Below are 72089 nucleotides of genomic sequence, written 5' to 3'. Positions count from 1 at the left end.
ACATATATGTAATGTAACTCTCGGTATAATAAATATATGTAATGTAACTCTCGGTATAATAAATATATGTAATGTAACTCTCGGTATAATAAATATATGTAATGTAACTCTCGGTAAAATAAATGTATTTAATGTAACTCTCGGTATAATAAATATATGTAATGTAACTCTCGGTAAAATGAATATATTTAATGTAACTCTCGGTATAATAAATATATGTAATGTAACTCGGTATAATAAATATATGTAATGTAACTCTCGGTATAATAAATATATGTAATGTAACTCTTGGTATAATAAATATATGTAAGGTAACTCTCGGTATAATAAATATATGTAATGTAACCCTCGGTATAATAAGTATATGTAATGTAACTCTCTGTAATATAAACATATTTAATGTAACTCTCGGTATAATAAATATATGTAATGTAACTCTCGGTATAATAAATATATGTAATGTAACTCTCGGTATAATAAATATATGTAATGTAACTCTCGGTATAATAAATATATGTAATGTAACTCTCGGTATAATATATATATGTAATGTAACTCTCGGTATAATAAATATATGTAAAGTAACTCTCGGTATAATAAATATATGTAAAGTAACTCTCGGTATAATAAATATATGTAATGTAACTCTCGGTAAAATAAATATATGTAATGTAACTCTCGGTATAATAAATATATGTAATGTAACTCGGTATAATAAATATATGTAATGTAACTCTCGGTATAATAAATATATGTAATGTAACTCTCGGTATAATAAATATATGTAAGGTAACTCTCGGTATAATAAATATATTAAATGTAACCCTCGGTATAATAAATATATGTAATGTAACTCTCGGTATAATAAATATATGTAATGTAACTCTCGGTATAATATATATTTGTAATGTAACTCTCGGTATAATAAATATATGTAAAGTAACTCTCGGTATAATAAATATATGTAAAGTAACTCTCGGTATAATAAATATATGTAATGTAACCCTCGGTATAATATATATTTGTAATATAACTCTCGGTATAATAAATATATGTAATGTAACTCTCGGTAAAATGAATATATTTAATGTAACTCTCGGTATAATAAATATATGTAATGTAACTCGGTATAATAAATATATGTAATGTAACTCTCGGTATAATAAATACATGTAATGTAACTCTCGGTATAATAAATATATGTAAGGTAACTCTCGGTATAATAAATATATGTAATGTAACCCTCGGTATAATAAGTATATGTAATGTAACTCTCTGTAATATAAACATATTTAATGTAACTCTCGGTATAATAAATATATGTAATGTAACTCTCGGTATAATAAATATATGTAATGTAACTCTCGGTATAATAAATAATATGTTATGTAACTCTCGGTATAATAAATATATGTAATGTAACTCTCGGTATAATAAATATATGTAATGTAACTCTCGGTATAATATATATTTGTAATGTAACTCTCGGTATAATAAATACATGTAAAGTAACTCTCGGTATAATAAATATATGTAAAGTAACTCTCGGTATAATAAATATATGTAATGTAACTCTCGGTAAAATAAATATATTTAATGTAACTCTCGGTATAATAAATATATGTAATGTAACTCGGTATAATAAATATATGTAATGTAACTCTCGGTATAATAAATATATGTAATGTAACTCTCGGTATAATAAATATATGTAAGGTAACTCTCGGTATAATAAATATATGTAATGTAACCCTCGGTATAATAAATATATGTAATGTAACTCTCGGTATAATAAATATATGTAATGTAACTCTCGGTATAATATAAATATATGTAATGTAACTCTCGGTATAATATATATATGCAATGTAACTCTTGGTATAATAAATATATGTAATGTAACCCTCGGTATAATCAATATATGTAATGTTACTCTCGATATAATAAATACATGTAATGTAACCCTCGGTATAATAAATATATGTAATGTAACTCTCGGTATAATAAATATATGTAATGTAACTATCGGTATAATAAATATATGTAATGTAACTCGCGGTATAATAAATATATGTAATTTAACTCTCGGTAATATAAACATATGTAATGTAACCCTCGGTATAATATATATTTGTAATATAACTCTCGGTATAATAAATATATGTAATGTAACTCTCGGTAAAATAAATATATGTAATGTAACTCTCGGTATAATAAATATATGTAATGTAACTCTCGGTATAATAAATATATGTAATGTAACTCTCGGTATAATAAATATATGTAATGTAACTCTCGGTATAATACATATATGTAATGTAACTCTCGGTATAATAAATATATGTAATGTAACTCTCGGTATAATAAATATATGTAATGTAACTCTCGGTATAATAAATATATGTAATGTAACTCTCGGTAAAATAAATGTATTTAATGTAACTCTCGGTATAATAAATATATGTAATGTAACTCTCGGTAAAATGAATATATTTAATGTAACTCTCGGTATAATAAATATATGTAATGTAACTCGGTATAATAAATATATGTAATGTAACTCTCGGTATAATAAATATATGTAATGTAACTCTCGGTATAATAAATATATGTAAGGTAACTCTCGGTATAATAAATATATGTAATGTAACCCTCGGTATAATAAGTATATGTAATGTAACTCTCTGTAATATAAACATATTTAATGTAACTCTCGGTATAATAAATATATGTAATGTAACTCTCGGTATAATAAATATATGTTATGTAACTCTCGGTATAATAAATATATGTAATGTAACTCTCGGTATAATAAATATATGTAATGTAACTCTCGGTATAATATATATATGTAATGTAACTCTCGGTATAATAAATATATGTAAAGTAACTCTCGGTATAATAAATATATGTAAAGTAACTCTCGGTATAATAAATATATGTAATGTAACTCTCGGTAAAATAAATATATTTAATGTAACTCTCGGTATAATAAATATATGTAATGTAACTCGGTATAATAAATATATGTAATGTAACTCTCGGTATAATAAATATATGTAATGTAACTCTCGGTATAATAAATATATGTAAGGTAACTCTCGGTATAATAAATATATTAAATGTAACCATCGGTATAATAAATATATGTAATGTAACTCTCGGTATAATAAATATATGTAATGTAACTCTCGGTATAATAAATATATGTAATGTAACTCTCGGTATAATATATATTTGTAATGTAACTCTCGGTATAATAAATATATGTAAAGTAACTCTCGGTATAATAAATATATGTAATGTAACTCTCGGTATAATAAATATATGTAATGTAACTCTCGGTATAACTCTCGGTATAACTCTCGGTATAATAAATATATGTAATGTAACTCTCGGTATAATAAATATATGTATTGTAACTCTCGGTATAATAAATATATGTAATGTAACTCGGTATAATAAATATATGTAATGTAACTCTCGGTATAATAAATACATGTAATGTAACTCTCGGTATAATAAATATATGTAAGGTAACTCTCGGTATAATAAATATATGTAATGTAACCCTCGGTATAATAAGTATATGTAATGTAACTCTCTGTAATATAAACATATTTAATGTAACTCTCGGTATAATAAATATATGTAATGTAACTCTCGGTATAATAAATAATATGTTATGTAACTCTCGGTATAATAAATATATGTAATGTAACTCTCGGTATAATAAATATATGTAATGTAACTCTCGGTATAATATATATTTGTAATGTAACTCTCGGTATAATAAATATATGTAAAGTAACTCTCGGTATAATAAATATATGTAAAGTAACTCTCGGTATAATAAATATATGTAATGTAACTCTCGGTATAATAAATATATGTAATGTAACTCTCGGTAAAATAAATATATTTAATGTAACTCTCGGTATAATAAATATATGTAATGTAACTCGGTATAATAAATAGATGTAATGTAACTCTCGGTATAATAAATATATGTAATGTAACTCTCGGTATAATAAATATATGTAAGGTAACTCTCGGTATAATTAATATATGTAATGTAACCCTCGGTATAATAAATATATGTAATGTAACTCTCGGTATAATAAATATATGTAATGTAACTCTCGGTATAATAAATATATGTAATGTAACTCTCGGTATAATATATATTTGTAATATAACTCTCGGTATAATAAATATATGTAAAGTAACTCTCGGTATAATAAATATATGTAAAGTAACTCTCGGTATAATAAATATATGTAATGTAACCCTCGGTATAATATATATTTGTAATATAACTCTCGGTATAATAAATATATGTAATGTAACTCTCGGTATAATAAATATATGTAATGTAACTCTCGGTATAATAAATATATGTAATGTAACTCTCGGTATAATAAATATATGTAATGTAACTCTCGGTAAAATAAATGTATTTAATGTAACTCTCGGTATAATAAATATATGTAATTTAACTCTCGGTAAAATGAATATATTTAATGTAATTCTCGGTATAATAAATATATGTAATGTAACTCTCGGTATAATAAATATATGTAAAGTAACTCTCGGTATAATAAATATATGTAATGTAACTCTCGGTATAATAAATATATGTAAGGTAACTCTCGGTATAATAAATATATGTAATGTAACCCTCGGTATAATAAGTATATGTAATGTAACTCTCTGTAATATAAACATATTTAATGTAACTCTCGGTATAATAAATATATGTAATGTAACTCTCGGTATAATAAATATATGTTATGTAACTCTCGGTATAATAAATATATGTAATGTAACTCTCGGTATAATAAATATATGTAATGTAACTCTCGGTATAATATATATTTGTGATGTAACTCTCGGTATAATAAATATATGTAAAGTAACTCTCGGTATAATAAATATATGTAAAGTAACTCTCGGTATAATAAATATATGTAATGTAACTCTCGGTAAAATAAATATTTGTAATGTAACTCTCGGTATAATAAATATATGTAATGTAACTCGGTATAATAAATATATGTAATGTAACTCTCGGTATGATAAATATATGTAATGTAACTCTCGGTATAATAAATATATGTAAGGTAACTCTCGGTATAATAAATATATGTAATGTAACCCTCGGTATAATAAGTATATGTAATGTAACTCTCTGTAATATAAACATATTTAATGTAACTCTCGGTATAATAAATATATGTAATGTAACTCTCGGTATAATAAATATATGTAATGTACCTCTCGGTATAATAAATATATGTAATGTAACTCTCGGTATAATAAATATATGTAATGTAACTCTCGGTATAATATATATTTGTAATGTAACTCTCGGTATAATAAATAGATGTAAAGTAACTCTCGGTATAATAAATATATGTAAAGTAACTCTCGGTATAATAAATACATGTAATGTAACTATCGGTATAATAAATATATGTAATGTACCTCAGGAGTCATCAATTATCTCCCCTGTATCTTAGTTGCAAAATACAGAAGTGACATACCTTTCTTTTCAGGTTCTTTTGGACATCTTCTTCTTTCAATATATGTTGTTGATGATTCATGGCTAGCCGGGTTGGATTTCATGACGTTATTTGTCATTTTTGTCATGATTTTGTCATTATTTGTCATTTTGTCATGTTATGTCATGATTTTGTCATGATTTTGTCATTTTTGTCATTTTTTGGTCATATTTTGTCATTTTTTGGTCATGTTTTGTCCTAGTTTGACACGATTTTGTCATGGTTTTGTCATTTTTGTCATGCTTTGTCATGATTTTGTCATGTTTTTGTCATGATTTTGTCCTGTTTTGTCATTTTTGTCATGATTTTGTCATGATTTTGTCATGTTTTGTCATGATTTTGTCATGTTTTGTCATATTTTGTCATGTTTTCTCATGATTTTGTCATTTTTTTCATGTTTTGATATTTTTGTCATTTTTTTGTCATGATTTTATCATTTTTGTCATGTTTTGTCATGATTTTGTCATGATTTTGTCATGTTTTGTCATGTCTTGGTCATGATTTTGTCATGATTTTGTCATAATTTTGTCATTTTTGTCATGATTTGTCATTTTTTGTCATGTTTTGTCATGATTTTGTCATGTTTTATCATGATTTTGTCTTTTTTCTTCATGATTTTGTCATGTTTTGTCATGATTTTGTCATGATTTTGTCATATTTTGTCATTATTTTGTCATTTTTTTGTAATTTTTTTGTCATGTTTTGTCATGATTTTTGTCATGATTTTCTCATTATTTGTCATGAATTTGTCATTTGTCATGATTTTGTCATGATTTTGTCATTTTTGTGATTTTGTCATGATTTTGTCATGATTTTGTCATGTTTTTGGCATGTTTTGTCATTTTTGTCATGTTTTGTCATGCGAAGCAGTTCATGATAAATTTGTCTCAAGACCTATTGAGGTTTATACCCCCAAACACCTCAACATAACTTGATTCAATCCTTATATTTATATTTTTTGATATTTTTGTATAATATTTTGTCCTTGACAAATAGGGACTTGTGCAATTCTACCACGGAACTTACCGAAATGTACGTCATCACTCTTCGTCTACATATGGTTAATACTTTTAGGATTTCTTTCATAAACAAACTTAAAACAAATTAAAACAAATTAGTTTTAAAGGAATTTATTTCGTATAAATATGATAACTTTTGAAAAGGAATTAAAAAAATATAGTCCAAGCTCGACAAATGCATTCCTACGCCGGACTTGATATAGTTCATTGAAAAATGACTCGAGTTAACTGTGGTAGGTTCATTGAGTCTGGATTGAGTGGAAATATAAATATTTACAGTTGTCTTGGAGATGCTATGATGTATTCCAAAAAAAACATGGCAGCCATTACAATAGAATTCTGATTGAAATACAAGAATTCACATGACCCTGATGTTTTGAAAGGTTAAGTAAAAGTTTGATCAAATCTATTTTTGGAATAAAGACAGTTAAAATGAATCCTCTGTTTTAAGGAAAAAGTTACCAATAGTGTATAAAAGTAATCATCTTACGGGAAATATGTATCATTTCTATGATGTTGTCAAATTCAGCATACACCATGTTAAAAATCATTCAGTCTCCAATCAAATTTTACCTGATGTGGAAACTGAGAAAAAGCAAAAGCTGGATATCAGTGATAATGTGCATCAAAACAAAAAATGATTATTGGGAAGTAATAAATGATGTAGACGGTACATGTTTACGTGGAAAATTAGTTTGTGAAATATTTACCAAAGATTTATGTGAAGTACAAAGAACCGATTCATTTCTTAAACAATTTGAACTGTTAGTAGTACATGAAAAGGTAAAAAAAGAGTTGCAATGAATAATGAATATATTAATAAGAAAAAATGTTGTCAAAAAAGCAGAAAGATTTTCTGAAGAAGATATGGTATGATCCAAAACATGTGTTGGGATTCACTGGCCCCAAATGGTTGCATGAGGGTATAAAAAGAAAGGCAAACTGAAGATAAGTCTATCACAGGTCACTGCTTGGTTGCAGAATCAAGATCCGTATAGTGTTAGAAGACAAGTTAGACACAAAACACCAAAAGTCAAAACTCATTTGGTGAGTGTGGATTACATGTGGGATGTTGATTTAGCAGATGTCTCCAATATCAAAGACTATAATGAAGGCATCACTTTCTTACTAGTTGTTTTGGATCATTTTTCACGTTATGCTTGGGTACTACCCCTTAAAAACAAGAAGGCTACCACAGTGTTGGAGGCTTTCAAAAAGATATTTGCAGAACGTCAGCCCATCATCATCAGATCAGATCATGGAAAAAGTTCTTAAACAATGCATTTCAAAAACATTGCAAAGCCATTGGAGTCACCCACATTGCAAGTCACAGTGCTCATAAAGCTGCATTTGCTGAATCATTTATAGGGAAATATTTTGTACAGATACTTGCATTCCAATCAAACGTTTACCTTTCTCGATGTGTTACCTGACATCATTAGAAGTTACAACAGTAGAACACACTCTAGTCTGTATGGATTTGCACCCAAGGATGTAGACAATGACACACAAAACATCATCTTTTCCAAAAGAGACCATGAACCTCCCAAGAAAAAGAAGCCACACAAATTCAAAAAAGGAGATCAAGTGAGGCTGAGTTACAAAGTCCGTGAATTCCGTCGGGGGTGGCATCAGAAATGGACAGATGAAATATTCATAGTCTCTCACAGATATTACAGAGGAAGTGTTCCGGTTTATAAAGTCAAAGATATGATGGGTGAACAGATAGAGGGGGTTTTCTACGCTCAAGTATTAAAAAAAGGTCTACAAATCAAAAGAAACGAAGTGGAAAATAGAAGAAGTCCTAAAAGTTAAGAGAGTCAAAGGAAAGAAAATAGTGTTGATAAGATGGTTGGGATGGCAAAAAAAAATTGATTCCTTGATAGATTATGATGACATTGAAGTGCCCATAAAAACTATAATTAAGCTGAAAAAAACACCAAAATAAAGAAAACCATGGCTAACGTGTGTCAATTTTGTTCTAAAACGTACACGTTGAAAAACTCTCTGGATCAACATATCAGAAGAAAACATTTCAAAGATCTACGTGAAATACCGTGCTCATCATCAGGCAAAAATACCTCTCAGGAGGAATTTGATATAGTTAATTTACCGATAAGCACGTTACCCCCAGTACCTAGAGGGCAGTTCTTGCCCTGGAAACATCCCTTTACCTGTATGATAGCAGGTCCCACAGGAAGTGGAAAAACAACGTTTGTGAAGAGGTTTATAGACAACATTCAATGATGATGACTCCCATACCCGATGAAATCCATGTGGTGTTATGGAGAATATCAAACAATCTATGGTTTCATTGACAAAGTAGAGTTTCATGAAGGTTTGTCTGATCTAATGGAACTACACACGTCTGTGAATAATTTGATAGTGATAGATGATTTGATGTCTGAAGTTAACTCTGACGTGACGTCATTATTCACCAAAGAGAGTCATCATTGCAACATCAGCGTCATGTATATAGTTCAGAATTTATTTTGTCAGAGTAAAAAACATAGAGACATCAGTTTAAATACTCATTACATTGTTTTGATGAAAAATCCTAGAGATTCGTCACAGGTCAGGTGTTTGTCTCAGCAGATGTTTCCAAGTAAAACTTTACTGACGGTATCCTACAAGGATGCTACTCTTCATCCTCATGGATATCTGTTAGTAGATTTAAAACAAAACACTCCTTCAGATCTCAGATTACGTACATGTATATTTCCTGGAGAGTATCAGTTTGTGTATGCCCCCTAAAAACTTATATATATATGCTTCATGGAAGGTAGATGTTGTTTGACGAAGATGTCTTCATATCTGGAGAAACATTGTAAAGACTTGGAGTATTTTTGCCAAGCTGAACCTTCTATACGCAAAGACATCCTAGAAAAAGCCAGTAAAAGTTTCAGATACTGTTTATGTGAGTGCATACAAAACATTCTACAGGGTCGTTTGCCTTTGATACCAAAGCAAAACAAACGGTTGTCCCGTCACAAAGAAAAATGTAGACAATTATTGAAATCTCCGTTCAAAACTAAAAAACGTATCATTCAACAAGGAGGATTTTTACCTGCCATCACACCCATCTTACTACCCTTGGCAACACAAGCCCTGTCTGGTCTATTTAAAAGCCTCCTGTAGACTCTTTCGTGAAATCCCTTCACCACATTGAGGGGGAAATGACAAGTACTTTGCAACGTGAAGATCTTCCATTTGACGAAAAAATGACTTTGTATCATCAGGATTTAAGAAAATACATTTCTAGACATCAACAATACAAACAGAATGTTTTAACACCCGAGGTAGCGACTACCATCGAACATTTTCCAAAAGAGGACCTCACACGTAAACTTGTTTTGCGGAGTGTACCAAAAACTGCTCAATCTAAGACAGAAATGTTGATGGATAGATTAAAACAGGTATTCCAGTGGAATGACAAAGGAGAATTTGGATATAAAGGTGCCCCGGTGATTTCAGGTTCTAATCTAGTGGATTTAGTGGGCAACGCTATACGTGAAAGGTCTCTGAAACACGTCAATCCACATGGCTATGAATACCTTTCTAACAGCTTTAAGCGATCTGAATGTCCCTCAGAGCTGGATAAGTAATAACGAATATTTGGATAAAATGCAAACTGTTGCCTCTACTCCTTTACCAATGATAAGAGAGACTATACCATCTGGAGAAATGTCTTTGGCTAGACCTCCAGCTACTATTACACCTATGATGCCATCTCCAGTCACCCCATTGGCTACATCTCAATCTACTCATACACCATCTCATGTTACCCCTTTGGCTACATATCAATATTTTCATACACCGATACCATCTGGAGTTACCCCTTTGACTACATCTGAGAACACCATCCTATCTCCAACACAAATGGATTGGAAGGAATACAGTGATGAGAGTGGCTACAACACTTTTTCTGCACCCACTTCACGATCAACGTTACCTAGAAAACCAGGTTTCAGACATGCTAAAGAAATGGGAAAAAATTAAGCCTACAGATTAGAGCCCAGATAAAGTATACAAGTCATCGAAACACTCCAGTTAAATCATAATAAAATGACTGACAATACCAGTGGAAACTCTAATTGGTTGTTGTTTGGTACCAAACTGCCGAGAGAAGAAATTGTTTTCTTTTGTCAAGTGTGCATCATTTATATCATCATCTGCTTGAGCATCTATCATCTGAGCATAGGTCATCCACTAGAGTCTCTGTGGGTTTCTTTGTTGAGCAGTGGTATTGGCTATTTAATACCTAGTCCTACTCTAAAAAAAGATAGATGTTTTACATAACCCTTCCTAGTAATAGTTCAATGGAGTACTTTCAAGGCAATACATTAACAACTTACAAGACACGTTTGCCTCAACCTCAAGATCTCAAAGGTTCTTCGGAGATGGGGCTAGCTAAAATTCGATATCCTCACTCTTTGTTCAACGTACGTGAAGGTGAATTGTGGTTGGAGATGATCGTTGGTGGCAGTGACAATGTTGCTAATGTTGAATTTTATCCTGGAGCTGCATTAAAACTTTACGTTAAACCAGGTTATTATCCCAATGTACTCAATATTTTAGAATACATATGGGGGGCCAAAAACTGGTATCACATGGAGATATGTTCAAGATTTCTACTGATAAAATTGATCAGAGGGTAACCTTGACTTTATCTACTGCCTTACGTTTAAATCTCAGTCCTATGCTGACAAAATTGTTAGGATTTGAGTCTTCACCGTTTTCTGAAGGAAACACACTGGCAGGAACATGGCTGACGTTCGTCTAGGTTTTTATTCCATTTTTGTCTACTGTCCTTTGGTTGAACCACAGATAGTGGGTGATTCCAGGGTTCCACTTGTCAGAATAGTTCCAATTGAGGATATGCCAGGACATGTCATCAGTAATGAATTCCAACCAATTGATTATGTACCATTACAACAACGTCAATTTCAAGAAATAGAAATAATGTCGAGAGCCGATACAGGTAAACCCATTCCATTTGAGAGAGGAAAAGTTGTCGTCACCTTACATTTTAAGAGGCATTCTTTAAGTTCAATTTATCAGAACTAAAAGGTCTATATAAGAAATTATTATTAGGTTCAAACTGAAGAAAAGCAATCAATGTGAAAGCTGCTCACCAATGTAGAAACCTATTTGATAGGTATTACTTGAATCAAGCTGGGGGAGGTGGTAGTGGAAATGTCTTCAGAGGAACAAGAATGTAGAGAGGTCATGGTATAGGAGGTCTGTTTAGAGGTTTATTTAAAACCATTAAGCCTTTACTTCATTCTGGAATGAAGAGCATCACTCCAATTGTGAAGAAAGGAGTGAGACTTGTAGGAAAACAAGCAATTGATTCTGGCATGAAATTGACTAGTGATTTGCTAAAGGGGGAAAACATCAAAACATCAGCAAGAAAACGTGCCATTGAAGCTAGAGATCAGCTTAAACGTACAGCTTTACAAGACCTAAGGCCACCTTGAAGGAGAAAAACGAAAAGAAAAGAATCATCCAATCAGCATAGAGCAAAAGATATCTTTGATGCATGATTCCCCCCAAAAAGGCATATATATATATGTGTGTGTGTGTGTGTGCAATATTTGTGTAGTTTATACAGAGTGGCGTTGAAAGATGTCTTTAGTTCATCAGAACTCCTGTGAATGTGTCCAGTCAGAATTAGATTTATTTGATACACCACCCACTCAAACCAGTGTAGAAGATGGATACTGGCATCAAATTGGAACGGTCACATCTGTCAATGATGGTGGCCCTTATGTCTTTGACGTATCAGGAGCTGGAGATGATTACTTGGATCTAGCAAATACTTCCCTCTATGTGAAAGTACAGATCCTCAATAATGATAGCACCAACCTTACTGATGAAAACGTTGCACCTGTTAATCGTTGGTTACATTCTCTCTTTGGGGATGTCAGCGTTTGTCTCGATGAAAAACTAGTCTCATCACCCAACGATATGTTTCCATTCAGAGCTTAAATGGAAACGCTACTCAGCTATGGTCCTGCAGCCAAAGAATCTCAGTTGACCAGTGGAATGTGGTATAAGGATACAGCTGCGCAAATGGACACTGCCGGGAACGATAATCATGGCTACATCAAGAGGAAATTGTCAACAGCAACCAGTAGATCTGTGGAAATGATGGGAAGACTCCATTCTGACCTATTTGCTCAGGAAAGATATCTTGTCAATGATGTGAACATTAAAATAACGTTAACCAGAAGTAAAGATGTTTTCTGTTTGATGGGAGAAGACAAAGAATTCAAAGTTGTCATCAAGGACATCTATCTAAACGTGAGAAAAGTTAGACTGAGTCCATCAGTGAGACTAGCCCATGCAAAAGCCTTGGAAATATCACCTGCCAAATACCCAATCAGAAGAATTGCAATGAAAGTATTTTCTGTTCCAAGAGGAAATCACAATTTTGTAAAGGATAATCTGTTTCTAGGACAAATGCCTAAGAGATTGGTCATTGGATGTGTAGACAGTGATGCCTATAGGGGACTCATCACCAAGAATCCTTTTCATTTTAAAGATTTTGATATTAATTTTGTTGTCCTGAACGTGGATGGCAAACAAGTCCCCACCAAGCCTTTGCAGCCAAATTTCACTCAGAAACATTACGTAAGAAGCTACATGGGTCTGTTTAACACTACCGGCAAAACGTTTCGTGACGAGGGTAATAACATCTCACAGGATGCATATGGCACTGGTTTTACCCTGTTTGGATTTGATCTGACACCTGACCTTTCAGAAGTGGGTACATTTCACCTTATAAAAAAGGGAAACTTGTCTTTGGAATTGCATTTCGGAACAGCCCTACCCAATACCATCAACGTTGTGGTGTATGCTGAATTTGACAACATCATAGAAATAGATCGTAACAGGCAAATTCTTTTTGATTATAGTGCATGATGAATACTTTAGAAATAGAACTGATCCTACAAGCCGTTTCTCCTAATTTTGCAGCGGTGTATGCTAGAAATACATTATCTACATGTACATGTCCTTTAAGTGTTCCTAGTATCATGGTTTGTAATACTGACCCAGATAATAAACAAGGACAACATTGGATTGCTATGTATATAGACGAAGAAAGACGTGGAGAATATTATGATCCTTATGGATTGTCTCCCTTTCATTTAGATTTTATCAATTTCTTAAACCAGCAATGTAAAACATGGATTTGTAATCCCATTGCAGTACAGCATTTGAACTATCTAGTGTGTGGTCAACATTGTATCTATTACTAAATGGGAATGACTATGAATGACATCACCGAATATCTTCAATCAGAATGGCATGCCAATACTTACATTGTAGATGATTTTGTAAAGGACCTTGTACTTGACTTGTTGTTGTATTAGAAAATTGTTCATACCCAGTAATATCTAGAAATGTACTTATAAAATGTAAATTATAGTAAATCTCTGTTTTAGTTTTCTTTGCATGTATGTTAATGAATATTATTAAAAAAAAAAACAAAAAAAAAAAACAACATTAGGGTCATTTGATGTGAATTCTTGTATTTCAATCAGAATTCTATTGTAATGGCTGCCATGTTTTTTTGGTATACATCATAGAATCTCCAAGACAACTGTAATTGAAGAATGTCAGGCCTCTCAGAAGAATAATGACAACATCATGACAAAAATGACAAAATGACAAAACATGACAAAATATGACAAAAATGACAAAATCATGACACAAATGACAAAATCATGACCAATCATGACAAATGACATATTCATGACAAATAATGAGAAAATCATGACAAAACATGACAAAAATGACAAAAATGATAAAATCATGACAAAATCATGACAAAAGCATGACAAAATCATGACAAAACATGACAAAACATGATAAAATCATGACAAAACATGACAAAGTCAGGACAAAACAAAACAAAATCATGACAAAATCATGACAAAAACATGACAAAAACATGACAAAATCCTAACAAAACATTACAAAGCATGTCAAAACATGACCAAAACATGACAAAACATGACAAAATCATGACAAAGCATGACAAAAATGATAAAATCATGACAAATGACAAATTCATGACAAATAATGAAAAATAATGACAAAATAATGACAAAATCATGACAAAACATGACAAAAATTACAAATTCATGACAAAACATGACAAAATCATGACAAAATCATGACAAAATAATGACAAAATTATGACAAAATCATGACAAAATCATGACAAAATCATGACAAAATCATGACAAAAACATGACAAAATCATGACAAAACATGACCAAAACATGACCAAACATGACAAAATCATGACAAAATCATGACAAAACATGACAAAAATGACAAAATCATGACATAACATGACAAAATGACAAATAATGACAAAATCATAACAAAAATGACAAATAACGTCATGAAAGCCAACCCGGCTAGCCATGAATCATCAACAACATATATTGAAAGAAGATATCCAAAAGAACCTGAAAAGATAAAATCTCAAGAAAATTCAATTAAAAGAAAGATATGTCAGTTCTGTATTTTGCAACTAAGATACAGGGGAGAGAATTGATGACTCCTGTGATTTTTTTTCTCTCTCCCAGAATGCCTCATTCAAGAAGGCTGCCAATGTTGGCAGCCACCTTGAATGAGGCATTCTGGGAGAGAGAAAAAAACATAGAGCCATCATATCTCTCAGTAGTTAATGTCCCACTTCTATATTGTATACCACGATAAACTTAACATATTACCAACCATTGTTAACGTGTATCAATGTTTTTATTATTATTTCAAGAAACAAAAAAAAAAAAAAAAATGTTATTAAAATATTACATCTTCGAGGTGTTAATTAAAATGTAAAATCATTAGAAGTATAAAGCTGCTACATGTATATAGTAATGGCGTTTAAATTGACATCCAAAAATAACAACCAATGAAATGTCACAATCAGTTTTATTTACAACAGAGACTGCATACAACTCAAATAATTCAATATAAATCACTGATTGGGCATAGTTTATAAGGTATCACATCTAGGGGCCTCTGTCCAACATGAATTTTAAAGAAAAAATAACACATATTTTCTCGACATTATTTTCAGTTTATATTCAATATAACTAATAATCAAGCTACCCAGATCTCGTGGACGAGATTTCATCTACTTTCAATATCAGCTCGTTCATGAATTCCATTAAGACCGTTTATATCCGTTTTACCATTAAGATCAACCTTTCCATATGAATTTGTTTTCCCATTTAAATGACTCATCTCCATCTTACTTTCAGTTTGTTCTTTGGGCGTGTCATCTCCGTTGTCCGGCTTGATATTTACATGAACTAGTAGTATAATTATGATCATTACAGTGTACAAGCCTGCCGCCAATAAAAATGCGAAACCAGGAAATATATCGAGAGTAGACCCGTATAAATAGGTAAAAACAACAGCTAGAAATTTAGCCGCAGTTTCGCCACTTCCCAATAAAGAGAACATCTTTCCCACTTCGTCTTCCTGCACCATTTTACTTAGAAGAGATCGGACAGGGGAATTAATTATTCCACCAAAACTTCCTACCACAACGGCAAGCCATACCATCCAAGTCTCGTTGCTCCAAGCCATAATCACAAACCGGATACAAGCGCACGAGAGACCTATGATACTGATCGAAAGATCTGAGAACTTCAACATATTTGAAAGTATGGGTAGAAACACCAGTAAGATAAACCCCATTGCTGCGTTGTCAAGTGCCGACAAGTATCCGAACCAAGATGTCGGCCAGCTGAGTGGAGACTTCTCCGTGAATAGGAGGGTTACATCCGTGAGACCGGTTCGGCATGTTTGATGGAGGAACAGAACAACAAAGAGTGAGATTATAAAACGTCTCGTGCTTCCTGCACGTGGCTTTGTAATAACTTGCACTGATTCCATAACGTTTTTCCCTTTACAAAAAGCTTTACATGGAAACAAATCCCGTTTGTCACCGACATTTACAGTCTCGCGTAGAGTGACGAGAGTTAAAAGCACTACCAGAGCGTTCATGAATGAAACGCAACAGTAAGATGTCAGAATATTTGTGCTATCGATTAGGAGCCCACCAATCAGCGAGCCTATGAACATTCCTAGAAACTGCATAGCGGCGATGGTCCCGAGGCGCTTGGTCCGTCTGTCTGTTGCTGTGATATCCACTACGTAACTACTGACAGCCATGCTGACCATTGCCGTCTTGCCAAAACATCCATGTATAACTGATCCAACGAGAAAACAAGCGATGGATCCGTCATACGCCATATTGGCCGCCATGTACAACAGGACGGCGAAGGTAGTCCCGAGGCTCGGCATCACCATCGGTAATTTCCGGCCATATTTATCGCTCCAGGCACCACAAAACATGCCGAGCACCAGGGCAGGAAGATTAGTGATAATTTTGTGAAGGATCATGTATGTAGTAGCTTGTTTTTGCACAATTTCTTCGATATCGACATTGTCTTCAATATGACGACAGCTATGTATTCGATTTGGGTACATGCTATAACAGACAATTTGGGGTACATTGGGACGAAGTACGGCGTCTAGGAGAGCGTCCCCGATACTGTAGACCAGGAAGATGAAATCGACCTTACAGTCACAAAGACATTCCTTGATGCAGTAATATAACGACTTTATATTAAAATCACGGACCTTAGCAATCAAATTTGACCGGGAAGGCATTTTGATTGAATGAGTTATTATATACACAGACTATATATCTGAATATATTTAATTGTCATACATAAAATTGCATGGTTTTATATTCATAATTATCCCTGAAATTTTTCTCAACAGTAACAACAAACAAATTAAAAACAGTATGACTTATTTCAATGGAAATATTCAATCTGACAGGTGCTATATCCTTCCCTAATTTATTTGATATATTATACATTGCTACCAAATATTCCGTTTAAAAATGTTTTCTTTTTCCTCTCCTTTGTGATAACATGGCAACTTAATAACACTCTCAGTAGCGGATTGTTCAATCTTCCATTGTTAAATGACACTCTCACGATTTTGATATTCTCTAATATTGGCGGATTGTTCAATATTCTGTTGTTTAATATCGCTCTCACGATTTTAATATTATCTGATACAGTAGGAGCTGTTCAATCTCCCAATATTAGATAATACTCTCACGATTTGGTATTATCTGATACAGTGGGAGCTGTTCAATCTCCCAATGTTAAATAATACTCTCACGATTTGGTATTATCCGATACAGTAGGGGTTGTTCAATCTTCCCTTGTTTAATAACACTTTCACGATTTTGATATTCTCTGATATCGGCGGATTTTTCAATATTCCCTTGTTTAAAAACACTCTCACGATTTTGATATTCTCTGATACAGTGGGGTTGTTCAATCTTCCCTTGTTTAATAATACTCTCACGATTTTGATATTCTCTGATATTGGCGGATTGTTAAATATTCCCTTGTTTAATAACACTATCTAATATTGCCTTGCTCGTGTTGCTTTTCTCGACACTGTCGTTGTAAAAGTTGTGTGGGTGATTTAAAAACAAGCCATCAACAAGCATATGGTCTGGCGTCATCAACACTGTACTCCCACTTCTAAGCGACTTTCCAATAATAATCAGGCGTCTTCCTTTGATCTACCCGTATTTGTTGTATGGATCCTATCCAGGTCGGATATCCGCCTTGTTGACCCTCGGGTGATCTCCTGACACTTCACTCTTTACCCCGGACGATCTTTAGACCGGCCGTCACTAACCGTTGAGCCCCGGAGTGTTCTCTGGGTGATGTGTCAATGCCTACAACATATAAAATAGGAGACAATTAGTGACTTACCATCACGTTCATATTGGTGAGGATTTTAACGTTTCTCTTCATGTTGATTTGCCTTAGGATTAACATCAATTCACAGGGATTAATTGGATTGTAGTAGGTCAGCTTACTTTGAAATATAAAACCTGATGATATCCTCCTAAGTCGTTTAGTATAGTTTTATTACGTCATACCGTTACAAATGTATATAAACCTTGTCCTTATATCATACTTTGTGTTGCACAATATGGTCACACTTTGTTCCGTAACCATTAACGCAATCGTTTTCGTGTTTATATGTTCTGGCGCCATTACGTGAAGAAGAATTTGGGAAAATTCCATCGACTACATAAATGTTACATGTAACAGGACACATTTCACCAAATTATTTCCATATGCTAATGTCATGACTGAACATGTTTCTGAAATATAATCAACAAATAAAAAAACTCAGTACCTTGGTATCAATGAGTAAAATATGTATAAACATTTTATTACGTTTCAAAATTCACAGGAATATCAAACATGTAAAACAGTCCATTCTGTCTATTGGACACTACGTGTATGTATCGGTAAATGGTCTAACGGTGTGGTGTGGTGTGGTGTGTCGGTAAATGGTTTAACGGTGTGGTGTGGTGTGGTGTGGTGTGGTGTGGCTGTAAATGGTCTAACGGTGTGGTGTGGTGTGGTGTGGTGTGGTGTGGTGTGGCTGTAAATGGTCTAATGGTGTGGTGTGGTGTGGTGTGTCGGTAAATGGTCTAACGGTGTGGTGTGGTGTGGTGTGGTGTGGTGTGGTGTGGTGTGGTGTGTCGGTAAATGGTCTAACGGTGTGGTGTGGTGTGGTGTGGTGTGGTGTGGTGTGGTGTGTCGGTAAATGGTCTAACGGTGTGGTGTGGTGTGGTGTGGTGTGGTGTGGCTGTAAATGGTCTAACGGTGTGGTGTGGTGTGGTGTGGTGTGGTGTGGTGTGGCTGTAAATGGTCTAATGGTGTGGTGTGGTGTGGTGTGTCGGTAAATGGTCTAACGGTGTGGTGTGGTGTGGTGTGGTGTGGTGTGGTGTGGTGTGTCGGTAAATGGTCTAACGGTGTGGTGTGGTGTGGTGTGGTGTGGTGTGGTGTGGTGTGGTGTGTCGGTAAATGGTCTAACGGTGTGGTGTGGTGTGGTGGTAAATGGTCTAACGGTGTGGTGTGTCGGTAAATGGTCTAACGGTGTGGTGTGGTGTGGTGTGGTGTGGTGTGGTGTGGTGTGGTGTGGTGTGGTGTGGTGTGGTGTGGTGTGGTGTGTCGGTAAATGGTCTAACGGTGTGGTGTGGTGGTAAATGGTCTAACGGTGTGGTGTGGTGTGGTGTGGTGTGATGTGTCGGTAAATGGTCTAACGGTGTGGTGTGGTGTGGTGTGGTGTGGTGTGGTGTGGTGTGGTGTGGTGGTAAATGGTCTAACGGTGTGGTGTGGTGTGTCGGTAAATGGTCTAACGGTGTGGTGTGGTGGTAAATGGTCTAACGGTGTGGTGTGGTGTGGTGTGGTGTGATGTGTCGGTAAATGGTCTAACGGTGTGGTGTGGTGTGGTGTGGTGTGGTGTGGTGTGGTGTGGTGGTAAATGGTCTAACGGTGTGGTGTGGTGTGTCGGTAAATGGTCTAACGGTGTGGTGTGGTGTGGTGGTAAATGGTCTAACGGTGTGGTGTGGTGTGTCGGTAAATGGTCTAACGGTGTGGTGTGGTGTGGTGTGGTGTGGTGTGTCGGTAAATGGTCTAACGGTGTGGTGTGGTGTGGTGGTAAATGGTCTAACGGTGTGGTGTGGCGGTAAATGGTCTAACGGTGTGGTGTGATGTGGTGTGGTGTGGTGTGGTGTGGTGTGTCGGTAAATGGTCTAACGGTGTGGTGTGGTGTGCTGTGGTGTGGCGGTAAATGGTCTAACGGTGTGGTGTGATGTGGTGTGGTGTGGCTGTAAATGGTCTAACGGTGTGGTGTGGTGTGGTGTGGTGTGGTGTGGTGTGGCGGTAAATGGTCTAACGGTGTGGTGTGATGTGGTGTGGTGTGGTGTGGTGTGGTGTGTCGGTAAATGGTCTAACGGTGTGGTGTGGTGTGGTGGTAAATGGTCTAACGGTGTGGTGTGGCGGTAAATGGTCTAACGGTGTGGTGTGATGTGGTGTGGTGTGGTGTGGTGTGGTGTGTCGGTAAATGGTCTAACGGTGTGGTGTGGTGTGGTGGTAAATGGTCTAACGGTGTGGTGTGTCGGTAAATGGTCTAACGGTGTGGTGTGGTGTGGTGTGGTGTGGTGTGGTGTGGTGTGGTGTGGTGTTGTGGTAAATGGTCTAACGGTGTGGTGTGGTGTGGTGTGGTGTGGTGTGGTGTGGTGTGGTGTGGTGTGGTGTGGTGTGGCGGTAAATGGTCTAACGGTGTGGTGTGGTGTGGTGGTAAATGGTCTAACGGTGTGGTGTGGTGTGGCGGTAAATGGTCTAACGGTGTGGTGTGGTGTGGTGGTAAATGGTTTAACGGTGTGGTGTGGTGTGGTGTGGTGTGGTGTGGGTGTGGCGGTAAATGGTCTAACGGTGTGGTGTGGTGTGGTGTGGTGTGGTGTGGCGGTAAATGGTCTAGCGGTGTGGTGTGGTGTGGTGTGGTGTGGTGTGGTGTGGTGTGGTGTGGTGTGGTGTGGTGTGGCGGTAAATGGTCTAACGGTGTGGTGTGATGTGGTGTGGTGTGGTGTGGTGTGGTGTGTCGGTAAATGGTCTAACGGTGTGGTGTGGTGTGGTGGTAAATGGTCTAACGGTGTGGTGTGGCGGTAAATGGTCTAACGGTGTGGTGTGATGTGGTGTGGTGTGGTGTGGTGTGGTGTGTCGGTAAATGGTCTAACGGTGTGGTGTGGTGTGGTGGTAAATGGTCTAACGGTGTGGTGTGTCGGTAAATGGTCTAACGGTGTGGTGTGGTGTGGTGTGGTGTGGTGTGGTGTGGTGTGGTGTGGTGTTGTGGTAAATGGTCTAACGGTGTGGTGTGGTGTGGTGTGGTGTGGTGTGGTGTGGTGTGGTGTGGTGTGGTGTGGTGTGGTGTGGTGTGGTGTGGCGGTAAATGGTCTAACGGTGTGGTGTGGTGTGGTGGTAAATGGTCTAACGGTGTGGTGTGGTGTGTCGGTAAATGGTCTAACGGTGTGGTGTGGTGTGGTGTGGTGTGGTGTGTCGGTAAATGGTCTAACGGTGTGGTGTGGTGTGGTGGTAAATGGTCTAACGGTGTGGTGTGGCGGTAAATGGTCTAACGGTGTGGTGTGATGTGGTGTGGTGTGGTGTGGTGTGGTGTGGCGGTAAATGGTCTAACGGTGTGGTGTGATGTGGTGTGGTGTGGTGTGGTGTGGTGTGTCGGTAAATGGTCTAACGGTGTGGTGTGGTGTGGTGGTAAATGGTCTAACGGTGTGGTGTGGCGGTAAATGGTCTAACGGTGTGGTGTGATGTGGTGTGGTGTGGTGTGGTGTGGTGTGTCGGTAAATGGTCTAACGGTGTGGTGTGGTGTGGTGGTAAATGGTCTAACGGTGTGGTGTGTCGGTAAATGGTCTAACGGTGTGGTGTGGTGTGGTGTGGTGTGGTGTGGTGTGGTGTGGTGTGGTGTGGTGTGGTGTGGTGTGGTGTGGTGTGGTGTGGTGTGGTGTGGTGTGGTGTGGTGTGGTGTGGTGTGGTGTGGTGTGGTGTGGTGTGGCGGTAAATGGTCTAACGGTGTGGTGTGGTGTGGTGGTAAATGGTCTAACGGTGTGGTGTGGTGTGGCGGTAAATGGTCTAACGGTGTGGTGTGGTGTGGTGGTAAATGGTTTAACGGTGTGGTGTGGTGTGGTGTGGTGTGGTGTGGTGTGGCGGTAAATGGTCTAACGGTGTGGTGTGGTGTGGGTGTGGTGTGGTGTGGTGTGGTGTGGCGGTAAATGGTCTAGCGGTGTGGTGTGGTGTGGTGTGGTGTGGTGTGGTGTGGTGTGGTGTGGTGTGGTGTGGTGTGGTGTGTCGGTAAATGGTCTAACGGTGTGGTGTGGTGGTAAATGGTCTAACGGTGTGGTGTGGTGGTAAATGGTCTAACGGTGTGGTGTGGTGTGGTGTGGTGTGGTGTGGTGTGGGTGTGGTGTGGTGTGGTGTGGTGTGGTGTGGCGGTAAATGGTCTAACGGTGTGGTGTGGTGTGTCGGTAAATGGTCTAACGGTGTGATGTGTCGGTAAATGGTCTAATGGTGTGGTGTGGTGTGGTGTGGTGTGTCGGTAAATGGTCTAACGGTGTGGTGTGGTGTGGTGGTAAATGGTCTAACGGTGTGGTGTGGTGTGGTGGTAAATGGTCTAACGGTGTGGTGTGGTGTGTCGGTAAATGGTCTAACGGTGTGGTGTGGTGTGGTGGTAAATGGTCTAACGGTGTGGTGTGTCGGTAAATGGTCTAACAGTGTGGTGTGGTGTGGTGTGGTGTGGTGTGGTGTGTCGGTAAATGGTCTAACGGTGTGGTGTGGTGTGGTGGTAAATGGTCTAACGGTGTGGTGTGGTGTGGTGTGGTGTGTCGGTAAATGGTCTAACGGTGTGGTGTGGTGTGGCGGTAAATGGTCTAACGGTGTGGTGTGATGTGGTGTGATGTGTCGGTAAATGGTCTAACGGTGTGGTGTGGTGGTAAATGGTCTAACGGTGTGGTGTGGTGTGGTGTGGTGTTGTGTGGTGTGGCTGTAAATGGTCTAACGGTGTGGTGTGGTGTGGTGTGGTGGTAAATGGTCTAACGGTGTGGTGTGGTGTTGTGTGGTGTGGTGTGGTGTGGTGTGGTGGTAAATGGTCTAACGGTGTGGTGTGGTGTGTCGGTAAATGGTCTAACGGTGTGGTGTGGTGTTGTGTGGTGTGGTGTGGTGTGGTGTGGTGGTAAATGGTCTAATGGTGTGGTGTGGTGTGGTGTGGTGTGTCGGTAAATGGTCTAACGGTGTGGTGTGGTGTGTCGGTAAATGGTCTAACGGTGTGGTGTGTCGGTAAATGGTCTAACGGTGTGGTGTGTCGGTAAATGGTCTAACGGTGTGGTGTGGTGTGGTGTGGTGTGGTGTGGTGTGTCGGTAAATGGTCTAACGGTGTGGTGTGGTGTGGTGGTAAATGGTCTAACGGTGTGGTGTGGTGTGGTGTGGTGTGGTGTGGTGTGGTGTGGCGGTAAATGGTCTAACGGTGTGGTGTGGTGTGGTGGTAAATGGTTTAACGGTGTGGTGTGGTGTGGTGTGGTGTGGTGTGGTGTGGTGTGGTGTGGTGTGGTGTGGTGTGGTGTGGTGTGGCGGTAAATGGTCTAACGGTGTGGTGTGGTGTGGTGGTAAATGGTCTAACGGTGTGGTGTGGTGTGGTGTGGTGTTGTGGTAAATGGTCTAACGGTGTGGTGTGGTGTGGTGTGGTGTGGTGTGGTGTGGGGTGGTGTGGTGTGGTGTGGTGTGGTGGTAAATGGTCTAACGGTGTGGTGTGGTGTGGTGTGGTGTGGTGGTAAATGGTCTAACGGTGTGGTGTGGTGTGGTGTGGTGTGGTGTGGTGTGGTGTGGTGTGGTGTGGTGTGGTGTGGTGGTAAATGGTCTAACGGTGTGGTGTGGTGGTAAATGGTCTAACGGTGTGGTGTGGTGTGGTGTGGTGTGGTGGTAAATGGTCTAACGGTGTGGTGTGGTGGTAAATGGTCTAACGGTGTGGTGTGGTGTGGTGTGGTGTGGTGTGGTGTGGTGTGGTGGTAAATGGTCTAACGGTGTGGTGTGGTGTGGTGGTAAATGGTCTAACGGTGTGGTGTGGTGTGGTGTGGTGTGGTGGTAAATGGTCTAACGGTGTGGTGTGGTGTGGTGTGGTGGTAAATGGTCTAACGGTGTGGTGTGTGTGTGGTGTGGTGTGGTGGTAAATGGTCTAACGGTGTGGTGTGGTGTGTGGTGTGGTGTGGGTGTGGTGTGGTGTGGTGGTAAATGGTCTAACGGTGTGGTGTGGTGGTAAATGGTCTAACGGTGTGGTGTGGTGGGGTGTTGTGTGGTGTGGTGTGGTGTGGTGTGGTGTGGTGGTAAATGGTCTAACGGTGTGGTGTGGTGTGGTGGTAAATGGTTTAACGGTGTGGTGTGGTGTGGTGTGGTGTGGTGTGGTGTGGTGGTAAATGGTCTAACGGTGTGGTGTGGTGTGGTGGTAAATGGGTCTAACGGTGTGGTGTGGTGTGGTGTGGTGTGGTGTGGTGTGGTGTGGTGGTAAATGGTCTAACGGTGTGGTGTGTCGGTAAATGGTCTAACGACGTGGTGTGGTGTGGTGGTAAATGGTCTAACGGTGTGGTGTGGTGTGGTGGTAAATGGTCTAACGGTGTGGTGTGGTGTGGTGTGGTGTGGTGTGGCGGTAAATGGTCTAACGGTGTGGTGTGGTGTGGTGTGGTGTGGTGTGGTGTGGTGTGGTGTGGTGGTAAATGGTCTTACGGTGTGGTGTGGTGTGGTGTGGTGGTAAATGGTCTAACGGTGTGGTGTGGTGGTAAATGGTCTAACGGTGTGGTGTGGTGGTAAATGGTCTAACGGTGTGGTGTGGTGTGTGGTCGTTCTAATGGCTGCAGTTGTTTACTGTCGGGTGAACAAAACAATTAAGCTTGGTAGTCCGGTGTTGACAGCGTCCCTCCCCGCGGTTACCCGGTGGTCTAAATGTTTCATACATACTGTGTTATATAACCAGGTCCGATATAACTCCTCTGTTATATAACCAGGTACGATATCAATCCTCTGTTATATAACCAGGTACGAGGTAACTCCTCTGTTATATAACCAGGTACGATATAACTCCTGTTATATAACTAGGTACGATATAACTCCTCTGTTATATAACCAGGTACGAGGTAACTCCTCTGTTATATAACCAGGTCCGATATAACTCCTCTGTTATATATTTACATTTGGATGGCAAAGCCATGATATAAACAAACTAAACAAATTTGCAGTCTATGAGAGTATAACTGACACCCAAAGCGTGACACCATTCTATGCATAACTGACACCCAAATCGTGCATTCGGGTGTTATTCATACGCGACCGGATTTACGGATGGGATCCCCCGGAACTACTTGCAACCAATGTAAACAAATGGCATCTTATCATTGCTCATCATGCTATCGGATAGAGTACGAGACCAGAAAACAAATCTTAAAATGTAAAACGAAAATAAAGGTAAGAATGGTTAACAATCACGAAAATGGAAATAAAACAAGATTTAATCAACACATATGTTGACAGATATTTGTTCCGGGGCCAGAGTGGAAAATCAGTACACACCACATTGTTTGCGCGCCACCGCCATCCAATGTTTGAATGACAAAAATTTTGAAACCCGACACATCATGTTTATGTCAAATCATAAGAACGAGGCTTCTCTCCGGTCGTACAATAGAACAGTTTCTTCTTCACAAAAGAAAGCATCAAGTGGTGCATTATCCTGTCTTACGCATCCTAAACTTGAAACAGCCATGGTACCCGTCACAAGCAACGTTGTCGCTGAAGCTCGTCTAACTCCCTCGGCCACTGTCACTTCTCTCATTGGTCGTATCCCTGACACCGGTGCTGTTGTAGCTACTATAAACTGTAATGCTGTTTCCATGCAATCAAAGAACATGTTTACACCTGGTTTTTTGGCGAATTCCACTTTCTCCCACTGCACATTCAACTTTCATAGCTAAACTCTGTCAATGCTGTCAGTCGTTGCGTGCGCGTGGTGACGGGTGAAATTTCCATTCGCATAATTGTTCCGGATGGTAAATTAAAAAAAAAAACCGAAATCGTTAACAAACTGAATAATTCATCCGTATATTCTGAAATACTGACTACCAATATTATTGATATTGTTATTAAAATATCTGATGATGTTTTCAGTATTTTTTTTATTATTTCCACGCACTATTTTTTTTTTTTTTTGCCAATCAGCACGTGAATCACAATAGGCTGTTCAATTTGTTGACCTCTGACAATGGAAACGTCGGTAAAAGTAAGATTTTAAATTATAATGAAAATTAAAGTTGAAATCGAAAAGAAACTAATATAGAAAACGTAAATATAAGCATTAAACTGTCTTTTTATGGATTATATGGTCTATATAGATGCCAGAGCTTTGCAGACAATCATTTCATAATGCGCTAGCGCGCATTATGAAGATTGTCTGCAAAGCTCTGGCATCTATATAGACCATATAATCCATAAAAAGACAGTTTAATGCTTAAATAACCAGGTACGATATAACTCCTCTGTTATATAACCAGGTGAGATATAACTCCTCTGTTATATAACTAGGTACGATATAACTCCTCTGTTATATAACCAGGTACGATATAACTCCTGTTATATAACCAGGTACGATATAACTCCTCTGTTATATAACCAGGTACGATATAACTCCTCTGTTATATAACTAGGTACGATATAACTCCTCTGTTATATAACTAGGTACGATATAACTCCTCTGTTATATAACCAGGTACGATATAACTCCTCTGTTATATAACCAGGTACGATATAACTCCTCTGTTATATAACCAGGTACGAGGTAACTCCTCTGTTATATAACCAGGTACGAGGTAACTCCTCTGTTATATAACTAGGTACGATATAACTCCTCTGTTATATAACCAGGTACGATATAACTCCTCTGTTATATAACCAGGTACGATATAACTCCTCTGTTATATAACCAGGTACGAGGTAACCCCTCTGTTATATAACTAGGTACGAGATAACTCCTCTGTTATATAACCAGGTACGAGATAACTCCTCTGTTATATAACCAGGTACGATATAACTCCTCTGTTATATAACTAGGTACGAGGTAACCCCTCTGTTATATAACTAGGTACGAGGTAACTCCTCTGTTATATAACCAGGTACGAGGTAACCCCTCTGTTATATAACTAGGTACGAGATAACTCCTCTGTTATATAACCAGGTACGATATAACTCCTCTGTTATATAACCAGGTACGAGGTAACACCTCTGTTATATAACTAGGTACGAGGTAACTCCTCTGTTATATAACCAGGTACGATATAACTCCTCTGTTATATAACCAGGTACGATATAACTCCTCTGTTATATAACTAGGTACGATATAACTCCTCTGTTATATAACTAGGTACGAGGTAACCCCTCTGTTATATAACTAGGTACGAGGTAACCCCTCTGTTATATAACTAGGTACGAGATAACTCCTCTGTTATATAACTAGGTACGAGGTAACCCCTCTGTTATATAACTAGGTACGAGATAACTCCTCTGTTATATAACCAGGTACGATATAACTCCTCTGTTATATAACCAGGTACGAGGTAACTCCTCTGTTATATAACTAGGTACGAGGTAACTCCTCTGTTATATAACGAGGTACGATATAACTCCTCTGTTATATAACCAGGTACGATATAACTCCTCTGTCATATAACCAGGTACGAGGTAACCCCTCTGTTATATAACCAGGTACGATATAACTCCTCTGTTATATAACTAGGTACGAGGTAACTCCTCTGTTATATAACCAGGTACGACAGGACTCCTCTGTTATATAACTAGGTACGAGGTAACTCCTCTGTTATATAACCAGGTACGATATAACTCCTCTGTTATATAACTAGGTACGAGGTAACTCCTCTGTTATATAACCAGGTACGATATTGCTCCTCTGTTATATAACCAGGTACGATATAACTCCTCTGTTATATAACCAGGTACGATATAACTCCTCTGTTATATAACCAGGTACGATATAACTCCTCTGTTATATAACCAGGTACGATATAACTCCTCTGTTATATAACCAGGTACGATATAACTCCTCTGTTATATAACCAGGTACGATATAACACCTCTGTTATATAACCAGGTACGATATAACTCCTCTGTTATATAACCAGGTACGATATAACTCCTCTGTTATATAACCAGGTACGACAGGACTCTTCTGTTATATAACCATGTACGATATAACTCCTCTGTTATATAACCAGGTACGATATAACTCCTCTGTTATATAACCAGGTACGATATAACTCCTCTGTTATATAACCAGGTACGATATAACTCCTCTGTCATATAACCAGGTACGAGGTAACTCCTCTGTTATATAACCAGGTACGATATAACTCCTCTGTTATATAACCAGGTACGAGATAACTCCTCTGTTATATAACCAGGTACGATATAACTCCTCTGTTATATAACCAGGTACGATATAACTCCTCTGTTATATAACCAGGTACGATATAACTCCTCTGTTATATAACCAGGTACGATATAACTCCTCTGTTATATAACCAGGTACGATATAACTCCTCTGTTATATAACCAGGTACGAGGTAACTCCTCTGTTATATAACCAGGTGAGATATAACTCCTCTGTTATATAACCAGGTACGATATAACTCATCTGTTATATAACCAGGTACGAGATAACTCCTCTGTTATATAACCAGGTACGATATATCTCATCTGTTATATAACCAGGTACGATATAACTCCTCTGTTATATAACCAGGTACGATATAACTCCTCTGTTATATAACCAGGTACGATATAACTCCTCTGTTATATAACCAGGTACGATATAACTCCTCTGTTATATAACCAGGTACGATATAACTCCTCTGTTATATAACCAGGTACGATATAACTCCTCTGTTATATAACCAGGTACGATATTGTTCCTTCTTCGTGTGTCCGATGCAATCAGAAGCCAAGCTTATAAGTAAAGTGTCTCTCAGCACAAACATAAACCTGTGTTCAGGTTCGAACCCGCTATATTGGAACAATATATATATATATCATCTATCACGTGGTACGGATGATATAGATCATGTAAGTACCTCATTATTTACGGTGTAACACAATAACTGACCCTTCTATAGCCACCATACACACGAGCTGTTGTTATCGTCCGGGGGGTTTTCATCTCAAAGTTATTATCAGTGGCTAATGTTTAGGAATGGGAAGTTTCGACGAGGTGTGTAGGTATAACAATTACAAATGCATAAGCATCCTTATTTTCTGGACGATGAAACGGTATCTGGCACGCAAAGCTTATAACCTAACGCGACCCGCTTTAGCAAGTCGCTACGGAAGTCTGTATAAGGGACTGGGGAGGTGGTCATATTGTCGTGTATGTTAACAGGAGAAGCGAAAGTTATCTGGCAGTAAACACTGCAGATACTAATCTTTGATGTGTAAAACGAGCTACAAATACAATTCTAACCTTCAGTTCATGAAACCGCAATAGATACAGATTCCAGGTCATACTCTTACAAACAATACATCAGTTTCCTTTCAAAGTTATGATTTTAAATATTCTCACGAAGTTTGTACTTCCCATTTAAGAGCTTCAGAAGCCTACATTGTTTGGCTTCTCCATTGGACATAAACTTAACAGCTAAATGCTTACTAAAGACACCAACATTACAAGTCCGATATGTAGATACGCATTGCCATATTTTGATCACTATTTATTTGGATTTATCCGATATTAAAACATGGGGGCCGCGGTGGCCGAGTGGTTAAGGTGTCCCGACACTTTATCACTAGCCCTCCACCTCTGGGCTGCGAGTTCGAAACCTTAGTGGAGCAGTTCCCAGGTACTGACCATAGGCCCAGGTTTTTAAAACATCTAGACGAGCTGGCTAGCCGGAGCTACATGCATGTATTATTTTTTTATTTCCTCCAAATTGAAGAGTTACAAAAAGAAACATACATTGTTGTCAAAAATAAACACATCAATTATTTACAGAGATGCCCGGGTAAATGAATATATAATGAAATAGTTATATAACTACATAATGAAAGGTCACGAAAGTAGCAAATGATACAAAAATCATTACAATGCATGTGAAGCCTGAGGTTTCCAGCGGTTGGGGTTGGGGAGAGCCCTACCAGCAAAGTCCTCTCAGGCTTTCACAGGCATTAACACACACGATATATTATAACAATGGCATACATCGTCAGGACTTCGCCGTATACAGTTTTAAACACGGTCAACATTTCTGACATTGTGCTACCGGAGCGATCGCAACTGTTCCGGTATCTTATCGGCCGACTTTCGTTGTTAATTGTGTTTAATTCCAGCGAGGTACCCCAGTGATGTATATTTACATTTGCTCCGCATTTCCCCATTGACACAATGCTAAGAGGCAGTTGCCATCATACGCCTATAACACCCAGTGCCTCAGGCTATAACACCCAGTTGGTCATGTGACATTAAAAAAGGCGGGATGTTTTGTTTTTTTTTGTTGGTACAGGTTTTTTTTTAAGTTGACGGAAATGGTAAGACAATGTAAATATAAGTCTTGAACATTGGTTTTGATGTTGTTATAGTCGATATGGCAGCAAGATGTATGGTGGGCAAATGTAGCATTGGAACCCTAACGGGTTACGGGTTGCCATGCCATTTGCCCACCATACATCTTGCTGCCATATCGACAATAACAACATTAAAACCGCTGTTGATTGCTTAAATGACACGCTCTTTAGGTTTACCCATATATCCGTTATCAGTCAAACATATGATCTTAGGTTTAATAAAAAGATCGAAATGTTGCTCTATAAATGTCACAGATCAGGGAACAAAGAGTCCGCGTGTGGAACACATGTTCATCAAATATTTATATAATTAGCGAAGTGGTTTGTATAGCAAACCAAATACGATGCGGCTTTCTTTTACATTTGTGTACATCTCTATTAGGATGACAGTTTTAAAAAGTGTATCGCCGACTCCCATTTAGATAAGTAGGGGAGTATATATGATACACGTGGTACAAGCAGTTGATGATATGATATTGACAATTCGCAAAATACATTGAGCCATAATGCATTGCTCGGCCACAGATAAGTCGTGTTTGATGCTATTCGCCCGGGGCATTTTGAAAGCCATTTGCCATATAAGCCGTGTAGGACGGTGACATACATTAGATGGGCTCGGCTAGTAGGTCTGACAGGCAATACAAGACCTTAGGACAACTTCCGTTCGTGGCATAAAGTACATTATTGACACCTCATTTCTAATGTCTCGAACTTATCAATTAACCGCATTCGTAATGCAACGAACATCTGGTAAAGGCTACAAGTCATTTGCACATAATTTCAGATGTCAATCGAACGGTCCTCAGTAGAGATACCTATGCGGATTACTGTTCGTAACTTGATCTTTTGTCTTGGTTTAGTTTGTCTTACTTTAAGGATGTTTGTGTTTGAGTATCACAAACATGTACATGATGACGTAGCAAAAACGGGTTTTCCAATTGACGTTGATTATACGGGATTTGCAATTGACGTCAATCGTACATGATGTACCAATGGAGTGCATGTCATGAGATTTCCCAATAACGTTTGTAATACGGAGTTTACTATGTAATATATATTTCGGGATTTCCTATGATGTAGATATCACGGGATTTCTTATGACTCAAAATATTACGGGATTTCTGATGAAGTTAATATTTCCTGTTTGATCGCAAAGAACTACCAATTCAGGCAAATATATAATAAGTATGAAGATGCTTGTATTGATTGCTATTCTGAAATCAGCTTTAAAGAAATATTTCTGACTATAAAATGACCAGGAACACATATACACGGACAACTCTTTTCCCTTCGTGTTCTTGTTTGTCAATATGTTGGTCAAATGTCTCCGGACAAATAAAATTATCTCCGGACAAATAAAGTTATCTCCAGACAAACGACGTTGTCTCCGGACAAACGACGTTGTCTCCGGACAAATGCATTCCCTGTGTAGACATTCATATAGTGTGTTCTGTCTAACGAAGTCACTAAGAACAAAAAACAGAATAACAAAACAACATAACCAAAGGGGTATCACAGTATGGAATAACAAGGTGTCACATGACGTAACAATGTGTCAGATGACGTAACAATGTGTCAGATGACGTAAAAACCAAAGGGGTGACACAGTATGGAACAACAATGTGTCACATGACCTAACAACCAAAGGGGTATCACAGTGTGGAATACCAAGGTGTCACATGACGTAACAACCAAAGGGGTATCCCCGTATGACATAACAAGGTGTCAGATGACGTAATAACCAAAGGGGTATCACAGTATGACATAACAAGGTGACAGATGACGTAACAACCAAAGGGGCATCAAAGTATGACATAACAAGGTGTCAGATGACGCAACAATCAAAGGGGTATCACAGTATGGAATAACAAGGTGTCAGATGACTTGACAATGTGTCAGATGACGTAACAATGTGTCAGATGACGTAACAACCAAAGGGGCATCAAAGTATGACATAACAAGGTGTCCGATGACGCAACAATCAAATGGGTACCACAGTATGGAATAACAAGGTGTCCGATGACGCAACAACAAAGGGGGCATCAAAGTATGACATAACAAGCTTAAGGTGTCCGATGACGCAACAACCAAAGGGCATCAAAGTATGACATAACAAGGTGTCAGATGACGTAACAACCGAAGGGGTATCACAGTATGACGTAACAATATGTCACATGACGTAACAACCAAAGTGGGTGCACAGTATGACGTAACAAGGTGTCACATGACGTAACAACCAAAGGGGTATCACAGTATGGAATAACAAGGTGTTAGATGACGTAACAATCAAAGGAGTATTACAGTATGACATAACAAGGTGTCAGATGACGTAACAACCAAGTGGTTTCACAGTATGACGTAACAAGGTGTCACATGACGTAACAACCAAAGGGGTATCACAATATGACGTAACAAGGTGTCACAAGACGTAACAACCAAAGTGGTTGCACAGTATGACGTAACAAGGTGTCAGATGACGTAATAACCAAAGGGGCATCAAAGTATGACATAACAAGGTGTCAGATGACGTAACAACCAAAGGGGTATCACAGTATGACGTAACAAGGTGTCAGATGATGTAACAACCAAAGTGGTTTCACAGTATGACGTAACAAGGTGTCACATGACGTAACAACCAAAGGGGTATCACAGTATGACGTAACAAGGTGTCACATGACGTAACAACCAAAGGGGTACCACAGTATGGAATAACAATGTGTCACATGACGTAACAACCAAAGGGGTATCACAGTATGGAATAACAAGGTGTCCGATGACGTAACAACCGAAGGGGTATCACAGTATGACGTAACAATATGTCACATGACGTAACAACCAAAGTGGGTGCACAGTATGACGTAACAAGGTGTCACATGACGTAACAACCAAAGGGGTATCACAGTATGGAATAACAAGGTGTTAGATGACGTAACAATCAAAGGAGTATTACAGTATGACATAACAAGGTGTCAGATGACGTAACAACCAAGTGGTTTCACAGTATGACGTAACAAGGTGTCACATGACGTAACAACCAAAGGGGTATCACAATATGACGTAACAAGGTGTCACAAGACGTAACAACCAAAGTGGTTGCACAGTATGACGTAACAAGGTGTCAGATGACGTAATAACCAAAGGGGCATCAAAGTATGACATAACAAGGTGTCAGATGACGTAACAACCAAAGGGGTATCACAGTATGACGTAACAAGGTGTCAGATGATGTAACAACCAAAGTGGTTTCACAGTATGACGTAACAAGGTGTCACATGACGTAACAACCAAAGGGGTATCACAGTATGACGTAACAAGGTGTCACATGACGTAACAACCAAAGGGGTACCACAGTATGGAATAACAATGTGTCACATGACGTAACAACCAAAGGGGTATCACAGTATGGAATAACAAGGTGTCCGATGACGTAACAACCAAAGGGGTATCACAGTATGGAATAACAATGTGTCACATGACGTAACAACCAAAGGGGTATCACAGTATGACGTAACAATGTGTCACATGACGTAACAACCAAAGGGGTATCACAGTATGACGTAACAACCAAAGGGGTATCACAGTATGACGTAACAATGTGTCACATGACGTAACAACCAAAGGGGTACCACAGTATGGAATAACAATGTGTCACATGACGTAACAACCAAAGGGGTATCACAGTATGGAATAACAATGTGTCAGATGATGTAACAACCAAAGGGGTATCACAGTATGACGTAACAAGGTGTCACATGACGTAACAACCAAAGGGGTACCACAGTATGGAATAACAATGTGTCACATGACGTAACAACCAAAGGGGTATCACAGTATGACGTAACAATGTGTCACATGACGTAACAACCAAAGGGGTATCACAGTATGGAATAACAAGGTGTCCGATGACGTAACAACCAAAGGGGTATCACAGTATGACGTAACAAGGTGTCAGATGATGTAACAACCAAAGGGGTATCACAGTATGACGTGACAAGGTGTCACATGACGTAACAACCAAAGGGGTACCACAGTATGGAATAACAATGTGTCACATGACGTAACAACCAAAGGGGTATCACAGTATGGAATAACAATGTGTCACATGACGTAACAACCAAAGGGGTATCACAGTATGACGTAACAAGGTGTCAGATGACGTAACAACCAAAGGGGTATCACAGTATGACGTAACAATGTGTCACATGACGTAACAACCAAAGGGGTATCACTGTATGACGTAACAACCAAAGTGCCAAGGAGTACAGACTATCGTATTATCTAACACACAGACCAAACGAAAACATAAAGTGTCGAGAAAGTAAGAACGTATAACCAAGCGTCCAAATAGCCTATACCTATAGAAACTAGCAATATTGATATAATACCTGGCATGTTCCTCACATACCGAAATTCTATTACGATGTAGGCGATCTTACTGACACAGCCAACATTGGATACATGTCGAGGTGTAGAACAGGCACCTTTACAAAACAACGCTAGTCTTCATAGAATTAAGGTAAACTATATACCGGTTACAAAACAACGCTAGTCTTCACAGGATGAAGGTAAACTATATACCGGTTACAAAACAACGCTAGTCTTCTCAGGATGGAGATAAACTATATACCGGTTACAAAACAGCACTAGTCTCCACAGGAAGGAGGTAAACTATATACCGGTTACAAAACAACGCTAGTCTTCACAGGATGGAGGTAACTTATATCGGTTATAAAACAACGCTAGTCTTCACAGGATGGAGGTAACTTATACCGGTTATAAAACAACGCTAGTCTTCATAGGATGAAGGTAAACTATATACCGGTTATAAAACAACGCTAGTCTTCACAGGATGGAGGTTACTTATACCGGTTATAAAACAACGCTAGTCTTCACAGGATGGAGGTAACTTATACCGGTTATAAAACAACGCTAGTCTTCACAGGATGGAGGTAAACTATATACCGGTTACAAAACAACGCTAGTCTTCACAGGATGAAGGTAAACTATACCGGTTACATAACAACGCTAGTCTTCACAGGATGAAGGTAAACTATATACCGGTTACAAAACAACGCTAGTCTTCACAGGGTGAAGGTAAACTATACCGGTTACAAAACAACGCTAGTCTTCACAGGAAGGCGGTAAACTATACCGGTTACAAAACAACGCTAGTCTTCACAGGGTGAAGGTAAACTATATACCGGTTACAAAATAACGCTAGTCTTTACAGGGTGAAGGTAAACTATATACCGGTTACAAAACAACGCTAGTCTTCACAGGAAGGAGGTAACTTATACCGGTTACAAAACAACGCTAGTCTTCACAGGAAGGAGGTAAACTATATACCGGTTTTAAAACAATGCTAGTCTTCACAGGATGGAGGTAAACTATATACCGGTTATAAAACAACGCTAGTCTTCACAGGATGGAGGTAACTTATATACCGGTTACAAAACAACGCTAGTCTTCACAGGAAGGAGGTAAACTATACCGGTTACAAAACAACGCTAGTCTTCACAGGAAGGAGGTAAACTATATACCGGTTACAAAACAACGCTAGTCTTCAGAGGGTGAAGGTAAACTATACCGGTTACAAAACAACGCTAGTCTTCACAGGGTGAAGGTAAACTATACCGGTTACAAAACAACGCTAGTCTTCACAGGGTGAAGGTAAACTATACCGGTTACAAAACAACACTTGTCTTCACAGGGTGAAGGTAAACTATATACCGGTTACAAAACAACGCTAGTCTTCACATGATGAAGGTAAACTATATACCGGTTACATAACAACGCTAGTCTTCACAGAATCAAGGTAAACTATACCGGTTACAAAACAACACTTGTCTTCACAGGGTGAAGGTAAACTATATACCGGTTACAAAACAACGCTAGTCTTCACAGGAAGAAGGTGAACTATATCGGTTACATAACAACGCTAGTCTTCACAGGATGGAGGTAACTTATACCGGTTACAAAACAACGCTAGTCTTCACAGGAAGGAGGTAAACTATATACCGGTTACATAACAACGCTAGTCTTCACAGGAAGGAGGTAAACTATATACCGGTTCTGTGGATGTTTGATATTCTGAACCAAAACCATTCTATATAATTGTCTCCGCTATTCCTCTGTACCATGTTTGAAGCCGTCCATTTGCTTGATCAACCGGAACGCTACGTCTCGGTGCGTTGGGCGTTGTGGTGAATTATAATATTAGTATGGGATACGTCCCTGTGTGTTTGACTCACTACAATAAAAACAGCCCATTAAAAGAGGGCACCCCGCAGGACAAGTTGTTGACGACGCATTGTTCTGTTAAGTATTCAATGACAAGCGGTTGCAGGTCAGGACAATCAAAGACGGTAAAGTCGGTGCCATTTCTAACGCCACATGATGAATAATTTAAACCATAAGATATTTTTAACGGTCGCCATTAATGGCTGCCTACCGGACCAGGTCATACCGAACTTTCGCTGTCCTTTCTACGAGATTAACACACATTGTTCTCATTAAAGTGACATACGGACGTCCAGGCCATTAATATTTGTTAACAGGTTTTCACGAGAAAATAGGAAGTACTCCATGTGTAAGTGTCATACGATATACTTCTACATACGAAGCAAATGTGTGACAGCATGTTTACTTATTTCTCTGCGTCTGGTGAATTACTAAAATAAAACATGTTTCATTAGTGTATCTTTTCACTTTACTGCATTACTGTCTCGAGAACAGCTCGTGGATAGCCTCGATGTTGATTTGAGAAATTTTGTACGAATTTGGTTGGTGATAAATAAACTACTTAAGTAAATATTAGCCTAAGATAATCTAAAACCTTTAATCATTCATCACAAGGAATGTAAACATCTAAAGAGTAAAATGATTTGTTCATGTTTTTTACCTTTTTTCACTAGAAGTCCACAAATGTGGATGACTGTTGCCTGCGCAAACGTCATTTTAGAAATTCTATAGTAACCATGGGAAAACAGTTCTACTTTCAGTTTGTGATTTGGTAGAGGTGACATCGGAGGTAATATCGATGTGTGGTTGGTGATCGGTACCTATAGTGTGTGATGTCACTCCAGCTATAAATAGAATCTGAACTCGAACTAACCCATCATTCATGAAGAAGACATGTATGTAGCTGAATACTGATGTCAGGTTGTTGTGAACAGTTAATGATAAAACAACTCTCTGCGTTAACTTTAGAAAATTATAGAATATTGACACAAACGTCCTGCTCGAAATTCAATCCGTAATGATGATATAGCAATATACCAAGTGACAAGCAGGAGTTGTTGAAGAATATGAAGTTTATTATGAAACGTGCAAAGAGCTATCTGTCCAATTAAGAAGTGGAATATTGATACGAGATTTGTACACGTTTTGTAACCAACATTATAAAACCACATACCAATTAACAAATCAATGTTGCATGTGGTGGTGAAAACTGTTTATCATCAAAATTATTTATGTGCTACGGCCATAACGGGGAAATGAAACACAGATTTAAACTTGATTTGTAATGAATTTTGACAAAGCTACTGCTGTGGTAAACGATAGCGACAAAAATAGGTCGGAAAGCTAGAACGTGACTGATGACGCTGATATTATAACATCTTCATCGATAACGTTTATAGTTTTACCCCTTTTAAATTATCGAGATGTCGCCATGTTATTAAATCTTCTGTCGTTCCGGGTTAATGTAAGATGCTTGCCAACAGAGATGTTGTAATCTTTAAATTTGAAAATCCAAATCTGGAGTGTATGATGTCAAATGACTGTAACCTGGTTAGGAGAACCGTCACCAGAGGAACCAAACAGGATCTATCTAAAACCAGCTAATCTTCATTTTCAGCAAATATGTTTTTCAGCATTTTGTATAAATACACCAACAAACTGTATACTATCATGTAGAGATTTTAATTAAGGAAGACACGTTCCTAATGTTACGGCCATACGTCTGTTCGATTGTACCATTCTCTGTGTGGACACGATTGACACACTTGGTAGATATTTTTGACTCATTGTAATTTGATATGTGTTTGTTGAACAGCAAATATAGTGTTAACATAGCGGAACAATTAAAGAAACGCGATATCATGATGTATCGCCAGTCTAATGTTTGACAAAGTGAATTTGTATTGATCAGGTTTATCCTCTAGACTATGTATACACTAAAGTGATTCCACGATAATTTACACACAATACACTCGTATTATACAAAATGTCGGGAGGAATCGAGAACCTAGAGGTATCTGACTCCCCCATGAAACTGACCAGTTCACACACAACAACAGGGTTATGGTATCAGTGACTCGATTCCGCAATTCAAGGGTTTGATGTATTACAGAACACATCTCTACGGCAAGGTATAGCAATCTAGACAATGAATGAGAACAATTGGAGAATGCCTAAAGGTATATAGACGTAGTATACCTATTGTTTAAGTGCTATCATAAGTGATATGTCTGTGAATATTCAATGTGTTCAGGAACAATGAGTAATTTTAAGTATTGTTATAGAGCGGTTCCTGTTGTGTATTGTGGTACTGACAGACCAACCGGTCGTGTTCGACGTTGACAACAATGTACGTGTAATATACGGTACTCTCAATTTTAGTCCTGTAACATCATCTTTAAGGCATTTTATCAAGTCTCAATAATATGTAGCAAATATATGACATATACAAAATGCAGGTTTACCTTTCAACAATAAGACAAAAATGTTGACATCGGGTAAAATATGGTTTTGGGCGTGATTAGGTATAAACTATCAGAATGAATGGGGATTACGGTCGAAGTTTCAGACTCGCTGTAAGTTAAGAAATATTCCCGAATATCCTAACCTAACTTTAAAACAAGTGACATATACAGCCTTGTTGTTCCTATGACAATCCTATTCCATTATATACACATGTTTAATATACATAGCTTTTATACATGTAACATAAGAACGCTACGTCCTTGTCATTTACTTTTAAGTTTCCTTAATTTTCGACAGAAATCAACAATCACCAGGTTAGATGATAACTGAACTTATGGACTCATAAGAAAAATATGTATTCCAACAGATGTTATAAAAAAAACATCGGTATCGCGCAGGTTGATCTAACTGGAAAATCCAAAATTAAACAAGAACACATTTATGACGACAAACTCCGAAACAGCAGCGATGCTCCCGATAATTGTATTGCACAAATTTAGTACACGGATTTGACAGACATTGAAATGACTGTTCCTACCTTGTTATTATACTGACAAATGGTTAACATTAAAATGTGACAGTCTGGGGCAGACATATTATTATTTCGTTTTTCTCTGCAATCGTATTACTTACTTATAGTATATATAAAAATATCAAATAACAATGATCCGAGATTGATTAATTATAATGTACGAAATAACGATACTTGTAAGATTTATTACAAATACATAATATCAATATGTATATATATATTTTTTTATATATTATGAATGTAAAATAACGATAGGTATTATATCTAGATTATATATCAATATGTATCAAATATTTCATTTAAGCATTGAACGGCTTTCAGTTGGCATTCATATTGACTATGAATGCCAACTGAAAGCCGTTCAATGCTTATATTTACCACCTGCGATTTTTTATTTTTTCGTGCGATTTTTTGGGGAAATTTTCAAATTCAAATTTCAGTTGGCAGTTCATAAGCTGGTGAACTCGCAACTGAATTGGTAGGGTTATATAGTGGCAGTGCCATACAATGGTAAATATATATAAATAATATCGATTTGTATGAGATAACAAAATGTGTTAGATATATTATATACATTATATCAAAATGTATTATAGATATATATACCCAACAATAATTTGGATAAGATATATATACATTATATAAATATAATTTTTTATAAGATAAATTTTATATACATTATATCAATATGTATTAGATATATATACACAACAATTATTTGTATTAGATATATATACGTAACATAAATATAAATTTCTATAAGATGAATTAAATCTACATGATATCAATATGTATTATACATATCCATATACATACTGGTAATAACGATAAGTGAGAGATATAACTTACATCAATAAACATAAATATATAATAATGATACGGATTATATTTTGATATTTTATACATCAAACAATTTAAGTAACAGATAAATCGAACTTACCTTTTCCGTAATAGAGATTCATGTCCGCCAATCCTCAACACCTTTTGGGAAATCTTGACGATCTTGTTTTTTGAGTTCGTCGACGTTGCTTGACCATGTCCGTTTCCTTTCATGCTCTCTGTTGTTTGAACCTATTCTTAATGATTCTCATTATAAGAACAGTCCATTCCACAAAACTAATCTTATTACAAAATCCGATTCATTGTCCGTTCACAAGTTTATTTGAATTTTCCAAATCAATTTAAAATGTCTTATTTATATGATTCTCCACAAGGAACCGGCATGTACCACTTCCATATGACAGAATTGTATATGCATACAAGTTTGTTTTCATGAATGTCTCTTGTCTACTACAGACACGCCGATCTCTCCGTATGAAAACTTTATGAATGAAACTGAGCAGCAACATCATCGCTCCTGCACGTGGTGATTGGACGTCACTCACACCCAATACGCCACGCCCATTTGAGATGTTAGTTTCACCTCGGGCTTCGATATCTGCTCTACCAATAATGTGTTGAAGTGGGAAGTTTCGCTCCGAATCGATCGATAGCGTTGGTTAGCGCCTTCGCCAAATGAGCAAATCAAAGCCTTCGTTTCACAGGTGTGGGTGGCATGGTTAGTTATTTAACACATGTGGAATAGAATTCCAAGCAATTCGTGGCCACACTAACAAAACTCATGAATGGACGAGTACAAAAGAACCTACCGACTCCAGCCTCAAGGGAACACTGTTAGCTTTATATGAATAGGACCCTGGGATCACGGAAGATCAAATTTTCATGATGGAGGGAAGGGCGTAGTGAGATTCTCGTGTTAAGATATCGTTCATATTTTTTCGTGAGATATTTGTTTTGTTTAAGTTAGGAAAGGTTGATAATCCTACAGCCAAAGGGCAATGGTTCTGTTACTTCATAAGAATAAATTAATCACATGAATGAAGCATGGATTTATTGTAACCACTCAATACGTCATTATCTGTGAATCCTTTGTTTTTGAATATGTTGTCACATTTGAATATCGTTTGTCGTATGTCGCGCTACGCAACATTCATAATTTGAATGTTGAATGTCGTATGTCGTATGTTGTATGTTGTATGTCGTATGTCGTATGTCCTATGTCGTATGTCGTATGTCGTATGTCGAGCCGATAAACATCTTAAAGTTGGCCAATGAAAACACACAATATGAAATTTTGAATGTTCAATGTCGTATGTCGTATGTTGTATGTCGTATGTCGTATGTTGTATGTCGTATGTCGTATTTTGTATTTTGTATGTCGTATGTTGTATGTTGTATGTCGTATGTCGTATTTTGTATGTTGTATGTCGTATGTCGTATGTTGTATGTCGTATGTCGTATGTTGTATGTCGTATGTCGTATGTTGTATGTCGTATGTCGTATGTTGTATGTCGTATGTCGTATGTTGTATGTCGTATGTCGTATGTCGTATGTTGAGCTAACTCCACACAGCTCATCAGACATCAGTATTAACTATTATCTAAAAAAAAACTCTAACATGTCAGAAACTTTGAACACGAGGCACTGAAAGGTTTTCGTTTTATGATTTACGGGAAAATGCTATTCGTCATGTCGGTTTACCTTCTCGATCCTTGTAAATCAACCAAGAGCATTTGGTCAACCATGGAGACTAAAAATAACCTCAATGCTTCGATTACGTTTGTAAATATGATGTCGAAGTTGACATTTCTATCTTTCATTTTTTCGACAGCTATTCCTTCGATGTTGACGATTTGTTGGTAGAGGTGAAGAAAACGCCTGTAACTGCTATCTGCTCCATCGTGTCCGAGGGCTGAAAGGGTCGTATCCGATGTAAATGTGGCTCCTGATGAAAATTAATCTATTTTTTTCCAGCTCGTGTACATTTAAGAACATTTCCAAATTGAAAAAAAAGACAACATTTTTTAAATTGATATCTTATTTTTATAAGTATTAGTCAAACGCTTCCTAAAATATACAGCGGAGTTCATATGTGACGAACACTGAATATGAAAACAATGACTAGGACGAGCTTTGAACAGAGTGAACAACTATACATAAGACTGTTACTCCACGTGACACACTCAGGATATAAATAAAAGTAAGTGTACAGGTGACACGCATGATATACCAATACCGTAAAGTCACGTGACACACTTCTGATGAACATAATATGTGTGCAATCACGTGATACGTAATACGGGGAAGCCACGTGACATATCCGCGATATACATATTACTGTGAGGCCACGTGACATATCCGCGATATACATATTACTGTGAGGCCACGTGACATATCCGTAATATACATATTACTGTGAGGCCACGTGACATATCCGTGATATACATATTACTGTGAGGCCACGTGACATATCCGTGATATACATATTACTGTGAGGCCACGTGACATATCCGTGATATACATATTACTGTGAGGCCACGTGACATATCCGTGATATACATATTACTGTGAGGCCACGTGACATATCCGTGATATACATATTACTGTGAGGCAACGTGACACACTGGTGATAAATATAATACTGTAAGGCCATGTCGCCATGCTCATTTTAAAATGTGATGTCGATGTGACATACCTTATTCATATCGAGAGTAATCATGCGTGCGTATCCAATAATTAGAACAATGAATCTTTAATGTAGCAACAGTGAGTTGCTTTAGACTTCAGTGCATGCACTTTTTCATTCGACAGAGATATGTCAGCAATGGCTACTCTGGAGAACCGTTGCATATGCATCCTTTTTATTATTGATAATTATTGCTGCTTTGTGAGCGTAGAAATTAAGTATATTAGCATAACTATGAGTGTAGTAGTGTTGGTGATAAGTTGAAACGCAAGCTGACATCACCTTTTCTAAAGACAGAAGAAGGGGTAATGTGGACAAAAGAGCAGGCAGTCACTCGGGCGTGGCGACGCGAGATAATTAAATCCCGTTCGCAGAGTAAACATGTTTTCTGATGGTAGTGACCTTCGATACGATGTGTCCGTTATAGGTGTCAAGTAATCTGCAATACAGACGTGCTAAGACACCATACATCACTATTCATCACTACTGTTTGATATTCAAGAAGTAAGAAAAGGAAACACAAATCCCCTCAGACAATAAAACCGATCTTACCAGAAGAGTATAACCCTTGTCCTATCAGAAGAGTATATCACCTTGTCTTACCAGAAGATTATATCACCTTGTCTTACCAGACGAGTATATCACCTTGTCTTACCAGAAGAGTATATCACCTTGTCTTACCAGAAGAGTATGTCACCTTGTCTTACCAGAAGAGTATATCACCTTGTCTTACCAGAAGAGTATATCACCTTGTCTTACCAGAAGAGTATATCACCTTGTCTTACCAGAAGAGTATATCACCTTGTCTTACCAGAAGAGTATATCACCTTGTCTTACCAGAAGAGTATGTCACCTTGTCTTACCAGAAGAGTATGTCACCTTGTCCTATCAGAGGAGTATATCATCTTGTCTTACCAGAAGAGTATGTCACCTTGTCTTACCAGAAGAGTATGTCACCTTGTCTTACCAGAAGAGTATGTCACCTTGTCTTACCAGAAGGGTATGTCACCTTGTCCTATCAGAAGAGTATATCACCTTGTCTTACCAGAAGTGTATATCACCTTGTCTTACCAGAAGTGTATGTCACCTTGTCCTACCAGAAGAGTACGTCACCTTGTCTTACCAGAAGAGTATGTCACCTTGTCTTACCAGAAGAGTATATCACCTTGTCTTACCAGAAGAGTATATCACCTTGTCTTATCAGAAGAGTATGTCACCTTGTCTTACCAGAAGAGTATGTCACCTTGTCTTACCAGAAGAGTACGTCACCTTGTCTTACCAGAAGAGTATATCACCTTGTCTTACCAGAAGAGTATATCACCTTGTCTTACCAGTAGAGTATATCATCTCGTCTTACCAGAAGAGTATGTCACCTTGTCCTACCAGAAGAGTGTATCACCTTGTCTTACCAGAAGAGTATATCACCTTGTCCTATCAGAAGAGTATATCACCTTGTCTTACCAGAGTAGTATATCACCTTGTCTTACCAGAAGAGTATATCACCTTGTCTTACCTGAAGAGTATATCACCTTGTCTTACCTGAAGAGTATATCACCTTGTCTTACCAGAAGAGTATGTCACCTTGTCCTACCAGAAGAGTATATCACCATGTCTTACCAGAAGAGTATATCACCTTGTCTTACCAGAAGAGTATATCACCTTGTCTTACCTGAAGAGTATATCACCTTGTCTTACCAGAAGAGTATATCACCTTGTCCTATCAGAGGAGTATATCACCTTGTCTTACCAGAAGAGTATATCACCTTGTCTTACCAGAAGAGTATATCACCTTGTCCTATCAGAGGAGTATATCACCTTGTCTTACCAGAAGAGTATGTCACCTTGTCTTACCAGAAGAGTATATCACCTTGTCTTACCAGAAGAGTATATCACCTTGTCCTATCAGAAGAGTATGTCACCTTGTCTTACCAGAAGAGTATGTCACCTTGTCCTATCAGAGGAGTATATCACCTTGTCCTATCAGAGGAGTATATCACCTTGTCTTACCAGAAGAGTATGTCACCTTGTCTTACCAGAAGAGTATGTCACCTTGTCTTACCAGAAGAGTATGTCACCTTGTCTTACCAGAGGAGTATATCACCTTGTCTTACCAGAAGAGTATGTCACCTTGTCTTACCAGAAGAGTATGTCACCTTGTCTTACCAGAAGAGTATATCACCTTGTCTTACCAGAAGAGTATGTCACCTTGTCTTACCAGAAGAGTATGTCACCTTGTCTTACCAGAAGAGTATGTCACCTTGTCCTATCAGAAGAGTATATCACATTGTCTTACCAGAAGAGTATATCACCTTGTCCTATCAGAAGAGTATATCACATTGTCTTACCAGAAGAGTATATCACCTTGTCCTATCAGAGGAGTATGTCACCTTGTCTTACCAGAAGAGTATGTCACCTTGTCTTACCAGAAGAGTATATCACCTTGTCTTACCAGAGGAGTATATCACCTTGTCTTACCAGAGGAGTATATCACCTTGTCTTACCAGAAGAGTATATCACCTTGTCTTACCAGAAGAGTATGTCACCTTGTCTTACCAGAAGAGTATGTCACCTTGTCTTACCAGAAGTGTATATCACCTTGTCTTACCAGAAGAGTATATCACCTTGTCTTATCCGAAAATTGAGGCAGATAGTTTGATACCAAGTTTTAACCTGATAAAAAAACCTTTGCTGATGAATTATCGGGGTTGTCTTGGATGGAACTGAATCATCTTGTAGTAGGTTAAAATGCTAATTCCTGATCCTCCTGACTTGGACTTTGGACGACATGTGGTAGGCAAGCCACTTAAGGAGTTGAAGACATATCTGCCCCACCCAATAATTTGTCTGCTAATCCCCGTTAAGAAGATGTGTTCTGTTAAACCTTCTTTTTTCCCTCTTTTTCGCTAGAGATCCTTGTTTCCCTCATTTATTCGGCAATCGTCGTCTAGAAAAGCGTATTATGTTCCACGTTGTCTCATTTTGCCGGAGATCCTCATTTTGCCGGAGATCCTCATTTTGCCGGAGATCCTAAAGTCCACGAAACTACTCTGGCTGGAGGTCCTCTTTCAGAAATGGTGTTATATTTCACTCAATCTTATTTGGTTGGAGATCCTCTTTTCAAAATGTTGTACTCTCGTTTTGTAACCTTATTAGTAGATCTAAGTTCAGTTTCTTTAACAACAATAATCCCCCTTTTTTTTAGAAAAAACGTACCTCTTCGATTGGCAGTGTTATTAAATTATAATTTAAAGTGAGACAGGCCTCAATATGACAAGCCGCCTAATTGTAAGACACTCTTCTTCATCAAAATCGTCTTATAAATAAATAATGATATTCATAAGCAGTAGTTTCTCGGGGACTTTTCAAATAACAACGTTTTTAAACAAGCTGCTTGAACAGCAAGACAATCAGAAATGTTGTCAGGGGAAATTGACAAGAGTGAAGCACCAAGATTAATGTCTCTCGTATCCGCTCCACAATTTGTCAAACTTGGACATGAGAACTGGATTATATCAGGCCCGTGATTTAATAATTGATGGAGTGTTGATGGACTTGTAGTTGATTGTATATTACTCCTGACATAGAACCATTGTCTTCTCCTCACAATATACACGTGATGCTATATCGGATAGCCTCCCTAAGATGCTCGCCTTGGAAGGCAAACTTACACTATAGACCAGAAAATCGCCCAACAATATGGGGTATTTGTTAAACAATGTTGCTTTGTAATTAAAGAATAGAAAAATTGACCACCAATATGGATTTTTTGATAAACAAACATGATAATTGTGCAATCTTTAACTTATTTTCAAATACTTTAAATAAAGTCCCTTAGTCTGCCGTTGTTCCGTGATTAGTGTTCAGAAAAATGAAAAGATACAAGAACAAAAACATGAACATTAGCCATCATCACAGCTCATCCGTTTCTCAATTACCGCATTTTACCACAGGCGACATGTGTACGGTGAAACGTCTACGGAAGTCACAGTCCACTATATAATCATAGACATTCATAGCTACATATTTACACTTGCGTTACAGTGTGACTTGATCAAGCTTATCAAGCCCAATGTTATTAATTTTCGTTGATTGTGTACGGTGATTAGGCTTGCGCATTGATATCAGGCGGCCTCTTTAAGCACCTTTCAAAGTATGAATGCGCGGCGGTGAATTATGATTTCATGCAATGCGATCAGAGAAATAGATCGTGGGGCTAGAGCCAGAAGGTTTCTACTATGTAATTTCACTTTTACATTCACATTAAAGATTTCAAATCTCAGTCAGGACAGCCAGAGTAAGGACAGTCAGAGTAAGGACAGTCAGAGTAAGGACAGTCAGAGTATGGACAGTCAGAGTATGGACAGTCATAGTAAGGACAGTCAGAGTAAGGACAGTTAGAGTAAGGACAGTCAGAGTAAGGACAGTCAGAGTAAGGACAGTCAGAGTAAGGACAGTCAGAGTATGGACAGTCAGAGTATGGACAGTTAGAGTAAGGACAGTCAGAGTAAGGACAGTCAGAGTAAGGACAGTCAGAGTAAGGACAGAGAGAGTAAGGACAGTTAGAGTAAGGACAGTCAGAGTAAGGACAGTCAGAGTATGGACAGTCAGAGTAGGGACAATCAGAGTAAGGACAGTCAGAGTATGGACAGTCAGAGTAAGGACAGTTAGAGTAAGGACAGTCAGAGTAAGGACAGTCAGAGTAAGGACAGTCAGAGTAAGGACAGTCAGAGAATGGACAGTAAGAGTAAGGACAGTCAGAGTATGGACAGTTAGAGTAAGGACAGTCAGAGTAAGGACAGTCAGAGTAAGGACAGCCAGAGTAAGGACAGTTAGAGTAAGGACAGTCAGAGTAAGGACAGTCAGAGTAAGGACAGCCAGAGTAAGGACAGTCAGAGTAAGGACAGTCAGAGTAAGAACAGTCAGAGTAAGGACAGTTAGAGTAAGGACAGTCAGAGTAAGGAAAGTCAGAGTAAGGACAGTCAGAGTAAGGACAGTCAGAGTAAGGACAGTTAGAGTATGGACAGTCAGAGTAAGGACAGTCAGAGTAAGGACAGTCAGAGTAAGGACAGTCAGAGTATGGACAGTTAGAGTAAGGACAGTCAGAGTAAGGACAGTCAAAGTAAGGACAGTCAGAGCAAGGACAGAGAGAGTATGGACAGTCAGAGTAAGGACAGTCAGAGTATGGACAGTCAGAGTAAGGACAGTAAGAGTATGGACAGTCAGAGTAAGGACAGTCAGAGTAAGGACAGCCAGAGTAAGGACAGTCAGAGTAAGGACAGTCAGAGTATGGACAGTCAGAGTATGGACAGTCAGAGTAAGGACAGTCAGAGTAAGGACAGCCAGAGTAAGGACAGCCAGAGTAAGGACAGTCAGAGTAAGGACAGCCAGAGTAAGGACAATCAGAGTAAGGACAGTCAGAGTAAGGACAGTCAGAGTATGGACAGTCAGAGTAAGGACAGTCAGAGTAAGGACAGCCAGAGTAAGGACAGTCAGAGTAAGGACAGTCAGAGTAGGGACAGTCAGAGTAAGGACAGAGAGAGTATGGACAGTCAGAGTAAGGACAGTCAGAGTAAAGACAGTCAGAGTAGGGACAGTCAGAGTAAGGACAGTCAGAGTAAGGACAATCAGAGTAAGGACAGTCAGAGTAAGGAGAGTCAGAATCAGGACAGTCAGAGTATGGACAGTCAGAGTATGGACAGTCAGAGTAAGGACAGTCAGAGTATGGACAGTAAGAGTAAGGACAGTCAGAGTAAGGACAGTCAGAGTAAGGACTGTCAGAGTAAGGACAGTTAGAGTAAGGACAGTCAGAGTAAGGACAGTCAGAGTAGGGACAGTCAGAGTAAGGACAGTCAGAGTAAGGACAGTCAGAGTAAGGACAGCCAGAGTAAGGACAGTCAAAGTAAGGACAGTCAGAGTAAGGACAGTCAGAGTATGGACAGTCAGAGTAAGGACAGTCAGAGTAAGGACAGAGAGAGTAAGGACAGAGAGAGTAAGGACAGAGAGAGTAAGGACGGTCAGAGTAAGGACAGAGAGAGTAAGGACAGTCAGAGTAGGGACAGTCAGAGTAAGGACAGAGAGAGTAAGGACAGTCAGAGTAGGGACAGTCAGAGTAAGGACAGTCAGAGTAAGGACAGAGAGAGTAAGGACGGTCAGAGTAAGGACAGTCGGAGTAAGGACGGTCAGAGTAAGGACAGTCAGAGTAAGGACAGTCAGAGTATGGACAGTCAGAGTAAGGACAGTCAGAGTAAGGACATTCAGAGTGAGGACAGTCAGAGTAAGGACAGTTAGAGTAAGGACAGTCAGAGTAAGGACAGTCAGAGTAAGGACAGTCAGAGTAAGGACAGTCAGAGTAAGGACATTCGGAGTGAGGATAGTCAGATTGAGGATAGTCAGAGTAAGGACAGTCAGAGTAAGGACAGTCAGAGTAAGGACAGTTAGAGTAAGGACAGTTAGAGTAAGGACAGTCAGAGTAAGGACAGTCAGAGTAGGGACAGTCAGAGTAAGGACAGACAGAGTAAGGACAGTCAGAGTAAGGACAGTCAGAGTATGGACAGTCGGAGTAAGGACAGTCGGAGTAAGGACAGTTTGAGTAAGGACAGTCGGAGTAAGGACAGTCAGAATATGGACAGTCAGAGTATGGACAGTCAGAGTAAGGACAGTCAGAGTAAGGACAGTCAGAGTAAGGACAGTCAGAGTGAGGACAGTCAGAGTAAGGACAGTCAGAGTAAGGACAATCATAGTAAGGACAGTCAGAGTAAGGACAGTCAGAGTAAGGACAGTCAGAGTATGGACAGTCAGAGTAAGGACAGTCAGAGTAAGGACAGTCAGAGTAAGGACAGTTAGAGTAAGGACAGTCAGAGTAAGGACAGTCAGAGTAAGGACAGTCAGAGTATGGACAGTCAGAGTAAGGACAGTCAGAGTAAGGACAGTCAGAGTAAGGACTGTCAGAGTAGGGACAGTCAGAGTAAGGACAGTCAGAGTAAGGACAGTCAGAGTAAGGACAGTCAGAGTAAGGACAGTCAGAGTATGGACAGTCAGAGTAAGGACAGTCAGAGTAAGGACAGAGCAGAGTAAGGACAGTTAGAGTAAGGACAGTCAGAGTAAGGACAGTCAGAGTAAGGACAGTCAGAGTAAGGACAGTCAGAGTAAGGACAGTCAGAGTAAGGACAGAGAGAGTAAGGACAGTCAGAGTAAGGACAGTCAGAGTAAGGACAGTCAGAGTAAGGACAGTCGAGAGTAAGGACAGTCAGAGTAAGGACAGTCGGAGTAAGGACGGTCAGAGTAAGGACAGTCAGAGTAAGGACAGTCAGAGTATGGACAGTCAGAGTAAGGACAGTCAGAGTAAGGACATTCAGAGTGAGGACAGTCAGAGTAAGGACAGTTAGAGTAAGGACAGTCAGAGTAAGGACAGTCAGAGTAAGGACAGTCAGAGTAAGGACAGTCAGAGTAAGGACATTCGGAGTGAGGATAGTCAGATTGAGGATAGTCAGAGTAAGGACAGTCAGAGTAAGGACAGTCAGAGTAAGGACAGTCAGGGTAGGGACAGTAATAGTAAGGACAATCACAGTAAGGACAGTCAGGGTAAGGACAGTCAGAGTAAGGACAGTCAGAGTAAGGACAGTCAGAGTAAGGACAGTCAGAGTAAGGACAGTCGGAGTGAGGATAATCAGAGTTAGGATAGTCAGAGTAAGGACAGCCAGAGTAAGGACAGTCAGAGTATGGACAGTCAGAGTAAGGACAGTCAGAGTAAGAACAGTTAGAGTAAGGACAGTTAGAGTAAGGACAGTCAGAGTAAGGACAGTCAGAGTATGGACAGTCAGAGTAAGGACAGTCAGAGTAAGAACAGTTAGAGTAAGGACAGTTAGAGTAAGGACAGTCAGAGTAAGGACAGTCAGAGTAAGGACAGTCAGAGTAAGGACAGTCAGAGTAAGGACAGTCAGAGTAAGGACAGTCAGAGTATGGACAGTCAGAGTAAGGACAGTCAGAGTAAGGACAGTTAGAGTAAGGACAGTCGGAGTAAGGACAGTCAGAGTAAGGACAGTCAGAGTAAGGACAGGTCAGAGTAAGGACAGGTCAGAGTAAGGACAGTCAGAGTAAGGACAGTCAGAGTAAGGATAGTCAGAGTAAGGACAGTCAGAGTAAGGACAGTCAGAGTAAGGACAGTCAGAGTAAGGACAGTCAGAGTAAGGACAGTCAGAGTAAGGACAGTCAGAGTAAGGACAGTCAGAGTAAGGACAGTCAGAGTAAGGATAGTCATAGTAAGGACAGTCATATTAAGGACAGTCAGAGTAAGGACAGTCAGAGTAAGGACAGTCATAGTAAGGACAGTCAGAGTAAGGACAGTCAGAGTAAGGACAGTCAGAGTAAGGACAGTCAGAGTAAGGACAGTCAGAGTAAGGACGGTCAGAGTAAGGACAGTCAGAGTAGGGACAGTCAGAGTAAGGACAGAGAGAGTAAGGACAGAGAGAGTAAGGACAGTCAGAGTAAGGACAGTCAGAGTAAGGACAGTCAGAGTAAGGACAGTCAGAGTAAGGACAGTCAGAGTAAGGACAGTCAGAGTAAGGATAGTCATAGTAAGGACAGTCATATTAAGGACAGTCAGAGTAAGGACAGTCAGAGTAAGGACAGTCAGAGTAAGGATAGTCATAGTAAGGACAGTCAGAGTAAGGACAGAGAGAGTAAGGACGGTCAGAGTAAGGACAGTCAGAGTAGGGACAATCAGAGTAAAGACAGTCAGAGTAAGGACAGTCAGAGTAAGGACAGTCAGAGTAAGGACAGTCAGAGTAAGGACAGAGAGAGTAAGGACAGAGAGAGTAAGGACAGTCAGAGTAAGGACAGTCAGAGTAGGGACAGTCAGAGTAAAGACAGCCAGAGTAAGGACAGTCAGAGTAAGGACAGTCAGAGTAAGGACAAAACAGAGTAAGGACAGTCAGAGTAAGGACAGTCAGAGTAAGGACAGTCAGAGTAAGGACAGTTAGAGTAAGGACAGTCAGAGTAGGAACAGTCAGAGTAAGGACAGAGAGAGTAAGGACAGTCAGAGTAAGGACAGAGAGAGTAAGGACAGAGAGAGTAAGGACAGAGAGAGTAAGGACGGTCAGAGTAAGGACAGTCAGAGTAAGGACATTCGGAGTGAGGATAGTCAGATTGAGGATAGTCAGAGTAAGGACAGTCAGAGTAAGGACAGTCAGAGTAAGGACAGTCAGGGTAGGGACAGTCATAGTAAGGACAATCACAGTAAGGACAGTCAGGGTAAGGACAGTCAGAGTAAGGACAGTCAGAGTAAGGACAGTCAGAGTAAGGACAGTCAGAGTAAGGACAGTCGGAGTGAGGATAATCAGAGTTAGGATAGTCAGAGTAAGGACAGCCAGAGTAAGGACAGTCAGAGTAAGGACAGTCAGAGTATGGACAGTCAGAGTAAGGACAGTCAGAGTAAGGACAGTCAGAGTAAGGACAGTCAGAGTATGGACAGTCAGAGTAAGGACAGTCAGAGTAAGGAACAGTTAGAGTAAGGACAGTTAGAGTAAGGACAGTCAGAGTAAGGACTGTCAGAGTATGGACAGTCAGAGTATGGACAGTCAGAGTAAGGACAGTCAGAGTAAGGACAGTCAGAGTATGGACAGTTAGAGTAAGGACAGTCAGAGTAAGGACAGTCAGAGTAAGGACAGTCAGAGTAAGGATAGTCATAGTAAGGACAGTCATATTAAGGACAGTCAGAGTATGGACAGTCAGAGTAAGGACAGTCAGAGTATGGACAGTCAGAGTAAGGACAGTCAGAGTAAGGACAGTCAGAGTAAGGACAGTCAGAGTAAGGACAGTCAGAGTAAGGACAGTCAGAGTAAGGACAGTCAGAGTAAGGACAGTCAGAGTAAGGACAGTCAGAGTAAGGACAGTCAGAGTAAGGAAAAGTCAGAGTAAGGACAGTCAGAGTAAGGACAGTCAGAGTAAGGACAGTCAGAGTAAGGACAGTCAGAGTAAGGGACAGTCAGAGTAAGGACAGTCAGAGTAAGGACAGTCAGAGTAAGGACAGTCAGAGTAAGGACAGTCAGAGTAAGGACAGTCAGAGTAAGGACAGTCAGAGTAAGGACAGTCAGAGTAAGGACAGTCAGAGTAAGGACAGTCAGAGTAAGGACAGTCAGAGTAAGGACAGTCAGAGTAGGGACAGTCAGAGTAAGGACAGCCAGAGTAAGGACAGTCAGAGTAAGGACAGTCAGAGTAAGGACAGTCAGAGTAAGGACAAAACAGAGTAAGGACAGTCAGAGTAAGGACAGTCAGAGTAAGGACAGTCAGAGTAAGGATAGTCATAGTAAGGACAGTCAGAGTAAGGATAGTCAGAGTAAGGACAGTCAGAGTAAGGACAGTCAGAGTAAGGACAGCCAGAGTAAGGACAGTCAGAGTAGGGACAGCCAGAGTAAGGACAGTCAGAGTAAGGACAATCAGAGTAAGGATACTCAGAGTAAGGACTGTCAGAGTAAGGACGGTCAGAATATGGACAGTCAGAGTGAGGACAGTCAAAGTAAGGACAGTCAGAGTAAGGACAATCAGAGTAAGGACAGACAGAGTAAGGACAATCAGAGTAAGGACAATCAGAGTAAGGACAGTCAGAGTATGGACAGTCAGAGTAAGGACAATCAGAGTAAGGACAGTCAGAGTAAGGACAGTCAGAGTATATATAGTCAGTGTAAGGACAGTCAGAGTAAGGACAGTCCGAATAAGGACAGTCAGAGTAAGGACAACCAGAGTAAGGACAGTCAGAGTAAGGACAGTCAGAGTAAGGACAGTCAGAGTATGGACAGTCAGAGTAAGGATAGTCATAGTAAGGACAGTCATATTAAGGACAGTCAGAGTAAGGACAGTCAGAGTAAGGACAGTCAGAGTAGTATGGACAGTCAGAGTAAGGACAGTCAGAGTAAGGACAGTCAGAGTAAGGACAGTCAGAGTATGGACAGTCAGAGTAAGGACAGTCAGAGTAAGGACAGTCAGAGTAAGGACAGTCAGAGTAAGGACAGTCAGAGTGAGGACAGTCAGAGTAAGGACAGTCAGAGTAACGACTGTCAGAGTAGGGAAAGTCAGAGTAAGGACAGTCAGAGTAAGGACAGTTAGAGTAAGGACAGTCAAAGTAAGGACAGTCAGAGTATGGACAGTCAGAGTAAGGACAGTCAGAGTAAGGATAGTCAGAGTAAGGATAGTCAGAGTAAGGACAGACAGAGTAAGGACAGTCAGAGTAAGGATAGTCAGAGTAAGGACAGTCAGAGTAAGGACAGTCAGAGTATGGACAGTCAGAGTAAGGACAGTCAGAGTAAGGATAGTCAGAGTAAGGACAGTCAGAGTAAGGACTGTCAGAGTAGGGAAAGTCAGAGTAAGGACAGTCAGAGTAAGGACAGTTAGAGTAAGGACAGTCAAAGTAAGGACAGTCAGAGTATGGACAGTCAGAGTAAGGACAGTCAGAGTAAGGATAGTCAGAGTAAGGATAGTCAGAGTAAGGACAGACAGAGTAAGGACAGTCAGAGTAAGGACAGTCTAAGTAAGGATAGTCAGAGTAAGGACAGTCAGAGGAAGGACAATCAGAGTAAGGACAGTCAGAGTATGGACAGTCAGAGTAAGGACAGTCAGAGTAAAGACAGTCAGAGTAAGGACTGTCAGAGTAAGGACGGTCAGAATATGGACAGTCAGAGTATGGACAGTCAGAGTAAGGACAGTCAGAGTAAGGACAGTCAGAGTAAGGACAGTCAGAGTGAGGACAGTCAGAGTAAGGACAGTCAGAGTAAGGACAATCATAGTAAGGACAGTCAGAGTAAGGACAGTCAGAGTAAGTACAGTCAGAGTATGGACAGTCAGAGCAAGGACAGTCAGAGTAAGGACAGTCAGAGTAAGGACAGTTAGAGTAAGGACAGTCAGAGTAAGGACAGTCAGATTAAGGACAGTCAGAGTATGGACAGTCAGAGTAAGGACAGTCAGAGTAAAGACAGTCAGAGTAAGGACTGTCAGAGTAGGGACGGTCAGAATATGGACAGTCAGAGTGAGGACAGTCAGAGTAAGGACAGTCAGAGTAAGGACAGTCAGAGTAAGGACAGTCAGAGTGAGGACAGTCAGAGTAAGGACAGTCAGAGTAAGGACAATCATAGTAAGGACAGTCAGAGTAAGGACAGTCAGAGTAAGTACAGTCAGAGTATGGACAGTCAGAGCAAGGACAGTCAGAGTAAGGACAGTCAGAGTAAGGACAGTTAGAGTAAGGACAGTCAGAGTAAGGACAGTCAGATGAAGGACTGTCAGAGTAAGGACAATCAGAGTAAGGACAGTCAGAGTAAGGACAGTCAGAGTAAGGATAGTCAGAGTATGGACAGTCAGAGTAAGGATAGTCATAGTAAGGACAGTCATATTAAGGACAGTCAGAGTAAGGACAGTCAGAGTAAGGACAGTCAGAGTATGGACAGTCAGAGTAAGGACAGTCAGAGTAAGGACAGTCAGAGTAAGGACAGTCAGAGTAAGGACAGTCAGAGTATGGACAGTCAGAGTAAGGACAGTCAGAGTAAGGACAGTCAGAGTAAGGACAGTCAGAGTAAGGACAGTCAGAGTAAGGACAGTTAGAGTAAGGACAGTCAGAGTAAGGACAGTCAGAGTAAGGACAGCTAGAGTAAGGACAGTCAGAGTAAGGACAGTCAGAGTAAGGACAGTCAGAGTAAGGACAGTCAGAGTAAGGACAGCCAGAGTAAGGACAGTCAGAGTAAGGACAGCCAGAGTATGGACAGTCAGAGTAAGGACAGTCAGAGTAAGGACAGTCAAAGCTATTTATGTTTACACGAATCACATTTCATGGCCATTCATGTTTACACAAACACATTTAAGACCATTCATTATTACATGAATCACATATCATGGCCATACTTGATTACATGAATCACGTTTCACATACATTCCTGATGACATGACAATAAGACGGTTATGTACAGTGGAGTGTGGTAACAGTGGGGGCTTTAGGGAAATGGAGATAATGACGATGTCCATAATTTACATTTACAGCTAAAAACAAAACAAAAGATAAAACAAGATGATAATGTCTTGATTTAAAAAAAAAAGTATCTTTGTTTATTTAGCAGCGTAATTGGTTAAACTATCCTGATTATGTGAAAGGATAAACAAATCAAATGAGAGAGTATTATATTCAGGGGCCATTTCCTTTACCTTTTGTAACATCTTAAAAACTAAACTGATTTTGTTTTCTCTCTCTCTCTTTTTTTGTGTGTGTGTGTTGTTGTAGTTTTCCCTCTCCTCCTCTAGCTGTTTGTTCGAAGTAAGAATAATCTATTAAGTAAATTATTGTATGATTTCTCGTCACTCGGAACTACCTTTACAGATATCACCCCGAATCAATCTTTAATAGCATTAATATTTCCAGGTATGACCCCGATCAATCTTTATCAGTGTCAACATTTCCAGGTATGGCCCATTTGATCAGTGTCATTAACCTCGTAAAGACGTTACAGCTGAAATAGCAGATGAAACACTACACAGTACTGTCCGGGGCGTCTCGCTCCATCTCCTCCAACAACGCTACACAGTACTGAGGCGTCTCGCCCCATCTACTCCAACAACGCTACACAGTACTGAGACGTCTCGCCCCATCTACTCCAACAACGCTACACAGTACTGAGACGTCTCGCCCCATCTACTCCAACAACGCTACACAGTACTGAGACGTCTCGCCCCATCTACTCCAACAACGCTACACAGTACTGAGACGTCTCGCCCCATCTACTACAACAACGCTACACAGTACTGAGACGTCTCGCCCCAATTACTCCAACAACGCTACACAGTACTGAGACGTCTCGCCCCATCTACTCCAACAACGCTACACAGTACTGAGACGTCTCGCCTCATCTACTCCAACAACGCTACACAGTACTGAGACGTCTCGCCTCATCTACTCCAACAACGCTACACAGTACTGAGACGTCTCGCCCCATCTACTCCAACAACGCTAAAGGATTTGTTATCCCGATAGTAGCAGAGAACCAGTCAAAGTTACCGACTGTATTCTATAACCTCATGTACATTTCACAGCAGGAATAAAACCACAAATCATATTAAAGTCGGCACTGCATGCATCATTACGGACCAGCAAACGTGTAAATGTATGCTTAATAGTTAATAAACATGTACGGCTGAATGGCTGATCCTCACATAAATCGATCGAATGGCGTATTTTATTCTTTGAACAATATCTAGCTTTGATCATTATCGAGAACGTTTATTTTAATTTGTAATTTCGAATAAGGTGTGTTTTAGTCTGGGTTATACTGCCTCTAACAGATACAACACTAAAGGGTACTTACCAGTACCGTATCATATCACTTACTTTCCCTTCTGTGAAAGAAACATTCCTATTTGCTTTTGTTTTTACCTGTCTTTCTGTGTAAATGTAAATTAAGTATTTTCGACTGTTGACCGGTCAATATTTTGACTGTTAACTGGCGAAGAACAACCACACGCGCCCAAACACCCAAAGGATTACGATGAAGAGTCTTTCAGATCGTGATCTGTAAACAGTATCTCTAGCAACGCCTAGATTCTAAGCCAGAAAGGTTCGAAGAAATCTAAAATCAGGGTTCGTTGCATCTCATTCAAAACAGGGATTCGGCTACCACATAAAATGCCATAAAAGGGTCTGTATGAATTCTGACAGCGCACTGCGAGACCAAAGGAACGTCAACTTTGGAGTTCGGTAATGCACCAAAGCTGAAATTAACAGTTTACCGGAGACTTTTTACGCGTTCCTCCGCCTAATACGATAGCCTATATGTGAAATATTGTGGATTAGTCAGGTAACAGAATAGTTATTCCATGCCTTATCATTCAACAGTCAAAACTCTTCCCCTCGGTGTTGGGACCAACCCGATAATCAGTTAATCGGTTTGGTCCCAACACCCCGGGGAAGAGTTTTGACTGAGAATGTATGAAATTACTGCATACTGCATTCACTGGTAACTGGGATCGAACCTGCTCCGACGTGACACGGGCCTGAAACAGCAAACGCATATGTGACCCGCTTAGAATTCTTGGGCTAAGTAAATTCGAAGTTATGTGGAAGAGTTGCATCACTTAAGACCGCAATGGATTCTGGTCTTATGGTTCAGTTAGATTGTGATTGGATGCTGCTAAGCCTTATGGCCATAAGACGGTGGCTCTCTCCTGATGGTCTTAGGATGGTGGCTATCTCCTAATGGTCCTAGGACGGTGTCTACTCTCCTGATGGTCCTAGGACGGTGTCTACTCTCCTGATGGTCCTAGGACGGTGTCTACTCTCCTGATGGTCCTAGGACGGTGGATCTCTGCTGGTGGTCCTAGGACGGTGGCTCTCTCCTGAGGGTCCTAGGACGGTGTCTACTCTCCTGATGGTCCTAGGACGGTGGCTCTCTCCTGATGGTCCTAGGACGGTGTCTACTCTCCTGATGGTCCTAGGACGGTGGATCTCTGCTGGTGGTCCTAGGACGGTGTCTACTCTCCTGATGGTCCTAGGACGGTGTCTACTCTCCTGATGGTCCTAGGACGGTGGATCTCTGCTGGTGGTCCTAGGACGGTGGCTCTCTCCTGAGGGTCCTAGGACGGTGGCTCTCTCCTGAGGGTCCTAGGACGGTGGATCTCTGCTGGTGGTCCTAGGACGGTGGCTCTCTCCTGAGGGTCCTAGGACGGTGGCTCTCTCCTGAGGGTCCTAGGACGGTGGCTATCTCCTGATGGTCCTAGGACGGTGGCTATCTCCTGATGGTCCTAGGACGGTGGCTATCTCCTGATGGTCCTAGGACGGTGGCCCTCTCCTGATGGTCCTAGGACGGTGGTTATCTCCTGATGGTCCTAGGACGGTGGCCCTCTCCTGATGGTCCTAGGACGATGGTTATCTCCTGATGGTCCTAGGACGGTGGCTCTCTCCTGATGGTCCCATGAGAGTGGCTCTCTCCTGGTGGTCCTAGGACGGTGGCTATCTCCTGATGGTCCTAGGAAGGAGCTATCTCCTGATGGTCCCATTAGGGTGGCCCTCTCCTGATGGTCCTAGGACGGTGGCTATCTCCTGATGGTCGGCCAGACATAGTGTCAGGTCCAGAGGAAACTCGGGCTACCTGTAAGGTAAAAGATACTCAGAGATTAATCAAAGCAGATAAGCAGTGTTTCTATTCCATTTTTTTCCAGGTAAGTATACCATTCACACAGATGATTTAAGAAATAGTAACGTTGATATACATTAGGCTAAATAAAGCACAGTGTCAGTCAGAATTGTTCATTAATGAACACAATTCTATTGATCATAGATCATGTTTCTGAGGGGAAAAGCGAAGACTCAATTTTCTTGTAAAAAAAAAAGAATGGTTTATTTCGATTTGATACAAGTGTGAAAATTTATAAGTGGACATTGAATTAGAAATCAGACAGAAATCTTCTTGGTACATTTTATACATTTAGACGAACTATAGGGCAACAAACGCGCGCATGCGCGCCTCATCATAGAACATAACGCATACAGTACCGCTAATTTTGTTTGGGTTTTATCGATCAATTTTTTTTTTCAATTTTTCATCAACAGCTAGAATAGCTGTCAAAAACACACAATCTATTTCTAAAATTGTAATACGTACAAATAGATTTTCCCTCAAATCACCATTGTGTAAGTGCAAAAATTGGTGCCGAAGGATTCACAAAATGTTTCCTTATTTCCGGTCTTTGTATTTATTAAAGAGATGCCGAATGGCGTGACGCATTTACAATATTTCGAAGGAATAGAAAATATAACATTCTGTAATAGGCCTAATATCTGATTTTTCTATAAAGAATATTAAGGGTACGTTTTATGTAGTAGAAGTTTAAAAATCATAATTATATGTAGTTCTCGTTACATGTCTTATCGAATAAATCACGTGTCCGTCAGCTGAGGACAGTTACTACGGGGTATCGTGTACAGTCCTTTATTAATCCTCTGACCCAGTAAGTTACATCAGTCCGTCAGCTGTGACAGTTACGACGGGATATCATGTAAGTCCTTTATTAATCCTCTGACCCAGTAAGTTACGTCAGTCCGTCAGCTGTGACAGTTACGACGGGATATCGTGTACAGTCCTTTATTAATCCTCTGACCCAGTAAGTTACGCCAGTCCGTCAGCTGTGACAGTTACGACGGGATATCGTGTAACGTCCTTTATTAATCCTCTGGTCCAGTGAGTTGCGTCAGTCCGTCAGCTGTGACAGTTACTATGGGGTATCGTGTACAGTCCTTTATTAATCCTCTGGTCCAGTAAGTTACGTCAGTCCGTCAGCTGTGACAGTTACGACGGGATATCATGTACAGTCCTTTATTAATCCTCTGGTCCAGTAAGTTACGTCAGTCCGTCAGCTGTGACAGTTACTACGGGGTATCATGTACAGTCCTTTATTAATCCTCTGGTCCAGTAAGTTACGTCAGTCCGTCAGCTGTGACAGTTACTACGGGGTATCGTGTAACGTCCTTTATTAATGCTCTCAGGGGTTCAGTTCACATAGTTTTCAAGTTTGTGAGAATCAAAATCATAATACTAATACGATCACGTGGATACGAGATTTTTTATTTATTTAATTTTTTTTTTTCTGTTTTTCTTTTTCTTTTTCCCCCTTGACTTACTCTCTCTCGCACAATTTAGAATGAGAAACTGAATGTAGGGACCATAAAATCTGTTTCTTGTAAATTTCGGGAAAGCGAGATCAAGGAGCAAAGATCAAACGGATTTTGTCACTGGACAACCCTTTCTGTTTTAAACAGTACAATACGGGTTTCCGTATCTAGTTGAGTCAAATAGGCTTGCCTAAAATGGCTAGCAGCACCATAAAAAAGATAGTCTTGTCACAGGACGACAAGAAAGACCTTTCATGTCACAGGGCGATAAGAAAATTATCCTGTCTTGTCACAGGGCGATAAAAAGATGGTCCTGTCTTGTCACAGGGCGATAAAAAGATGGTTCTGTCTTGTCACAGGGCGATAAAAAGATGGTACTGTGTTGTCACAGGGCGATATAAAAGATGGTTCTGTCTTGTCACAAGGCGATAAAAAGATGGCCCTGTCTTGTCTCAGGGCAATAACGTCAGATAACCTAAACACCAAGATTGCAATGTTGGTATATACATTAATCACCACAAATCTTGGGATTGCAATTCAAAGAACACCGCAGTGAGATGTTGGTAAATAAAATCTGAAGTCGACTTTAGCGGGGGTAAACTTCAAGTCTCTGTGGCAGGAACATTGATTTCTAATGCAGTCCTCATTTTACATGCATTGATTTTTTTCTTCTTCGTTCAGGGATGTGTTTATTCAATAAACTTGATTGAAAAGAAAACAGTATTTAGTTTGTGTCCGTCTCCTGTACAGTATACATGTACTTCGGATGAAGATTAACGAGACAATTCGTTTCAATGAAACAAATTAAAATGTGAAAGCACAGATATCAAAACATTTAACAATCGGACTTTTTGGCTATATTTGTAGAGTATACTTGTGAATAATTAAATGTACATTATATCGACTAGCAGGTAATATAACATGTACCACGCATTGTCAGCTTACACTGAGACGATGTGTATGTATTATACAAAAATCAAGAGGACGACGCCAACGATATACCGTTAGACCCTTTATTTGTTTATATGTGATTTTTTGTTCAATGATCTGAATTGATGTTTTGCATTCCCACCCCCACAACACACTCCACCCCCACTACACCCCACCCCACTTCCACACCCCACACCCCCCACTCCCACACCACACCCACTACACCCCACCCCACTTCCACACCCCACACCCCCCACTCCCACACCACACCCACTACACCCCACCCCACTCCCTCACCACACCCCACCCCACCCCTCACGCCCACACCCACTCCCACACCACACCCACCACACCCCCCACCCCCCACACCACATCTCACACCACACCCACTACACCCCCCACCCCCACCCCCACCCTACTCCCACACCATACCCCACCCCACACCTCACGCCCACATCCCCCCCACTCCCACACCACACCCACCACACCTCACCCCAACCCATCCCCCACACCACACCCACCACACCACACCCCACACCCCCCACGCCACATCACACCCCACCCATACCAACACACAAACATCGCACACCCCTCACACACAGCCACACACACAAACATCGCACACCCCTCACACACAGCCACACACACATTAACCATTAATAAGTTGACAGTATTCAATGAAATAATCCCGGACAGCTGATTTATGCCTGAAAAGTTCGCTAGAAGTCAAAGTTTTACCGGAAGCCAAAATTCACCGGAAGTCATAGTAAAGGAAATGGACATTAACAAAAACCATCGGTCAACAGGCCATACAAGATTGAGTTATAGATCAGTCCATCCGAGTACCTACATGTTCTTGGTAAGGGACGAGTACCTACATGTTCTCGGTAAGGGACGAGTACCTACATGTTCTGGGTAAGGGACGAGTACCTACATGTTCTGGGTAAGGGACGAGTACCTACATGTTCTGGGTAAGGGACGAGTACCTACATGTTCTCGGTAAGGGACGAGTACCTACATGTTCTCGGTAAGGGACGAGTACCTACATGTTCTGGGTAAGGGACGAGTACCTACATGTTCTGGGTAAGGGACGAGTACCTACATGTTCTCGGTAAGGGACGAGTACCTACATGTTCTCTGTAAGGGACGAGTACCTACATGTTCTCGGTAAGGGACGAGTACCTACATGTTCTCGGTAAGGGACAAGTACCTACATGTTCTCGGTAAGGGACGAGTACCTACATGTTCTCGGTAAGGGACGAGTACCTACATGTTCTCGGTAAGGGACAAGTACCTACATGTTCTCTGTAAGGGACGAGTACCTACATGTTCTGGGTAAGGGACGAGTACCTACATGTTCTGGGTAAGGGACGAGTACCTACATGTTCTGGGTAAGGGAACGAGTACCTACATGTTCTCGGTAAGGGACGTCTGTCATGATTTGTCTAGCTGACTAAGAACAGATTAACGGTTGGAAGCATACAGACAAATGTCTAAAAATACGTCTATTTCTATAAGACATCGTCAATGAATAATACCAGCGAATAAATTTAAAGACGAAAAAACAAGTATTGATATTTAATTGGAAACACTAGCATGTTTCCGAATTGTGAATAAGTAATGTATATAGCTATAATTAACGGTTTCATAATAAGTTTGTTTCCAATACCTTCCAATATCAGTACCAGTAACATAGATAGAATATGATATATAGATATAATGATACAGGAATGCTTATACTGACACTCACAGTACATTGAATGGCGATAGTCGTTCAAGCGTTATAAAATCATTAAAAGTCCGTAGTTTAACTTCAGTCCACTAAATAAGAACGGTTTCCATGTCTGTATGATACGACGGACGCTCACTCTACCGAAACACATGGTCGCAGCAGTATTAGTCTTTTCTGAAGTTTTTTTATACAAATCTATATTTTTGTTTATAATCCCCATCGTTTGATCGATTTTCAGTTTTAATTATAGATTCGTGATTATTTACACATCCCCTTGGGGGCTGATCCACATTGATAACACCCTCGGTACACGTGTAATAGTATTGATTTTAGTCCACACGAACAATATATAGTCACATGACCTACAATATTACACTCTAAATACTTTGGGAGAACCATTCAAAGGTAGATATACCCAGTAACAAGATATATGTATACTGAATTATTCAAACAAATCCATTCCTAAAAACAATATACTTTTGAAGTTTGTGGACAATTGGAAACATATTTTATATACTTTCTAAATCAGAGAATTCAAAGAGAAACAGAGTAGCATCAAACAGTGATATGAAGGTCACGTGCTACCAAAACTGACAACATGCACGCGTTTCTTTATCATTCAAATCCCACAAAAACAGGACGTTTTTTTTTAAGAATGTCAAGCTTCTCAAATTTCAGAAAATATCAAAGCCTCTAGGGGGTTTTCCACATCAGAAGAATACGTCATTCTGATTAAATTTAATTATTAAAATCTTTTTATTAACAGAAAAGTGACACATTAAATTAATACAGTTCAGCGAGTTATTGATCAAATCATATCCACGCATTTTCAAAAGTGTTTATACCATTGCTGTCAAAAGGAAAAAGGCAAAAACAATAACGAGAAACAGAAAACGGTGGCAGACCACCAACAGTTTACTAAAATGTCTGATATTATACACATTCCCACACATAAACGTACATGTTTCAGATTTGTAAAAAACATCCAGCAGTTTTAATTTAAGAGACACAAAATCACTAAAGGATTGTAGCAAATAAGAAAAGCTTCTATCGTCCTCTAAAGAGGACCGATATTTAAAGGTATATGTCTTTATTTTGGATGTTTTGTTGTGTCTTTATTTTGTTGATTTGTTTGGTTGTGTCTTTATTTTGTTGATTTGTTTGGTTGTGTCTCTATTTTGTATGTTTGGTTGTGTCTTTATTTAGTTGATATGTTTTGTTGTGTCTTTATTTTGTTGATTCGTTTGGTTGTGTCTTTATTTTGTTGTTTTGTTTGGTTGTGTCTTTATTTTGTTGATTTGTTTGGTTGTGTCTTTATTTTGTATGTTTGGTTGTGTCTTTATTTTGTATGTTTGGTTGTGTCTTTATTTTGTTGATTTGTTTGGTTGTGTCTTTATTTTGTATGTTTGGTTGTGTCTTTATTTTGTTTGTCTGGTTGTGTCTTTATTTTGTTGATTTGTTTGGTTGTGTCTTTATTTTGTATGTCTGGTTGTGTCTTTATTTTGTTGTTTTGTTTGGTTGTGTCTTTATTTTGTATGTCTGGTTGTGTCTTTATTTTGTTGATTTGTTTGGTTGTGTCTTTATTTCGTTGATTTGGTTGTGTCTTTATTTTGTATGTCTGGTTGTGTCTTTATTTTGTATGTCTGGTTGTGTCTTTATTTTGTTTGTTTGGTTGTGTCTTTATTTTGTTGTTTTGTTTGGTTGTGTCTTTATTTTGTATGTTTGGTTGTGTCTTTATTTTGTTTGTTTGGTTGTGTCTTTATTTTGTTTGTTTGGTTGTGTCTTTATTTTGTATGTTTGGTTGTGTCTTTATTTTGTATGTTTGGTTGTGTCTTTATTTTGTATGTTTGGTTGTGTCTTTATTTTGTTGTTTTGTTTGGTTGTGTCTTTATTTTGTTGATTCGTTTGGTTGTGTCTTTATTTTGTTGATTCGTCTGGTTGTGTCTTTATTTTGTTGATTCGTCTGGTTGTGTCTTTATTTTGTTGATTTGTTTGGTTGTGTCTTTATTTTGTATGTTTGGTTGTGTCTTTATTTTGTTGATTTGTTTGGTTGTGTCTTGATGTTGTTGATTTGTTTGGTTGTGTCTTTATTTTGTTGATTCGTTTGGTTGTGTCTTTATTTTGTTGATTTCTTTGGTTGTGTTTCTATTTTGTATGTTTAGTTGTGTCTTTATTTTGTTGATTTGTTTAGTTGTGTCTTTATTTTGTTGATTTTTCTGGTTGTGTCTTTATTTTGTATGTTTGGTTGTGTCTTTATTTTGTTGATTTGTTTGGTTGTGTCTTTATTTTGTATGTTTGGTTGTGTCTTTATTTTGTTGATTTGTTTGGTTGTGTCTTTATTTTGTTGATTCGTCTGGTTGTGTCTTTATTTTGTTGATTTTTCTGGTTGTGTCTTTATTTTGTTGATTTGTTTGGTTGTGTCTTTATTTTGTATGTTTGGTTGTGTCTTTATTTTGTATGTTTGGTTGTGTCTTTATTGTGTTGATTTGTTTGGTTGTGTCTCTATTTTGTATGTTTGGTTGTGTCTTTATTGTGTTGATTTGTTTGGTTGTGTCTCTATTTTGTATGTTTGGTTGTGTCTTTATTTTGTTGATTTGTTTGGTTGTGTCTCTATTTTGTATGCTTGGTTGTGTCTTTATTTTGTTGATTCGTTTGGTTGTGTCTTTATTTTGTTGATTTGTCTGGTTGTGTCTTTATTTTGTTGATTTCTTTGGTTGTGTCTCTATTTTGTATGTTTGGTTGTGTCTTTATTTTGTTGATTTGTTTGGTTGTGTCTTTATTTTGTTGATTTGTCTGGTTGTGTCTTTATTTTGTTGATTTCTTTGGTTGTGTCTCTATTTTGTATGTTTGGTTGTGTCTTTATTTTGTATGTTTGGTTGTGTCTTTATTTTGTATGTTTGGTTGTGTCTTTATTTCGTTGATTTGGTTGGTTGTGTCTTTATTTTGTATGTTTGGTTGTGTCTTTATTTTGTATGTTTGGTTGTGTCTTTATTTTGTTGATTTGTTTGGTTGTGTCTTTATTTTGTATGTTTGGTTGTGTCTTTATTTTGTATGTTTGGTTGTGTCTTTATTTTGCTGATTCGTCTGGTTGTGTCTTTATTTTGTTGATTTGTCTGGTTGTGTCTTTATTTTGTTGATTCGTTTGGTTGTGTCTTTATTTTGTTGATTTGTTTGGTTGTGTCTTTATTTTGTTGATTTGTTTGGTTGTGTCTTTATTTTGTTGATTTATTTGGTTGTGTCTTTATTTTGTTGATTTGTCTGGTTGTGTCTTTATTTTGTATGCTTGGTTGTGTCTTTATTTTGTATGTTTGGTTGTGTCTTTATTTTGTATGTTTGGTTGTGTCTTTATTTTGTTGATTTGTTTGGTTGTGTCTTTATTTTGTATGTTTGGTTGTGTCTTTATTTTGTATGTTTGGTTGTGTCTTTATTTTGCTGATTCGTCTGGTTGTGTCTTTATTTTGTTGATTTGTCTGGTTGTGTCTTTATTTTGTTGATTCGTTTGGTTGTGTCTTTATTTTGTTGATTTGTTTGGTTGTGTCTTTATTTTGTTGATTTGTTTGGTTGTGTCTTTATTTTGTTGATTTATTTGGTTGTGTCTTTATTTTGTTGATTTGTCTGGTTGTGTCTTTATTTTGTATGCTTGGTTGTGTCTTTATTTTGTATGTTTGGTTGTGTCTTTATTTCGTTGATTTGGTTGTGTCTTTGTTTTGTATGCTTGGTTGTGTCTTTATTTTGTATGTTTGGTTGTGTCTTTATTTTGTATGTCTGGTTGTGTCTTTATTTTGTATGTTTGGTTGTGTCTTTATTTTGTATGTCTGGTTGTGTCTTTATTTTGTTGATTCGTCTGGTTGTGTCTTTATTTTGTTGATTTGTTTGGTTGTGTGTTTATTTTGTATGTTTGGTTGTGTCTTTATTTTGTATGTCTGGTTGTGTCTTTATTTTGTATGTTTGGTTGTGTCTTTATTTTGTATGTCTGGTTGTGTCTTTATTTTGCTGATTCGTCTGGTTGTGTCTTTATTTTGTTGATTTGTTTGGTTGTGTCTTTATTTTGTTGATTTGTTTGGTTGTGTCTTTATTTTGTATGTCTGGTTGTGTCTTTATTTTGTATGCTTGGTTGTGTCTTTATTTTGTATGTCTGGTTGTGTCTTTATTTTGCTGATTCGTCTGGTTGTGTCTTTATTTTGTTGATTTGTTTGGTTGTGTCTTTATTTTGTTGATTCGTTTGGTTGTGTCTTTATTTTGTATGTTTGGTTGTGTCTTTATTTTGTTGATTTGTTTGGTTGTGTCTTTATTTTGTTGATTTGTTTGGTTGTGTCTTTATTTTGTTGATTTGTCTGGTTGTGTCTTTATTTTGTTGATTCTTTTGGTTGCCCTTACTGTGTATGTCTGGTTTTATCTTTCCTATGAGAATATGGAGGTCATTATATTATTGATTATTGTCATAGATTTCATTTTGGAATCTGGACCTAGATGGATGTTTGTTGTTCCGCGCCGCGATGGGTGATGTACATTTCGATTTTTTTTTTTGTATTAGCTCATTGTACTATTCGTTTATTGTTCTTATCTCTGTACTATATCCCGCTGGGTCTCTTTTATTGTGGTTCTTTGTTTCTCTATTGAAATTTTGGCGGTTTGTTGTGTCAAAGCGTTCATAGAATTGTCTTGACTGGGTGTCAGTTTGTTCCATTGGTTTTCCGTATATTTCAGTTGTAGGCTATGTATTTTGGGTTTTGCCATTACTTTTATTGTGGACTGGTATCTATCTTGTCCATTTTGTCTTTATCTAGAATTGAATTTTTTGGTCTCGGATCTCTTTGTTATTTTGGTTGTACTCTTTTTTACGGGAGTGGTTGGTCTTATTGATGAACAGCATGGTTGTCGTATATATGTCTATTTTTTGGTTTGCCATATTGTTTGTTTGGGTAGGGCCTCGCTGGGTGTGTGCGTTATTGGTACGATGGGGGTGTCTGGTTATCTCATCTATTTTGTGCTTCTATTGTAGTTTGAGTTTGTCTTAGCATGTTTGGAGGTCTATCTTGTTGATTGAATTTGTAATTTATTTGACTATTTTGGGTAATCTTTTTCGTGGGCGTTGGTTGTGTCTTATTTTTTTTTGTTTGGGGTCAGTATCTTGGATGTTAGGTTGCTGCATTTAATGTCAATGCTGGATGAGATGTCTTACTAAAAGTTTATTCGGTTTGTATAGACTAGCTTTTGTGACTGTGTGTCGGTATAGTAGATTCGTTGGAGATGCTTTATTTAGTTGATTTGTTTGGTTGTGTCTTTATTTTGTATGCTTGGTTGTGTCTTTATTTTGTATGCTTGGTTGTGTCTTTATTTTGTATGCTTGGTTGTGTCTTTATTTTGTATGTTTGGTTGTGTCTTTATTTTGTATGCTTGGTTGTGTCTTTATTTTGTATGTTTGGTTGTGTCTTTATTTTGTATGCTTGGTTGTGTCTTTATTTTGTATGCTTGGTTGTGTCTTTATTTTGTATGCTTGGTTGTGTCTTTATTTTGTATGCTTGGTTGTGTCTTTATTTTGTATGCTTGGTTGTGTCTTTATTTTGTATGCTTGGTTGTGTCTTTATTTTGTATGTTTGGTTGTGTCTTTATTTTGTTAATTTGTTTGGTTGTGTCTTTATTTTGTTGATTCGTTTGGTTGTGTCTTTATTTTGTTGATTCGTTTGGTTGTGTCTTTATTTTGTATGCTTGGTTGTGTCTTTATTTTGTATGTTTGGTTGTGTCTTTATTTTGTTGATTTGTTTGGTTGTGTCTTTATTTTGTTGATTTGTTTGGTTTTGTCTTTATTTCGTTGATTTGTTTGGTTGTGTCTCTATTTTGTATGTTTGGTTGTGTCTTTATTTTGTTGATTTGTTTGGTTTTGTCTTTATTGTGTTGATTTATTTGGTTGTGTCTCTATTTTGTATGTTTGGTTGTGTCTTTATTTTGTATGTTTGGTTGTGTCTTTATTTTGTATGTTTGGTTGTGTCTTTATTTTGTTGATTTGTCTGGTTGTGCCTTATTTTGTTGATTTGTCTGGTTGTGTCTTTATTTTGTTGATTCGTTTTGTTGTGTTTTTATTTTGTTATTTCGTTTTGTTGTGTCTTTATTTTGTTGATTCGTTTGGTTGTGTCTTTATTTAGTTGATTTGTTTGGTTGTGTCTTTATTTCGTTGATTCGTCTGGTTGTGTCTTTATTTTGTATGTCTGGTTGTGTCTTTATTTTGTTGATTCGTTTGGTTGTGTCTTTATTTTGTATGCTTGGTTGTGTCTTTATTTTGTATGTTTGGTTGTGTCTTTATTTCGTTGATTTGGTTGTGTCTTTATTTTGTATGCTTGGTTGTGTCTCTATTTTGTATGTTTGGTTGTGTCTTTATTTTGTATGTTTGGTTGTGTCTTTATTTTGTATGCTTGGTTGTGTCTCTATTTTGTATGTTTGGTTGTGTCTTTATTTTGTTGATTTGTTTGGTTGTGTCTTTATTTCGTTGATTTGGTTGGTTGTGTCTCTATTTGTATGTTTGGTTGTGTCTTTATTTTGTTGATTTGTTTGGTTGTGTCTTTATTTTGTTGATTTGTTTGGTTGTGTCTTTATTTTGTTGATTTGTTTGGTTGTGTCTTTATTTTGTTTATTCGTTTGGTTGTGTCTTTATTTAGTTGATTTGTTTGGTTGTGTCTTTATTTTGTATGTTTGGTTGTGTCTTTATTTTGTATGTTTGGTTGTGTCTTTATTTTGTATGTTTGGTTGTGTCTTTATTTTGTTGATTTGTTTGGTTTTGTCTTTATTTGTATGTTTGGTTGTGTCTTTATTTTGTATGTCTGGTTGTGTCTTTATTTTGTATGTTTGGTTGTGTCTTTATTTTGTATGTCTGGTTGTGTCTTTATTTTGTTGATTCGTTTGGTTGTGTCTTTATTTTGTATGTTTGGTTGTGTCTTTATTTCGTTGATTCGTTTGGTTGTGTCTTTATTTTGTTGATTTGTCTGGTTGTGTTTTTATTTTGTTGATTCGTTTGGTTGTGTCTTTATTTTGTTGATTTGTCTGGTTGTGTCTTTATTTTGTTGATTCGTTTGGTTGTGTCTTTATTTTGTTGATTTGTCTGGTTGTGTCTTTATTTTGTTGATTCGTTTGGTTGTGTCTTTATTTTGTTGATTTGTTTGGTTGTGTCTTTATTTTGTATGTTTGGTTGTGTCTTTATTTTGTATGTTTGGTTGTGTCTTTATTTTGTTGATTCGTTTGGTTGTGTCTTTATTTTGTATGTTTGGTTGTGTCTTTATTTTGTATGTTTGGTTGTGTCTTTATTTTGTATGTTTGGTTGTGTCTTTATTTTGTTGATTCGTTTGGTTGTGTCTTTATTTTGTATGTTTGGTTGTGTCTTTATTTTGTATGTTTGGTTGTGTCTTTATTTGTATGTCTGGTTGTGTCTTTATTTTGTTGATTTGTTTGGTTGTGTCTTTATTTTGTATGTCTGGTTGTGTCTTTATTTTGTATGTCTGGTTGTGTCTTTATTTTGTTGATTCGTTTGGTTGTGTCTTTATTTTGTTGATTCGTTTGGTTGTGTCTTTATTTAGTTGATTTGTTTGGTTGTGTCTTTATTTCGTTGATTCGTTTGGTTGTGTCTTTATTTTGTATGTTTGGTTGTGTCTTTATTTTGTATGTCTGGTTGTGTCTTTATTTTGTTGATTCGTTTGGTTGTGTCTTTATTTTGTTGATTTGTTTGGTTGTGTCTTTATTTTGTTGATTCGTTTGGTTGTGTCTTTATTTTGTATGTTTGGTTGTGTCTTTATTTTGTATGCTTGGTTGTGTCTTTATTTTGTATGTTTGGTTGTGTCTTTATTTTGTATGTTTGGTTGTGTCTTTATTTTGTATGCTTGGTTGTGTCTCTATTTTGTATGTTTGGTTGTGTCTTTATTTTGTATGCTTGGTTGTGTCTTTATTTTGTATGTTTGGTTGTGTCTCTATTTTGTATGTTTGGTTGTGTCTTTATTTTGTTGTTTTGTTTGGTTGTGTCTTTATTTTGTATGCTTGGTTGTGTCTCTATTTTGTATGTTTGGTTGTGTCTTTATTTCGTTGATTTGGTTGTGTCTTTATTTTGTATGCTTGGTTGTGTCTATTTTGTATGTTTGGTTGTGTCTTTATTTTGTTGTTTTGTTTGGTTGTGTCTTTATTTTGTATGTTTGGTTGTGTCTTTTATTTTGTTGATTTGTTTGGTTGTGTCTTTATTTTGTATGTTTGGTTGTGTCTTTATTTTGTATGTTTGGTTGTGTCTCTATTTTGTATGTTTGGTTGTGTCTTTTATTTTGTTGATTTGTTTGGTTGTGTCTTTATTTCGTTGATTTGGTTGGTTGTGTCTCTA

The 72089-nt window shown here is 38.5% G+C and overlaps 2 protein-coding genes across 2 annotated transcripts; one reads left to right on the top strand and one right to left on the bottom strand.

Annotated features, from left to right (window-relative positions):
* Positions 1-12574: 12574 nt before the first annotated feature.
* On the top strand, positions 12575-13510 carry LOC117332857 (uncharacterized protein F54H12.2-like). The gene has a single exon (XM_033891908.1). The coding sequence runs from the start codon at positions 12575-12577 to the stop codon at positions 13508-13510; it is 936 nt and encodes a 311-aa protein (XP_033747799.1).
* Positions 13511-15519: 2009 nt separating this feature from the next.
* LOC117333145 (solute carrier family 46 member 3-like) lies at positions 15520-41233 on the bottom strand. The gene is made up of 2 exons (XM_033892288.1): positions 40860-41233; positions 15520-18386 (listed from the first exon to the last, which is right to left on the bottom strand). Exon 2 carries the CDS (start codon positions 17288-17290, stop codon positions 15740-15742), a length of 1551 nt encoding a protein of 516 aa, XP_033748179.1. The 5' UTR covers positions 17291-18386; positions 40860-41233; the 3' UTR covers positions 15520-15739.
* Positions 41234-72089: the final 30856 nt, after the last annotated feature.

Source organism: Pecten maximus, chromosome 8 (assembly GCF_902652985.1).
Source record: "Pecten maximus chromosome 8, xPecMax1.1, whole genome shotgun sequence".
Taxonomy (NCBI): domain Eukaryota; kingdom Metazoa; phylum Mollusca; class Bivalvia; order Pectinida; family Pectinidae; genus Pecten; species Pecten maximus.
The sequence above is the reverse complement of the archived record's forward strand: the minus strand, read 5'-3'. Positions and strand labels throughout refer to the sequence as shown.

Excerpts from the sequence above, each read along its gene's own strand:
- LOC117332857 (XM_033891908.1), top strand. The coding sequence starts at position 12,575 with ATGGAAACGCTACTCAGCTATGGTCCTGCAGCCAAAGAATCTCAGTTG.
- LOC117333145 (XM_033892288.1), bottom strand. The coding sequence starts at position 17,290 with ATGCCTTCCCGGTCAAATTTGATTGCTAAGGTCCGTGATTTTAATATA.